This window comes from Nicotiana tabacum, chromosome 4 (genome assembly GCF_000715075.1).
Source record: "Nicotiana tabacum cultivar K326 chromosome 4, ASM71507v2, whole genome shotgun sequence".
Lineage (NCBI taxonomy): Eukaryota > Viridiplantae > Streptophyta > Magnoliopsida > Solanales > Solanaceae > Nicotiana > Nicotiana tabacum.
Genome location: NC_134083.1, coordinates 73,511,630 through 73,583,718, shown reverse-complemented (window position 1 = coordinate 73,583,718; position 72,089 = coordinate 73,511,630). Strand labels below are relative to the sequence as shown.

Genomic DNA, 72,089 nt, shown 5'->3' with positions numbered 1-72,089 from the left:
ATTGAAAAACCGACCAAAGTTGATCGGTTTCTTGAAACATAAATTTCGCGGGACTCAAAAATAGTTTCCCGCATTTTTGCGCCAAAGAAAACCGACCAAAGTTGGTCGATTTCGTAAAAAAATATATATATTTTGAAAAATCGACCAACTTTAATCGGTTTTTTGGTCGATTTTTTGACCGACCAACCGACCTTGGTCCATTTTTGCCGAATTTCGAGTAGTGATATAAAATAAAAGGCCAAGTCTTCTATCTCTACATCTAACGGGGATGAGTGATCGACAGCAGCATATTGCTGAAGCAGGGTCATATTTCACCAAGTTAAAGAACAAATATTAAGTTCTCATAGTTTCTAAACTCTTAATGACTCAGTCTCTAGTTTATCATCTACCTGATATCATATCGTCCACATAGAACAACATATTATCAAAATCACAACAGCATCCTTTTGAATCTAGTTCATTCAATTACTTAAATATTTTGCTTTAATCCTTATGCTAGAACTGTAATTAATACTTATGATACGTCTTATAACTTGTTTGGCCAAGCTTCTAAAATCAACTTATTGTTATTTTTTTTCAAAGTGCTTTTAAAAAAGTACTTTTGGTGAGAAGTAGTTTGCGTTTGACTAATTAATTTGAAAAGTACTTTTGAGCAACAACTAGAGTTTGATCAAACTTGTAAAAAGTGTTTCTAAGCAGTGGCGGACCCAGGATTTGAAGGTGACGGGAAACCATTATGTTTCAACATAGTTACGTATATCTCTAGCTTAAAGTTTAACGTGCAACTCTCTTAAAGGATATATGGGGTCTTTTGATTTAGGGATTTAATTAGAAGTAGAAGGGGGTGGGGAAGTCGGGGGGAAGTAAAGCAAAAAAAGTAATTAAAAAGAGAAAAAACATGGGCAGCTGTATAGTAGCAAGGAATGTGGGCTATGGATCATTGGGCTCATTAAGTGCAGCAATAGCCATTTTAAGTCCAATATTTAAAATATATTCACAATGTGTAATATTTTTAAAGATTAATCAATTCATCCAAACTTCAGGACTAAATATCCTGAATTTGGAAATTCATAACTTAGCGTCCTGAATTTTTGAGCTGCTAATTTGAAATTGAGGACTAAGTGTCCTGAATTTTTGAATAACTAATTTAAAATTCAGGACATAAGATTCGAACTTCTGGACATAATTTTTGAACTTTAGGACACGATGTTCTGAAGTTTGAGCTTTGAGGTTTAAACTCTAGGACGTTGTGTCCTGAAGTTTGAGCGAAATTGGCTAATCTTTAAATACATTATAAACGGTAAATATACTTAAATAGCATGATTAAAAGTGGCTACTTGATGTCATTTCTCCAACTAAAAATATGGGCCATTGGGCTGGCAATATCAACTTAACTAACTGAAAAACGTAATAAAATATAGAAAGCAACTGTGTAGTAGCGCAAAATTGATCCGGGGCATTTAGAATGAATGCAACGCTTTCTACCAGTGCCCCGAGAGAGCTTTGGTGTTTAAGAGGTCCCGGAATATATATGCACTATTTTCAAGGTATATACATAGATACACAAATAATTTTTTCGAAGTTATCGGGGACCGGTGAGCCCCCTTCCTTCAATGTGGGTCTGCCTCTGCTTCTAAGTATACCTTTCTCAAAAAAAGTAATTTCGGGAAGAGATTATTTTTTTCTGCTTTTCAAAAAATAATTCTGCTTTCTACTCAAAAGTATTGTTTTCGTCTTCTAAAATTTTTTCCAAACACCTTAACTTTAAAAAAAGAAATTACTTTTTATAAATAAAAAAAAGCTTGGTCACTATTAATTGCCTTTCAAATTTTGAGCAATCGAGGTTATTCACTGTATACTTCAACTTCAAAATCCTTTTCCTCCAAAATGAATGAAAGTAAGGACAAAGCTTTTATTTGTTATGTTTCTCTTTTACATACAAGCCCCTTAGAAAAATAATAATTTTGAAGTATTTTTGACTATTTTACCTTCGAACAATCATAATATTACCCAATAATTGAGGTGTTTGTAGTATGCAAGAGTAATTACTGCTAAAGGTAAAATAAGAAAAATAATAAAGTTTGTCTTGAACTTCCAAAATGACAAAATAATTTGAGACAACTATTTTTAGAAATTACGGAAAATAATTTGAGAGGGAGAGAGTAACATTTAAGCAAATATCTCACTAATTAAGGCACATGATTCCGTTGACTGCCATATGGAAATAATATCTTGCAATATAAGGACTGCAAATGCAGAGTAACAATGTAAAAGTCTATCGCCTACATAGTAAAAACTAAGAAGGAATTGGAAAAGTTTGTAATGTAAAATCTTAATCTACTTCTGGAAAATAATTTTCTGCAGTCTATCAAAGTATCAAAGCTTTGAAATAAAATCGACCCTCTGTAAAAGATCATTATTGCAGTTATAAAAATATTTATTAGGCAACTCATATCATAGTTTAGGCTATCTCCAACCCTTACCTTCATTTTCTACTCCAAAATGAATTAATCTCCAAAATGCAGAAAGTTACTCCAACCATTACTCTATTTTTTATTCCAAAAAAGAATATTATATTTTATATTCTTCTTTCTCTTCAATATTATATTATTATCTTTATTTAAATTTTATTTTCTTATTTCTATTAAAGAAAATCTATCTTTTTTTCTTTTTTACATATTCATCACATATAATTTAATATAAAATTATTTTATACCATAGATTTTTAAACAATATAATTTCTAAGCAAATATTATACATTATATATATATACATTTAATGTATTTTTAATTTTCACTTTTCAATTTTAGCAACATCTAATATTTTAAATTCGCACCTTTCAATTTTAACAATATCTAATATTTTATATTTGCACCATTCATTTTTTGAGATGATTATATATTCTTTGTACAATTATAACTTATAATAAAATTAACTTATAATTTTACATAAAAATAATAAATGCACAAAAATTAATTTATCAAAATTATACGCCAAAGTTAAGATGAAAAATTAATATTATAAAGATATTACATAAACATAATTAGGTATATATAAAGAGATAAATTAAAAAATTTAAATAATAAAAATAATAATAAAATATGCGTAACGGGGAGATGAATAGTGTCCCCATATTTGGAGAAACACTATTTATCCCCAATTTTGGAGGCAAAAATGAAGAAGGGTTGGAGCTCCATTATGAAAAAAGTTGCCCCCATTATGAAGAAATGGGGGAGGGTTGGAGATGGCCTTAGGCAGAAAAAGCTTCATCTATTCTGACATGGAAACTTTCCTTTTTCTTACGACTAATTAGAAGAAAGACAATATATACTACTACACAAGCCTAAAAACTTTCTTTCAAAAGTGAAGTTGATTATGTATGTGTATTGTTTTATCGAATGATCTTTCCTACAAATTTTATTTTTTTTATATGTAATTTACTATAGATAATAATTTTTTGGCTTATCCATATTATGGGAGCAAGAAAACTAAAGAGCACGTAAAATAAATAAAAGCTAAATAGCAAGTTAAAAGTTAAGTTAGACAAAAAGAAATTTTCTTGAAATAAAAGAAATTCTATTGAAATTAATCTTAGAAAACACTAAGCTCTTTCTATAGTACCTTTACTGTGGCTTACTCCCTTTTCTTCTTGGCTGATTGAGATTAATAACTTTTATTATATTATGTTTTAAAAAGACTAAAGATTTAGTTTGTGAGACATGAAATGTAAAAAGGAACTATGTTTTAACTTACCTGATAAATTCCACCATTAAAGGGTGGAGAATTGAAGCTCCGATCGAATCGAAGGAAGAAGAAGAAGGAGGTTCTGGAAGTAATTGAATCTCAATTGCAGAGAATGAAAGTGATTACAATGGCTAATTACTCTAACACACTGTACACGTGAGCATATATATAATTAACACTTACTCCACTAACTATCTAACTATATCACATACAGTACACAACTGTCACCTAACTAACTTTATCACCCGCTAAGTATTCAGCTTCACAACTATCACCAGCTATCATTCTAACCATCTCAACACCCTCCTTCCTCCCCCCCTCCCCCCCCCCCCAAGCTAGGTGCCATGAAGATGTTCAAAACACCTTGCTTGCACATTAGGTGATAATAATGTACACCCAAGTCCCTTAGTTAACAAGTCTGTTGCATGTTCTTCTGTTGGGACATACACAGGTTGAATCAATCCCTCTTGTACTTTTTTTCTTATAAAATGGCAATAAATCTCTATATGTTTGGTTCGTTCATGAAATACTTTATTGCTCGCTATCTGCATTGCTGCTTTACTATCAGTGAACAGCTGAACTGCAGTGAATAATTCAACTCCCAATTCCTTGAAAACTCCCAGCAGCAAGATCAATTCAAAGACTATTAATGTCATACTCCTATATTTTGATTTTGCTGAACTCCTTGCTACTGTATTCTGCTTCTTTGACTTCCATAAGACTAGAGACTCTCCAAACTTTACTAAGTAACTTGTTACTGACTTTCTTGAGTTTGGGCAACTTGCCCAGTCTGCATCACAGTATGTTCTTAAAGTCATATCACCATCTGCACTCATAAGAATGCCTAATCCTGGTTTATCTTCAAATATCTCACCAATCTATGTGCTGCCTCCAAGTGAGACTTTTTAAGGACTTGCATAAACTAGCTTAAAGTCTGCATTATATAGGCAATATCGGGCCTAGTTATTGTCAAATATAGAAGCTTCCCTATAAGGTTTTGATATCCTTTTACATCAGTGAGTGCTGGATCATCCTTCGAGTTGCAATGTGCATCATATTCGACTATTGTCAACTTCCTATTTTTCTCCATTGGTGTAATTGGAGGTTTAGATCCTGCTAGTCCCAATTTTGCTATAAATTCCACTGCATATTTCCTTTGACATAGTAATATACCCTTCTATGATCTACTAACTTCAATTCCCAAGGAGACCCAAGTACTAAATTTTGAAGGCCTTGTAAAGTATGGTCTTGGCTTCTTGAATCAGAGTTGTATCATTTTCTATGATAAGAAGGTCATCAACATAAACAAGGATGATGACAAGCTTAGTATCTTTCTTTAAGGTGAACAGAGAATGATCATACTTGCTTTGCGAACAGAGAATGATCATACTTGCTTTGCACAAAGTCTGCCTTCAACAATGCTTCAGTAAGTTTCAAGTTTCACTGTCTTGATGCTTGTTTAAACCCATACAAGGATTTGTGTAGTATACAAGCCTTGTTCCCCCCTTGACTACCAAAACCCGGTGGAAGCTGCATGTAGACTTCCTCCTTAAGATCACCTTGAAGGAAAGTATTGTAAACATCCATCTGATAAAGGTTCTATTGGTTCATAGCTGCAAGAGCAATGACCACCCTCAATGTGACCATTTTAACTACTGGAGAAAATATCTCATGATAGTCCAATCCCTCTTGCTAACTATAACCCTTTGCCACTAGCCTTTTTTTGAACTTCTCAATCTCTCCATTTGATTTATATTTGATCTTGTACACCTATCTAAATCCGATGGGAACCTTTCTTTTGGGCACTTCAACTATTTTCCAAGTGTTATTTAAGAAAAGGCCATCAATTTCTGTCTGCATAACTTCAATTCACCTAGGGTCCTTAATTGATTCAACACAAGATATAGGCTCCATCTCAGATGTGGTAACCAGAAACGATTGATATTGTGTTGAGAGAGAAGAGTAATCCAAGTAGTTGGACATGGGATAGATACAGTTGGAGGATGAACTTCCTTTCCCTGGATAGACATAGTCTTTCAGCCATGTTGGTGGTCTTGGATCTCTTAAAGATCTCCTTAGTTGAGTTGTTGGAACAACAGGCTCAGTGTCAGGCAATTCATTATGTTGAACCTGTTCAACAGATGCATGTTCATCAACTGCTGCTAACTGATGTCATAAGCTGGCTCATCATGCAACGGTTCTTGTGTGGTGACTGCATTCTGTCCTGCATCAAATTCATTTTCACCCTGAGCTATTACTTGTGCAGGTGCCCTTTTGTTAATCATCTATCTTGGAGCTCCAGAAACAATGACAAGTCTACACCTCTCTTCATTGATTGAAAAGGAAAAATATTCTCTTGGAATGTCACATCTTTACTCACAAAGAATCTCTTGGCCTTAAGATCATACAACTTGTAGCCTTTCTGAGATACCGAGTACCCCATGTGAACTGCAGCTATAACTCTAGGTGAAAACTTGTCAATATTTTCTGTAACTGTGGCATAGCACAAGCAACCCATGAACCTCAAATGCAATAGACTTGGCTTAAATTTATGAAACACCTCATAAGGAGATCTTCCACTCAGAACTAAGGATGGTACTCTATTTATAAGGTAGACAACTGTTAACACACAGTCTCCCTAGAAATGTAGTGGAATGCTGCCTTGGAATCTCAGTTCCCTTGCCACTTCCAGGATGTGCCTATGTCTTCTTTCCACCACTCTATTTTTCTGTAGAGTATGTGGACAACTGCTTTGATGAAAAACCCCATAACCTGATAGGAAATCCTTACACTATTTACTAAAGAATTCTGCACCATTATTAGTCCTTAACATTTTAATGACCTTTCCAAATTACACATGTATCAGTTTAAAAAATGATTTCAGCAAAACAATAGTGTCACTCTTCAATTTCATTAGAAACACCCAAATCATCTTGGAATGATCACCTACAAGTATTAAGAAGTATCCATTACCATTGTATGTTGGAACTCTATATGGCCCCCAAATATCCACATGGACTAATTGAAAAACATCACTTGCTCTATTGCTGCTGAGAGGAAAAGGTTTTCGAGTCTGTCTAGGAAAAGGGCATACAATACAATTATTGAGACTACAACCTAAGAAGTCTTTAGCCTTTAAAAACTCCAGCTTCTTCATGACTGTTGCTGGAATGTGTCCAAGCCTTCTGTGCTAGGTGCCAACATCAATCTTTATTCCTGTTGTAAGACAACTTCTAATCCTTTGAGTCTCCTTGTATTTGTCTGTCTTTCTTAGGATTAAGAGATACATGTCCATCTTTTTCCTTACCAATCCCCTTCACCCTCCCAGTGTACAAATCCTGGAAGACACAAAATGTTGGGAAACAATTCACTGAACATTGTAACTCTCTTGTCAATTTAGAAACTGACAGTAAGTTATATTTAAATTCAGGCACACACAACACATCATGTATGGTACCATCTCATGTGAGATTATAACTGCCTTGATAAGTAACAGGAACAGACTTACCATTGGGTAGGCTAACATTACCTCTCCTATGTTTAGGTTGTCTTACCACATCATTCAAAGTGTTATGATCTGAAGCCATATGGTCAGTTGCTCAGTTATCTATGATCCAAGGATCCCTACGATTCTCCAATAAATATGAATTATTATTACCTGCCATATTAGCTGTGTGCTCCTCTGCCTTTTATTTGTTCAACAACTTAATTATCTGACCATACTGTTCCTCAGTGAAGAAGTTTGACATTCCTTGAGGCATTTAAGCTTTCCCTTTGTTCACGACACTCTCTTGACCATGACTGTTATTATTCATAGCTGCATTTGCTTGTCTGTATTGCTGCTGTCCTTTTCCTTTGTAACCAGGTGGATACCCATGTAATTTGTAACAAGTGTCTTTTGTGTGGCCATTGAAAAGGCAATACTCACAGTACAAGTTATTGAACTTCTTAAATTTCATCTGATTCCCCCGGTTACTCATGAATACTATAGAATCACTCATCTCATTTGCCAAACTAATCTGGGAATTAGACACACAGACTTTCCTCTAATTCTCTTCATTTATTAGCATTGCAAAAGCATGACTAACTGAAGGTGATGGAGATTGCAACGAAATTTGACTCCTAATTACCCCATATATTCATTTAATCCCATTAAGAATTAAAAAGGCTTTTGTTGTTCTAAATGTTCAATGAAATCTCTTGTTCCAGCAGTAACGGGAAGTGAGGGTATAAGAGAGCGATACTCATCCCACAATGACTTCAACCTAGAGTGATAAATAAAGATGCTAGAGGTACCTTGAGAAACTGTAGCTATATCTCGTTGAAGATTGTAGACTCTAGAACCAGTGACCTTGTTGAATCAATCCTTAAGATCCAACCATACCTCATGAGCATTTTCAGTATACACAATCCCAGTGACCAATTCTGGGGATACAGTGTTCATAATCCATGTCAACACTGTTGCATTGACTCGCTCCCAGTCCTCGCCTAGATCTTCAATGAACTGAGATTTCATGCAACTTCCGTCAATGAACCCTAATTTTCTCTTCGCTCGCAATGCAATCACCATCACATTGCTAGGATTGTCTGACAGCTGCATGAATAACAGATGTCTAGGGTTATCAATGTCTAAAGTCGCCATTATTGAATTTCTGAAAGCTCTGAGAAAAAAAATACTTCGACGAACAGAATTAGCTTCACAAAAGCTAAATTGAATCTACTCTGACCTCGATCGATTCACTCAAGCTCTAATACCATGTTAAATTCCACCATTAAAGGGTGAAGAATTGAAGCTCAGATCGAATCGAAGGAAGAAAAAGAAGGTTCTAGAAGTAATTGAATCTCAGTTGAAGAGAATGAAAGTGATTACAATGGCTAATTACTCTAACACACTGTACACGTGAGCATATATATAATTAACACTTACTCCACTAACTTATTAACTATATCACCTTCAGTACACAACTGTCACCTAACTAACTTTATCACCTTCTAAGCATTCAATTTCACAACTGTCACCAATTGTCATTCTAACCATCTCAACATTACCAAATGATAGAAAGGTTGGGGGAAAAGGAAAAAATAGACATCTTAAGGTTAAATGTGGCGCCTTATATATTTTTGGAACAAAAAAATAAATTTAGTATTTAGAGTTTTGATTCAAATTATTAAGAGTTTCCAGTAACTATGGTCTAAAGAACAAAGGTCATCAGTCAATTGCAGTTGTTTCAAACGATGAACAAAAATTAAGTTGGAAAACTAATAGAATGTGCAGGATATATATAAGATCAGGCATAATCAGGTGGCTTAATAAGGTGTAAGTCTCTTTATTTATTACTCCCTCCGATCCATTTTAAATAATGCTTTGGCTTTTTTTTTGTGATCCACAATATTTGATTTTTTTCCGATATCAAGAATGAATTAACTTCTTCTTTCCAACGTTGCCCTTGGAGTAAATAGTCTAGGAGAAGTTTGTTATATTTCCAATGAGCAAATTAAGTTTAATATGATTAATTTTATTATTAATTAATGCTAAAAAGTGATTCTTTAATATGTGTAAAAAGAGTTAAAAAATCACTTAAAGTGAACCTGTAATGATCTGGCCGGTCGTTTTGAGAATTAGAGCCCCGATCCCCTAATATCTGCTTTCCCCACATTTGTTTCTACTTTTGGGAATTTTCGGAATGATTGGTTATGGAATTCGAGGAGTTTTGGGACACTTAGTCCCTAGTTGTGAGTTTAAGCCTTAGAAATTGGACCGTAGTCGGAACTGTGTGAAGACGGATTTGAAATGGAATTCCGTCGACTCCATTAGCTCCGTTGAGTGATTTTGATCTTAGGAGCGCGTCCGGAATATGTTTTGGAGGTCTGTAGTAGATTTAGGCTTGAATTGGCGAAAGTTAGATTTTTCGACAATTTTGACCGATAGTAAAAATTTTGATATCATGCTCTGAATGGATTTCTGAAAGTGGATGTAGGTTCGTAGTGTCATTTGTGACCTGTGTGTAAAATTTGAGGTAATTCGGACGAGATTTGGCATGGTTCGGCGTCGTTTGTAGAATTTGTTGGAAAATTCTAAGTTCTTAGGCTTGAATCCGTGTTTAATTCATGATTTTTAGTGTTGTGCGATATGGTTTGGAGGATCAACTAAGTTCGTATGGTGTTATAGTATTGGTTGATATGTTTTGTTGAGGTCCCGGGGGTCTCGGGTGTGTTTCGGATGCTTAACGGAATGAAATTGGACTTGGAAATATCTGGTGCTTTTGCTGGTTCTACTGTAATCGCACCTGCGCAAGGCTGCCCGTAGGTGCGAGCAAATTGGCGCAGAAATGGGAAAATGAAGGAGTGCCAGGGGTCGCAGGTGCGAGGTGTTTTCCGTATCTGTGATGCCCGCAGATGCGTTAGGGGTCTTCGCATGTGCGCAAGGTCCGCAGAAGCGGAAGAAAATTCCGCAGGCGCGCACGCGCAGATGTGGACCTTTCATCGCAGGTGCGAAAGCAGAGAGGGCAAGTGAATTGCGCAGAGGCACACAATTTCCGCACAAGCGCACCCGCATGTGCGGAAATACCTGGGCAGTGGTTAAAACCGAAGGGCTTTGTGATTTTTGTCATTTTTGACTTTGCAAACTCGGTTTAGGGAAATTGTTGAGAGCATTTTCGAGGCATTTCTTGAGGTAAGTCCCTTGTGCTTATTTTTGATCAATAATATTGCTTCCCCATGTATTTTTCCACCTAGTTAGTATGTATTTAAGGTGGAAATTGGGAATTGGAGGCTAGAGATTTGGAAGTTTGATTTGTGGATTTGGAGGACCATTTGGTGTCGGATTTTAGTAAATTTGATATGGTTAGACTCGTGATTGAATAGCCTTTCATATTTTATGACTTTTACCTGATTCCGAGATGTGGGCCCCACAGGCTATATTTGAGTTAATGTTGGAATTTTCGTTAAAATGTTGATTTCGTTAATTAGATGAGTCTATTATTGTTGTAGTTATGATATGTAATTGCTTTTGGCTGGATTTGGGCCATTCGGAGCCGAATATTCGTGGGAAAGGCATTGTGACCGATTGATTGAGCTTGGTTCGAGGTAAGTGGCATCCCTAGCTTTGTGGGGGGTGGGGGAATCCCCTTAAGATTTGAAACTATTGTGATATGTGAGCGTCGTGTACGTGAGGTGATGAGTACATACATGGTCTAGTTATGGTAAAACCCGATTTTCTTACTGAGTAGCAACATGTTTTTCTGTTATTTTGAGTTATACCATTTTAATGAGAACTAATCTATTTTTATTCTTAATTGAGTTATTCCAATATGTGTAGCTATCATGTTTAGTCTAATACAACATGTCTACGTGTCTTAATTGTTTATGTAAATTATATGCAACATGCTTAGTAAATTTCCTGCTTTTTCCCTGACTGGTACTGTCACGACCCAATGTTCCCTCCGTATGACATCGTGACGGCACCAAGTCTCTACAACTATTTAAGCCTAACATTTTGCAGAATAATAAATAAAAATATGAATTTAACCAATTATTCAAAAATACACAACAAATCCCAAAAATTCGGAACATTGTGAATCACAAACTACATAAAAAAAATCTAGTGTCTCTATACCTCAGAATCTAACAAGGAAAAATACAGAAGATAATGGACATGAGAAAGAGTAGAAGGGGACTCCGAGGTCTGCGGACGCGGTAGCTATACCTTGAAGTCTCCAAAGCTGTCCCTGCTCACTGATAGTGTGGCTGATAAGGTGCACCCGGATCTGCACACAAAAAATATGTGCAGAGAGTAGCATGAGTACACCACAATCGGTACCCAGTAAGTTTCAAGCCTAACCACGGTCGAATAGTGACGAGGTCAGGTCAAGGCCCTACTGGTAAATATATAATAAAACAATATAGAGTGTAATACCGCAAGAAACTAAAGGCTGAAATTTAACTAACAATGAAATCATAAAAGGTAACAGCTTAGTACACAGAAACACAACAGGGGATCTTCCGAGATACCGTCTCGTAGTCCCAAACGTAAATGTGCAGGGGAATCTCCCGGAATACCGTTCCGTAGTCCCAAAGTAAATGTGCAGGGGGATCTCCCGGAATACCGTTCTGTAGTCCCAAAGTAAATATGCAAGACAGGGGGATCTCCCGGAATACCGTTCCGTAGTCCCAAAGTAAATATGCAAGACAGGGGGATCTCCCGGAATACCGTTCGGTAGTCCCAAAGTAAATATGGTGCACGAATGATAGAAATACAACTACATCACGAAATTCTTACAATTTAGACTAAGTACCAGTCAGGGAAGAAGCAGGAAATTCATTAAGCATGATGCACATAATTCACATAAACAATTAAGACACGTGTTGTGTTAGGCTAAACATGATAGCTACACATATTGGAATAATTCAATTAAGAATGAAAATAGATTAGTACTCATTAAAATGGTATAACCCAAAATAACAGGAAAACATGTTGCTACTCAGTAAGAAAATCGGGTTTTCCACAACTAGCCCGTGTACGTACTCGTCACCTCACATACACGGCGCTCACATAGCACAATAGTTCCAAATCTTAAGGGGATTTCCCCCACACAAAGTTAAGCAAGCCACTTACCTCGAACCAAGCTCAATCAATCGGTCACAATGCCTTTCCCACGAATATCCGGTTCTGAATGGCCCAAATCTAGCTAAAAGAGATTACGTATCATAAATACAACAATAATAGACTCATCTAATTATCGAAATCAACATTTAACGAAAATTCCGAAATTTAACTCAAAAATTGCCTGTGGTGCCCACTTCTCGGAATTGGGTAAAAGTTATAAAATACGAAAGCTCATTCACTCACGAGTCTAACCATATCAAATTTACTAAAATCCGACACCAAAATCTCGGTCAAAACCCCAAAATTCGGCCTAATAATGTTTCTCAAATTTTTCACCACAAATCCTAATTTAAATGATGAATTCAAGCATAGATTAGTGGAATATAACCATAAGGGAGTTAAGAATCATTACCCAAAAACTTCCTCCGAAAATCTCTCCAAATTCTGCCTTCTACCGAGCTCTCAATCAAATTTGTGAAGTGAACTTCAAACCCTCAAATCTGCCCCTTTTCTGCCTAGTTATTCCGCATCTGCGGACCTTAGGACGCACCTGCGACACCACACCTGTGACGCCACACCTGCGGAATTTGCTTCGCAGGTGCGAAAATGACTTAAGAGGGATGGGTCTGCTTCTACAGAAAAGGGCCGCACCTGCGAGTGCGAGCCTGCGGACTATTGTCCACTTCTGCGATCTCCTCCGCGCTTGCGGGTCCTGTAGCGCATCTGCTAGCATCGCAGATGCGGCATTTCCCTTCGCACCTGTGACCTATGATCACACATCCCAAATCCGCTTATGTGCTTTCCTCTCCGCATGTGCGATCACGCACCCGCGGTCTCTCCACCGCAGGTGCAAAAATGACAGATGCCTGAAGACTTCAGCAGCAACACAAATCCAACTTTTGATCCGTTAAGCACTCGAAATTCACCCGAAGCCCCTGGGAACTCAACTAAACGTACCAACCAATCCTATAACACCATACGAACTTAGTCGAGCCTTCAAATCACATCGAACAACACCAAAAATCATGAATAAAGCACGGATTCAAGCCTAAGAACTTAGAATTTTCCAAATTCTACAAACGACGCCGAACCACGTCAAATCTAATCCGAATTACCTCACATTTTACACACATGTCACAAATGACACTACGAACCTACAACCACTTTCGGAAATCCATCCCGAGCTCGATATCAAAATTTCCACTATCGGCCGAAATCGCCGAAAAATCTAACTTTCGCCAATTCAAGCCTAAATCTACTACAGACCTCCAAAATACATTCCGGACGCGCTCCTAAGCTCAAAATCACTCAACAGAGCTAACAGAACCGACAAAATTCTATTCTAGAACCGTCTTCACATAGTTCCGACTACGATCCAAATTCTAATGCTTAAGCTCTCATTTAGGGACTAAGTGTCCCAAAACACTTCGAAACTCAAAACCAATCATCCCGGCAAGTCACAATAGCAGAAATAGATATGGGGAAAGAGGTTAATAGGGGTTCGGGGCTCTAACTCTCAAAACGACCGGCCGGGTAATTACAGGTACTTAGTCTAAATTGTAAGAACTTCGTGATGTAGTTGTATTTCTATCATTCGCGCTGCATATTTACTTTGGGACTACGGAACGGTATTCCGGGAGATCCCCCTATCTTGCATATTTACTTTGGGACTATGAAACGGTATTCCGGGAGATCACCCTGCACATTTGGTATTCCGGGAGATCCCCCTGCACATTTACATTTGGGACTACGAGACGGTATCTCGGGAGATCCCCTGTTGTGTTTCTGTGTACTAAGCTGTTACCTTCTATGATTTCATTGTTAGTTAAATTTCAATCTTTAGTTTATTGCGGTATTGCACTCTATATTGTTTTATTATATATTTACTAGTAGGGCCTTGACCTGACCTCGTCACTACTCGACCGAGGTTAGGCATGGAACTTACTGGGTACCGATTGTGGTGTACTCATGCTATACTCTGCACATATTTTTCGTGTGCAGAATCCAGGTGCACCTTATCAGCCGCACTATCAGTGAGCAGGGACAGCTTTGGAGACTTCAAGGTATATCTTCCGCGTCCGCAGACCTCGGAGTCCCCTTCTACTCTTTCTCATGTCCATTATCTTATGTATTTTTCCTTGTTAGATTATGATGTATAGAGACACTAGATTTTTCCTTCTGTAGTTTGTGATTTACGATGTTCCGGGTTTTGGGATTTGTTGTGCATATTTGAATAATTGGTTAAATTTATATTTTTATTTCAATATTCCACAAAATGTTAGGCTTACCTAGTTGTAGAGACTGGGTGTCATCACGTCATCACAATCGGAGGGGAAATTGGGTCGTGACAAGTTGGTATCAAAGCTCTAGGTTCGTAGGTATCGTGAGTCACAAGCGGATCGATACATAGACGCCTGTACTTATCTTAGGGAGGCTATGAAACTGTTAGGAAAATTTCACTACTTTGACTCTTTGTCATGAGAAAATTGTTGACTTCAGAGATTCTAAATTTCTGTATTCTATTCTCTCATAGATGGTGAGGACACGTACAAGCGGATCTGATGAACATGCACCCGCGCCCCCTGCTAGAGCCGCGAGAGGCCGGGGTAGAGGCCGAGGACATTCACGTGCTGCCAGAGTACCCGCATGAGCTGCTACAGAGGAGCCCTCAGTAGCTCAAGCTGGAGGGCAGACACTTGAGATACCTATTGTTGCACCAGCCCTCCAGGAGACTCTACCCCAATTTCTGAGCATGTTCAGCACCTTAGCTCAGGCTGGATTGATTCCAGTTGCTCCTGCCACATTGCAGGTCGGAGGAGGAGCATAGACTCCCGTCGCCGGTATTCCAGAGTAGCGGGTTCAGGTCGACCAGGTTCCAGAGATTGTACCAATATAGCCGGTAGCTCTAGCTCAGCCCGAGGTTAGGGCGACAACTTTTGAGGCGGAGCAACTCAGACTTGAGAGGTGCAAGAAGTACCAGCCACCTACTTTCAGCGGATTGGCTACAGATGATGCTCAGGGTTTTCTGGAGGAGTGTCATCGTATTCTCCGTACTATAGGTGTAGCGGAGATGAGCGGGGTTTCTTTTACCACATTCCAGCTTAGAGGAGCAGCCTATCAGTGGGGACGTGCTTATGAGTTGAGTAGTTCGGCTGAGGCATCTTCACTTATATGGACTCAGTTCTCGGACATATTTTTGAGAGAGTATGTCCCTCGGAGCCTCAGGGGCTCATGGCACGCCGAGTTTGAGCAGCTACGCTAGGGTGCTATGACTATGTCAGAGTATGCAGTTCGCTTCAGTGATTTGGCTCGACATGCACCAGCCTTAGTTGCCACAGTTCGAGAGAGGGTTCGATGGTTTATTGAGGGTCTCCATCCTAGCATCCGGAGTAGTATGGCCAGGGAATTGGAGATGGATATTTCTTATCAGTAGGTTATGGGTATTTCCAGGATATTCGAGGGCATGTTTGCCCGGGATAGAGAGGAGAGGGAGGCCAAGAGGTCTCGAGAGGCTGGTTATTATTCTGGAGCTCGTGCCCCAGTAGCTCGCCATGGTAGGGGTTATGTGAGCCGCCCTATTCATTCAGCTCTTCCAGCCTCCAGCGGTATTCCAGCTTCTTCTAGACCCCAAGAGCCTTATTATGCACCGCCAATATCTAGTGTGCCTCCTGCATGGGGTGTTCCTAGCGGCCTGTCTAGCAGACCTGGCCCGAGCAAGTCACAACAGCCACGCCCTCCCAGAGCTTGTTTTGAGTGTGGCGACAGTTGCCACATGGTGAGGGATTGCCCCGGGATTAGGAGGGGTGCACCTCCACAGACTTTTCAGCTACAACGTGCTCCACCGGGTCCTCAGGCTATGATTACAGCACCAGCTGCCACCCCACCTACTCAACCAGCTCGAGGTGGATGTCGGGGAGGTAGAGGTCGCTCTAGAGAGGGAGGCCAGACCAGATATTATGCACTTCCTGCTTGTACAAAGGCAGTTGCTTTTGATTCTATCATTACAGGTATTGTTCCAGTCTGTCATAGAGATGCGTCGGTATTATTTGACCCAGGCTCTACATATTCTTATGTGTCCTCTTATTTTTGCTCGGTATTTGGGCGTACCTCGGGATTCTTTGAGTTTCCCTATTTATGTATCTACTCATGTGGGAGATTCTCTTGTTATGGACCGCGTGTTTTGGTCATGTTTGATTGCTCTTAGTGGTTTTGAGACCAGAGCCGATTTATTATTGCTCAGCATGGTGGACTTTGATATTATTTTGGGCATGGACTGGTTGTCACCCCATTATGCTATTCTTGATTGTCATGCTAAAACTGTGATGCTGGCTATGCCAGGTTTACCGCGATTAGAGTGGAGAGGTACCTTAGAGTATACTCCCAGCAGAGTTATTTTTTTTCTTAAAGCTCAACGAATGGTTGAGAAGGGGTGTGACGCGTATCTAGCTTATGTGAGAGATGTCAGTATTGATACCCCTACAGTTGAGTCAGTTCTAGTAGTGAGGTACTTTCCAGATGTGTTTCCAGTTGATCTTCCGGGCATGCCGCCCGGCAGAGATATTGATTTTGGCATTGATTTGTTGCCGGACACTCAACCCATCTCTATTCCTCCATATCATATGGCTCCTCTTGAATTGAAGGAGTTGAAAGAGAAGTTACAAGAATTGCTTTATAAAGGATTCATTCGGTCCAATGTGTTACCTTGGGGTGCTCCTGTCTTATTTGTGAAGAAGAAGGATGGTTCTATGCGGATTTGTATTGATTACTGCCAGTTGAACAAAGTCATAGTGAAGAGCAAGTATCCATTGCCTCGTATTGATGAATTATTTGATCAGTTACAGGGTGCCAGAGTGTTTTCCAAGATTGACTTACGTTCAGGTTATCATCAGTTGAAGATTCGGGAGCCGGATATCCCGAAGACTGCTTTCAGGACCAGATATGGTCACTATGAGTTTCTTGTGATGTCTTTTGGGCTGACCAATGCCCCATCAGCTTTTATGCACTTGATGCACAATATGTTCCGGCCCTATCTTGACTCATTCATCATTGTGTTTATTGACGACATTCTGGTATACTCCCGGAGTCGGGAGGATCACAAGCAGCACTTGAGGACTGCACTTCAGACCTTGAGAGAAAAGAAGTTATATGCAAAATTTTCAAAGTGTGAGTTTTGGCTAGACTCAATGAAATTCTTGGGTCATATAGTATAGAGTGACGGGATCCATGTAGATCCAAAGAAGATTGAAGTAGTGCAGAGTTGGCCTAGACCATCCTCAGCTATAGAGATCCGAAGTTTTCTTGGTTTGGCGGGGTATTACCGTTGCTTTGTAGAGGGATTCTCTTCTATTGCAATACCTATGACCAGGCTGACCCAGAAGGGTGCTCCGTTCAGGTGGACAGAGGAATGTGAGGAGAGCTTTCTGAAGCTCAAGACAGCTTTGACTACAACCCCAATATTGGTATTACCTGCAGGTTCGGGGTCTTATACTGTATATTGTGATGCATCGCAGATTGGTCTTGGCGCGATGTTGATGCAGGATGGTAGGGTGATTGCCTACGCGTCCAGACAGCTGAAGGTGCACAAAAAGAACTATCTTGTCCACGATCTTGAGGTAGCACCTATTGTTCATGCCTTGAAGTTATGGCAATATTATTTGTATGGTGTTCCTTATGAGGTTTACACCGATCATCGGAGTTTGCATCATCTGTTTAAGTAGAAAGATCTTAACTTACGTTAGCGGAGGTGGTTGGAGCTAATTAAGGATTATGATACCACTATTTTGTACCACCCTGGGAAGGCCAATGTGGTGGCCAATGCTTTGAATCGCCGGGCAGAGAGTTTAGGGAGTTTAGCATATCTACCAGCAACAGAGAGGCCATTGGTGTTGGATGTTCAGGCCTTAGCTGAGTCGAGTATTGGCTTGTGTGGTCTCTCGGTCTTCTCTTTATAATCGTATCAGGGAGCGTCAGTATGATGACCCCCATCTGCTTGTCCTGAAGGACACGGTCCAGCACGGCGATACTAAGGAGGTCACTATTGGAGAAGATGGTGCATTGAGGATGCAGGACAGGCTATGTGTTCCCAATGTAGATGGTTTGCGTGAGTTGATTCTTCAGGAGGCTCACAGCTCGCGGTACTCCATTCATCCGGGTGCCGCGAAGATGTATCAGGACCTGAGGCAACATTATTGGTGGAGGAGGATGAAGAAAGACATAGTAGAGTATGTGGCTAAATGTCTAAATTTCCAGTAGGTGAAGTATAAGCATCAGCGACCGGGTGGGTTGCTTCAGAAGATAGAGACTCCAAAGTGGAAATGGGAGCGGATCACTATGGACTTCATTGTTTTTATTCCACAGACTCAGCGGAAGTTTGATGCAGTTTGGGTGATTGTGGATAGGTTGACCAAGTTGGCTCATTTCATTCCTGTGATGACTAACTATTCTTCCGAGCAAATAGCTCGAATCTACATCCGTGAGATTGTCAGGCTTTATGGCGTACCAGTATCTATTATCTCTGACCGGGGTACGCAGTTTACATCACGGTTCTGGAGAGCTGTACAACATGAGTTGGGTACTAGGGTTGAGTTGAGTACAACATTTTACCCTCAGACGGACGGGCAGTCCGAGCGCACTAGTCAAATATTAGAGGATATGCACCATGCGTGTGTGATAGATTTTGGAGGTACTTGGGACCAGTTCTTACCACTTGCAGAGTTTGCTTACAATAACAGTTATCAGTCCAACATTCAGATAGCATCGTATGAGGCTCTGTACGGTAGGCGGTGTCGGTCTCCAGTGGGTTGGTTCGAACCCGGTGAGGCCAGATTATTGGGTACGAATTTGGTTCAGGATGCCTTGGAAAAAGTGAAGGTGATTCAGGATAGACTTCGCACAGCCCAGTGCAGAAAGAAGAGTTATGCAGACCGGAAGGTTCGTGATGTGGCATTCATGGTTGGAGAGCGAGTTTTCTATCATTCGCGCTAAATTGTAAGAACTTCGTGATATAGTAGTATTTCTATCATTCGCGCTGCATATTTACTTTGGGACTACGGAATGGTATTTCGGAAGATCCCCTTGTCTTGCATATTTACTTTGGGACTACGGAACGATATTCCGGGAGATCCCCCTGCACATTTACTTTAGGACTACAGAACGGTATTCCGAGAGATCCTCCTGCACATTTACTTTGGGACTATAGAACGGTATTCCGGGATATCCCCCTGCATATTTACATTTGGGACTACGAGACGGTATCTCGGGAGATCCCCTGTTGTGTTTTTGTGTACTAAGTTGTTACCTTCTTTGATTTCATTGTTAGTTAAATTTCAGCCTTTATTTTATTGCGGTATTACACTCTATATTATTTTATTATATATTTACGAGCAGGGCCTTGATCTGACCTCGTCACTACTCGACCGAGTTTAGGCTTAGCACTTACTGGGTACCGATTGTGGTGTACTCATGCTACTCCCTGCACATGATTTTCGTGTACAGATCCAGGTGCACCTTATCAGCCGCACTATCAGTGAGTCGGGACAGCTTTGGAGACTTCAAGGTATATCTGCCGCGTCTGCAGACCTCAGAGTCCCCTTCTACTCTTTCTCATGTCCATCATCTTTTGTATTTTTCCTTGTTAGATTCTGATGTATAGAGTCACTAAATTTTTCCTTATGTAGTTTGTGATTTACGATGTTTCGGGTTTTGGGATTTGTTGTGTATCTTTGAGTAATTGGTTAAATTTATATTTTTATTTTAATATTTCACAAAATATTAGGCTTACCTAGTTGTAGAGACTAGGTGCCATCATGACATCACACGGAGGGGAAATTGGGTCGTGACAGGACCAGAGGGGGTATAGTCTTACCTTTGGCAATATCATGGTAGATAATATTTTTAATGACATCAACTTTTATTGGCGTGATAGGTGAAAATGACTGAAAGAGATAGATGTACAACCTCTGGCGGCGGCATATTTATCAATACCACGTAATTTATTTACATGTCCTGGGCCATTTTCACTGTGAAACTGCTCGTGGAACACATGAATAGCAGAGTTCCACATAATTGTGATGATCACCGGGATTTTCAACTTCAATGCTAAAAATTTCTTGTTATTGTTAAGTAGATGGTTAGAGTTAGTTAGTTAGTTATCCAGTTATCCAATCATGTAGTGACAATTATAAGTTAAGGAAGTGTAGTCGGTTAGATGTGTATATAACAGAGTATATACTCCTCTTGTTAATTCATTCAAAAATCAATGGAACAGTAGAATTCCATTTTTATTTTTCCTTCTTCATCGAGCTTGTCTGCAACTATGGTGGTCTCAATCTCTTAACATGGTATTAAAGCTGACGTAATTGATTCAAGTTGCGTTGTTCTCATAGTTATCAAGCTCAGTCGAACCACTTCTTAGTTGATACAACTTAATTTCTCTTTCATTTCTGCTCATTATCAATTCATTCAAGTTAGGGTTTGTATTATCTTAGAACAACAAAATCTCAGTTTCTAGTGAGTCAATTCACCAAGTTTGGTTCGATCATCAATGGCGATTGAGGAAAACAACTCTCCTAGGGGTTCAGACACAACTGATTTGAACACTGGACTTTCAGAGGGATTCATAACTTTTGTAGTCATCGATCAACATCATCTATTGTTCCTTCAACCATGCGATACTCCAGGCCCTGTGGAGTAGTTCTATGTGAGTCAGTCTACTTGGCAAGAGCAAGTTAGGGTTTGTTGATGATAGATACACTAAGGATAAATTTTCTCCTTCTTTACATGAATTGTGGGGAAAATGTAATGCTATAGTCTTGTCATAGATCATGAACTCAGTTAGTAATGAGTTGCTAAGTGGCATGGTGTATGCATCTAGTACACAAAAGGTGTGGGCTGATCTTAGATAAAGTTTTGACAAAGTAAATGGATCCAGAATTCTGTTTCTGCACAGACAAATTGCTACTCTATCTCAAGAAATTTCATCTGTGTCAGTGTATTTCTCAAAGCTGAAGGAGCTTTGGGCAGAATTTGATGCACTCATGCCTTGTCTTGGCTGTGTCTGTGAGGAGTCGAAGAGATATGCAGAACATTTTGGCAATCACACCTGTTATAGTTTTTGATGGGCCTGAATGAGACTTATTCTCAATCTAGCAACCAGATTATGATGATGAGTCCTACTCCAACTATTAACAAAGCCTATTCTATGATAATAGCAGAAGAAAGTAGAAGATCTGTGGCCAACTTTGCTCAAACTTCTGCAGTAAATGAGGGAATAGTTATGTTCAGTGGAAAAGGAACTCCTTAAGTTTCAACTAGCTATAAGCCTAAGAAAAATAATCTGTTCTGTGACTAGTGCAATTACAAGGGTCACACAAGAGATACTTGCTACAAGCTTCATGGCTACCCTGCAGACTTCAACCCAAAAGGGAAGACTGGACCTAACAATATTTCTTAATACATAAGGGCTCAGACGAGTATTGGTTCTAGAAATGGAGGCTTTGAGGCTGCAACTAATTGTGCATGATATTCTCAGCAGAGTAGCCTTACCCCAACTAGTCAGGGTAGTCAAGGAGTAATTGCAGGAGTACCTCAGTTTACAGTTGATCAGTACAATCAGATTTTGCATCTGTTAGGCAAGTCTAGTATCAACTCTACATGCCAAGGTGATCAAACAAGTAATGTTATGTCTGCAGGTATGATCTCACCCTCTATAGTTACTGAAGTTGAGGTTAGGTGGATAGTTGATACAGGTGCTTCTAATCACATGGTAAAGAGTCTTACAGTTCTAGAAGAATCTAAGACTGTTGATGAATCCAGTATTAGAAAATTACACCTGCCTACATGAAGAATAGCAAGTGTAAGGCATATATGATCTACAAGTGTGCTACAAGGCCAGAAAATTACCAATGTGTTACACATATCAGACTTCAAATATAACCTTTTGTCTGTTTCAAAATTAATAAAGGAGCTTAGGTGCTTGGCTTTGTTCTATCCTGACTTTTGCCTTTTCCAGGATCTCTTCAATGGGAGAGTAGCGGGGATTGGTAAAGAGGATGAAGGTCTTTACATCTACATATCAGGCAACAAAGACCAAGCAAGTGGAGGAGAAAATAACAAGTCAGATGTTGGAAGATCCTTTATAAATACAATAAAGGATGATAGATCAAATGTATCTCTGTGGCATAGGAGGTTAGGTCATGTGCCAATTGATGTTCTGAGAAAGCTAAGTTGTTTTCAATATTTAAAGTGTAATAGTGAAACTAAGCAATGTATTGTCTGTCTTATTCCTAAGCAAACAAGACTTCTATTTCTTCTTAGTACTTTTGTTGCTACTACATGCTTTCATTTGCTTCATGCTGATGTTTGGGGTCCCTATAGGGTAACTACTCATGATGGGAAGAAGTACTTTATTACACTAGTAGATGATCATTCCAGGTTTACCTGGATTTTCTTGTTGCCCTCTAAAGCTGAAATGATTATTGTTATTAGATAGTTCTTCATTATGATTAAGAATGTCTATTCTTGTACTATAAAGTTTCGGAGAACAGATAATGGTTGTGAGTTTTTCAACTCACAAATGATAGAATTGTTGCAGCCTCTAGGCATTGTTCATCAGAGTTCTTGTGTCTATACTCCATAACAAAATGGAGTAGCTGAGAGGAGGCATAAACACATACTTAATGTTGCCAGGGTACTGAGGTTTCAAGAAGGTGTTCCACTGAGGTTCTGGGGGAATTGTGTATCAACTGCAGTCTATATCATTAACATACTGCCAACACAAGTGTTGCAAGGAAAAACGCCCTTTAAACTAGTATTTGGCCATTCTCTTTCCTTGGACCATATGAGGAGTTTTGGTTGCCTAGGTTATGTGACTGGTGTAAAATGGGGTGACATATTTTCACCTAGAGCCTCACCAGCTGTTTTCCTTGGCTACTCTATGACTCAAAAGGGATACACGATGTACAACATCCATAGCAAGGAGTTCTTAGTAAGTAGAGATGTTCTTTTCAAAGAAAATGTATTCCCTTTTCAACATCCAACTTCTCTACCTTCTTTGTTTCCTGCAATTGACATACCTCAAGTGTCACTGCCTAGTGATACCTCTATATCTCCTCTTATACTGCCTAGTGATACCTCTATATCTCCTCTTACGCCCTCTTCTATATCCTCATTTTCTCCTACATCATCTCCTATTTCTTCTTCACAAACTCATCACAATCCAGAACAATCAACTCAAGCAGCTGCTGAGGCCGAGCCAGAATCATTAAATGAATCTACTCATAATCAGTCTCCTCATCAGACCTCTACAACCAATAATCATTTGATAGTCTCCTAGAAGATCTAGGAGAACTACTAAACCTCCTATCTGGCTAAAAGATTATGTTACCAATCCTCAAGGCAAAGCTAACTGCTCATATCCTCTTTCAGCACATGTTAGCTATAAGAATGTGTCTGACTCTTATGCTAAAGCTCTATCTTCTTATTCTGTAGTTGTGGAGCCATAATCCTATGCTGAAGTTATCAAGGATCCCAAATGGATTGCAGCTATGAAAGCTAAAATCTCAGCTTTAGAGGATAATCACACCTGGTCTATAGTGGAGTTACTTGCTGGTAAGGTTCCTCTTGGATGCAAATGTATGTTCAAAGTAAAGTATACAACTTTAGGTGAGGTTGAAAGATACAAAGTTAGGTTGGTGGCTAAAGGTTACAGTCAAAAGGAAGGGCGTAATTACACAGAAACCTTCTCACCTGTAGCCAAAATGGTGATAGTCAGGTCAGTAATTGCAGTTGCAGCAGCCAAGCATTGGCTTCTTTTCCAAATGGATGTTCACAATGCATTCTTGCATGGTGACCTTCTAGAGGAGGTATACATAGATGTTCCTCAAGGGTATGCAACCCAGGGAGGGTCTAATAAGGTTTGCAAACTTCACAGATCATTGTATGGCCTGAAGCAGGCACCCGGGCAATGGAACATGAAGTTGACTGATGCCTTGGTGTAGTTGGGCTTCACTCAAAGTCATTTTGACTACTCCCTATTTACCAAAAAGGTTCAAGTTGAGATTGTTGTTGTGTTAGTCTATGTAGATGACCTGATAATCAGTGGGAGCAACCTAGATCTGATCACTCAGACTAGAAATGATCTGAAACTCAGGTTCAAAATGAAGGATCTAGGAGAACTTAAGTTCTTTCTGGGAATAGAATTTGCAAGATCCAGAAGTGGAATTGTTATGAGTCAAAGGAAATATGCTCTAGAGCTAATATCTGAAATGGGACTTGTAGGTGCTAAACCTGCTGGAACACCTCTAGAGACAAACCTAAAGCTTACAACTGTTGAGTATGATACTGTTGTAGGATCACCTGAGTGTGAAGACAAGTTATTTGATGATATAAGTGCATATCAAAAACTGGTAGGGAGGCTATTATACCTTACAATGACTAGAGTTGATATAGCATTTGTAGTACAAGTACTAAGTCAATTTATGCACAAGCCTAAGCAGTCGCATTGGGAAGCTGCCTTGAGGGTTGTGAAATATGTCAAAACTTCTCCAGGTCTTGGTCTGCTAATGCCTTCAGAAGGATTAGATAAGCTAGAAGCATATTGTGACTCAGATTGGGGAGGCTACTTACAGACCAGGAAATCAGTAACAGACTACCTAGTTAAGTTTGGGAATACCTTGATCTCGTGGAAATCTAAGAAACAAGACACAATTGCAAGGAGTTCTGCTAAAGCTAAATTCAGAAGTATGGCTTCTACAGTTGCTGAGATAACTTGGCTCACAAGACTTTTCAAAGAGTTAGGGGTCGATGTGAATCTGCCAGTTAATTATTTTTGTGATAGCAAAGCTGCAATCAAAATTGTAGCTAATCCAATCTTTCACGAGAAGACCAAACACATAGACATTGATTGTCATTTCGTACGAGAGAAAATCATACAAGGTGTTGTGAAGACTCATCGCATTCCTATAAAAGAGCAACAAACTGATCTTCTCACCAAGAGCTTAGGAAGACTACAACATGATCACTTAATGTCCAAGCTGGGATTGAAGGATATCTTCAAACCATCAGCTTGAGGGATGAGGGTGTTAAGTAGGTGGTTAGAGTTAGTTAGTTAGTTAGCCAGTTATCCAATCATATAGTGACAACTTTTAGTTAAGGAAGTGTAGTCGGTTAGATGTGTATATAACAGAGTATGTGCTCCTCTTGTTAATTCATTCTAAAATCAATGGAACAGTAGAATTCCATTTTCATTCTTCCTTCTTCCTTCTTTATCGAGCTTCTCTGTAGCTATGGTGGTCTCAATCTCTTCATAATTATCATTAGGATTTTGCCTTAAATCCTAATGGGCACTAGAATATTTCAGTATTGTAGCTGAATTTCTAGTGCTTCAAAATTCTAGGATTGCCAAAATCGCTTCCTGATAAGTAGGAATTTTGACCGCTTATTTGCTCTCTTTTACTTACGTTTTAGCTCAAAAATGCTTAAAGGTATTCTCGAGAACTAATGAAATGTGCTTTCTTGCAGGAATATTGGGAAACGAGCCAAAAAAGTGAAAATCAACTCAAAAAGGAGTAAAATTGGACAAGAACCAAAACAAGGCAAAATAGCTACAGTGCGGACCGCACAATATTGAGTGCGGCCGCAAACTCTGAAAATGCACTGATAGAATTTCTTCACAGAGTGCGGACCGCACAATTATTGTGCGGCTGCAGAAGACTAGATTCAGAGACTTGTAGTTTGGGAGCTTGAAGATGTGTAGACCACACTATTATTGTGTGGCCTCAGGATTCCAAAATACGGACGCATTCATAAATGTGCGGTCCGCAGAATGAAGCCTAGATCTAGTCCAAGAGCAAGAGTGCGGCCGCACTCAGAAATGTGCGGTCCGCACAATTAGAGAAAGTGCAGCCGCATCTCACTTTTATGCAACCATAAAAAGCCAACCTGACTAGTCAGCCTCAAAGTGCGGATCGCACACAGAATTGTACGGCCGCACAACCTTCGCAGGGGCAATTTTGTTAGATATTTTCAGCTGGGTATAAATAGATCTTTTTGTCATTTTTAGGTTAAGTTTGGTGCACCTGAACACTTAGAGCCATTTTTATTTACTGTATTGGGTAACTTTGTACTAGTTTAGCATTTAATCATTAGATTTTCTTTCCTTAATCAATTATTATACATTTTATCTTAGTTTCTTCTTTAATTTCTTCATTTTCCATGAGCAGCTAAACCCTTAGCTAGGGTTGTGACCCAACCCTAGTATGGGTACTTAATGGGTGATTGATTTAGGGGTTATTTATGATTGGGTATATGATATTTAGCCTAGTTCTTGCTTGAATTTGAGAATTGATGGTTGCAAAGATTGATCCATGCCCAATTGCCTTAGTCTATACTTGAGAAAGTGAGACTAAGTCTAGGAAAACTTGGCTAACAAGAAATTGGGGTGAATTTAAGAAACTGATAGCCCCAATTAAAGGGTCGAAACTAGAGATAGTAAGACTCGACTTGAGCATTTATCACTTATTTTGTGAGATACCCATTGGGACTTGAGAAAGCCAAATTGGGCAAAAATTACTCAAGCTACCAAGAGGTATAGAGTGAGTAATTACGTGTGATTGCTATATTGTATCCCGATCAACCAAACATTCCCTAAAGCTCTAAATATGTTAGGTAGCCAACTAGGCGGAAGTCGCAACCCTAGATCTTTTATAACGTGAAAAACAACCAAAACCAAAAACATTGTCTCTTAGCTTTACAATTACAAGCATTAGCGTAAAAGTAGAAGTAGAAACAACAATTGAAAATGTGGAAGTGTAATCTTAGGCACGTCATACATTCACACTAGGTATATACCTAATCCCACATCAAGATCCATGTGGAATCGATCCTGACTCGCGTTGGGTTTTTATTATTACATCGACCGCCTGGCAACCTAAATTAGTGGTATGTTTTTTGGGGATATCAACTTTTGGCGTTGTTACCGGGGAGACTAAGCGGATTTAGTTATATATCTAGGTTTGTGTGTGATTTGTCTTCTTTTCCTTTCTAAGTTACTAATTTTATTTTTGAATTGATCATAGGTACAAGAATGGCTCTCAACAATGAGCCTCTCGGGTATTTGCCATTGGGGGAGGAAGTGGACGGTGATCAAGTTGATGAGGTTCATCCCGAACCTCAAGCAAATAGGCGAGGCCGACATGATCATGGGCAAGCTATTGCCGAGTTGACGACCACAATGAATCAATTAGCCAAAGCTCAGCTTCAACAAGTTCAAGGGCCGAAGCAAGTGAATGCGATGGAAGGTGTGAATATGATGATGAAAAAGAGACGACAAAAAGGTCAACAAGTGCAAAGCCGTCCAGAACAATTTGTGCAAGATAATAGTGGGTATGACCAAGGTGATTCGTACAATGAGAAACAAGAATAAGTCCAATATATCAACAATTATCAAAGCCAAAGAAACAATGTTCAAGGCTAACATCAATAACAATGGCAATCACAAGGAAATCAAGGAAATTGGAACAATCAAGGCCACCAAGGCAATTGGAGTGGTGGTAACAACAATCAAGGTAATTGGGGGAATAACAATAATCAAGGAAATTGGAATAATCAAGGTAACCAAGGCAATTAGGGAGGCAATAATCAAGGCAATTGGGGTGGCAACAACCAAGGGGGTTGGAATAATAATAACCAAGGGAATCGGGGGTCGGGCTTTCAAAGGCCCCCGATGTATCAACAACCAAGCAACCCACCTCCTTATCCGTCTCAAGGTTCTAGTTCTTCCAACAATGAAATAGGACGGATTGAAAATATGTTCAAACAAATGATGGAGAAAAATGCCGACTCCGGTGCTCAATTAGCCTCCCACAACACTTCAATACACAATTTAGAAGTTCAATTGGGGCAAATCTCACAAGCTTTAAACACTCGTCCTAAGGCGACACTACCTAGTGATACGGTGGTGAACCTGAAGGGTGGGAACAACACGGGACATTCCATGGACGTAACCACAAGGAGTGGAAGAGGTGGATATGTAACCACCTCAACTCAAAGAAGAATTGTGGATGATGATGTATTGGTTCAAGAAGATGAGACTCCTAGCAATGTGGTTCAAGCTAATGAAGAAGTGAGGATGGATATTGACGAAAGTGTGGAGGAGACCCAAGAAGAAGTGAACCCATCTAGAGAGCATGTGATTGACATACCGGAACCGGTAGTGCCAAAGGCCAAGGCACCAATGCCAAGGAATCCTCCTCCATACCCTCAAAGGCTCACCAAGCAAAATAGTGAGAACCAATTCAAAAAGTTTATTAACATGATGAAGAGTTTATCCATTAATGTGTTGTTGGTTTAGGCATTGGAATTAATGCCAGGTTATGCAAAGTTCATAAAGGATTTGGTGACAAAGTAAAGATCAATGAATTGTAAGACTATCAAGATGATACATCAAGTGAGTGCTATTATGCACTCAATGGCTTCGAAATTGGAAGATCCCGACGCTTTTACAATCCCTTGCACTATTGGGAGCGTCGACTTTGCCAAAGCTCTGTGTGATTTAGGGGAAAGTACCAAACTGATACCATACTCGGTGTTCAAAACTTTGGGAATTGGGCAACCAAGACCCATATCTATGAGGTTGCAAATGGCGGATCGGACTATGAAGAGACCATTGGGTATTATTTATGATTTGTTGGTTCGTGTTGATAAGTTCATCCTTCCGGTGGACTTTGTGATTCTTGATTGCGAGGTTGACTATGAGGTGCCTATTATCTTGGGTAGACCTTTCCTTGCAACGGGGAATGCTCTTGTTGATGTGGAAGCCGGTGAGCTCACCTTCCGGGTGGGCGATGAAAAGGTGGTTTTCCATGTGTGCAAATCTATGAGACAACCGAATAGCAATGAAGTTTGTTCGTTTGTGGACTTAGTGACCAAAGTGATTGTTGATGATGCTAGTGTCGTGATGAATGTTGATGATACCTGGGAAGCCATATTGCTTAATCATGATGATGATGAGAAGGAAGGCTTTGTGGAATGTGTAAATGCTTTTCAAGGAATGGGGTCATACACCTATGAACCCCAAAAATTCTCCTTAGATCTTGAGAACTGGAAGATTCATCCAATAAAGCCCTCAATTGAGAAGCCTCCCACTTTGGAGTTAAAGCCTTTTCATTCACATATCAGGTATGAGTTTCTTGGACCATGTTCTACTTTACCTGTTATTCTTTCCTCTTTCTTGACTAACGTGCAGGTAGATTCTACTTTGGCGGTACTTCAAAAAAGGAAGAAAGCTATAGGATGGACATCGGCAGATATTCGAGGTATAAGCCCCGCCTTTTGCATGCACAAGATTATTTTAGAGGAGGATGCCAAACCCTCTATTGAACATCAAAGAAGATTAAATGAAGAAATGCAAGAGGTAGTAAAGAAGGAGATCATTAAATGGTTTGATTCCGGGGTTGTTTACCCCATTTCCGATAGCTCGTGGACCTCTCCGGTGCAATGTGTCCCAAAGAAAGGGGGCATGATTGTGGTAACAAATGACAAGAATGAGTTGATCCCCACAAGGACGGTCACCAGGTGGAGAGTTTTAATGGACTATAGGAAGTTCAACAAAGTCACTCGGAAAGATCATTTTCCACTTTCATTTCTTGATCAAATGCTTGATCGGTTGGCCGGACGTGCTTTTTATTGTTTCCTTGATAGATACACTGGCTACAATCAAATTCTTATTGCTCCTGAGGACCAAGAGAAGACTACTTTCACTTGTCCCTATAGTACTTTCGCATTCTCGCGGATGCCATTTGGGTTATACAATGCATCGGCAACTCTTCAACGGTGTATGATGGCCATCTTCACCGATATGGTGGAGGAATTTCTTAAGGTCTTCATAGATGACTTTTCCGTGGTGGGGAATTCTTTTGATGAGTGCTTGGACAACTTGGACATGGTATTGGCAAGATGTGAGGAAACAAACTTGGTTTTGAATTGGGAGAAATATCACTTCATGGTCGAGGAAGGCATAGTCCTCGGCCATAAAATTTCAAAGCATGGTATTAAGGTCGATAAGGCCAAAATTGAGGTGATCTCCAAACTCCCCTACATCCGTGAAGAAAGTGAGGAGCTTTTTGGGTCATGCGGGATTCTATCGCCGATTCATCAAGGACTTTTCTAAGGTGGTAAACCCCTTGTGCAATCTTTTGGAGAAGGATACCAAGTTCCATTTCAATGAAGATTGTATGAAGGCATTCGAATTGCTCAAGTTTAAGTTGACTACTACTCCTATTATCACCGCACCGGATTGGAGCTTACCTTTTGAGCTCATGTGTGATGCAAGTGATGTGGCGGTTGGAGCGGTGTTAGGGAAACATATCAAAAAAATCTTTCATCCGGTCTACTATGCTAGTAAGACCATGAATGATGCCCAAGTCAACTACACAATGACCGAAAAAGAGCTCCTTGCTATTGTTTTTGCTATGGAGAAGTTCTGTCCGTACTTGATGGGTACAAAAGTGATTGTTCACATCGATCATGCAGCACTTCGATATTTGATGAGCAAAAAAGATTCTAAAGCAAGACTAATGCGGTGGGTGCTTCTTTAGCAAGAGTTTGATCTAGAGATTCGAAACCGCAAAGGTAGTGAAAACTAAGTGGCGGACCACTTGTCTCATTTGGAGGAGGAGGGGAGGCCACATGATGGCCTTGAGATAAATGATTCATTTCCCGACGAGCAACTCCTACCCATTTCTATGACCGGGATTCCATGGTTCGCCGACTTATCCAATTATCTTATGAGTGGCATTGTACCGAATGAGTTCTCTTCAAACCAAAGGAAGAAGCTCAAACAGGATTGCCTTGACTATTATTGGGATGAGCCTTATCTCTTCTGGATTTGTACCGATGGTATGATTCGACGATATGTACCGGAGGAAGAACAAATGGAAATTCTTGAGGCTTGCCACTCTTTGCCATATAGTAGTCACCATGGTGGAGCTAGAACGGAAACAAAAGTGTTGAGTTGTGGATTCTATTGGCCTACTCTTTTCAAGGATGCTAGCTATCTCGTTAAGCGTTGTAATGAATGCCAAAGGGACGGTGGGATTTCTACGAAAAATGAGATGCCCCTCACCACCATCTTGGAGATTGACATTTTTGATGTGTGAGGTATTGATTTCATGGGTCCGTTCACGAGCTCTTGTGGGAACACTTACATATTGGTAGCTATGGATTATGTGTCAAAATGGGTTGAAATCGTGGCTTTGCCCAAAAATGAAGCTCGGAATGTTGTGGCATTTTTGAAAAAGAACATCTTCACAAGGTTTGGTATTCCAAGGGCCATTATTATGATGGGGGATCGCACTTTTACAACAAAGCTTTTGATACCTTACTTACAAAGTATGGTGTTACTCACAAAGTGTCGACCCCCTATCATCCTCAAGCAAGCGGGCAAGTTGAAGTTTTTAACTAGGAGATCAAGAGTATTTTGTCAAAGACCGTGAATGCCATCGGACGGATTGGTCAAAGAAACTTAATAATGCTCTTTGGGCTTATAGGACGGCTTACAAAACACCGATTGGTATGTCTCCGTATCGGTTAGTGTTCGAAAAAGCTTGTCACCTACCGGTGGAACTTGAGCACAAGGCGATGTGGCCATTGAAGAAGCTATGTCGCCGCCAACTTAAGGGTGGCACAATTGAATGAGCTTGATGAATTCTGGTTCCATGCATATTCAAGTTCGTCCTTGTACAAGGACAAGATGAAGTACCTCCATGATAAGTATATCTGGAACAAGGAGTTCAAAGAAGTTGATCTTGTGGTATTGTTCAATTATCGGTTGCGGATGTTTCCGGAAAAGTTGAGGTCCAAGTGGAGTGGTCCATTTGAGGTTGTACATGTGATAACTTTTGGTGCATTAGACTTGAAGAACAAGAATGATGAAGTGTTTAGACTCAATGGTCACCAATTGAAACATTATCTTGGTAAGGTTGATGATGGCCACGTTGTGGCATTGATTCATTTCAAGTGATTGATGGTAACTTGCGTCATGCCGCGACGTTAAATCAGGCGCTTCTTAGGAGGCAACCCATGTTTCTTTTCATTTTTTTCATTTTCTTCCTTTTTAGATAGGTTTTGTATTGAGCTAACTAGTTTTGAAGTGAATTGCAGGAATGAATGTGCATTGTAGGGACTATAATTGAAAAAATTGGACAAGTGTTGAAATTATGCAGACCGCACCAAAATTGTGTGAACCTTACAAAAATGATTGCAACCGCAGAGAAGGCTCTGCGGCCACACAATTCTTTGTGCGACTGCACCACTGGAGACCCAAAACCATGAACTCTCTGAAGTTTGGATTTGCAGAAAATTGGCCAAAATGCGGCCGCACACAAAATTGTGCAAACCGCACAAATTTATGTGGCCGCACTCACTTTTGTGCGGACCGCAGAAGCTCAGTTCAAAGAGCAGGTAAAGAGTACGGACCGCACTCAAAATTGTGCGGCCGCACTCAGCTAACTTTTTGATCAACTTGGTCAAACTATAAATAGGGCTTTTCAACACTATTCACACTTTATGCTCTCTGAATCCCCAGGCCCTAAGAAAACACGGTGCATCACAAAATAGTTCACAAATCACACTCAGTTCATGAAGTTAGTTTCTCATCTGCATCATTCATTACTGGTATGTTCAATCCATGTTAGATTTATTTTCCATTTTTCTTAATTTTTGTTTTTGTTTTATTTGATTAGTTTAGTTATTTTTAGGTCTAAAAATGTCAAATATGCTTAATATGTGCTTAAAACTCATATGGGTAGTTTCATATATGGTCAAAGCATGGAGAAAATAAAGAAGGAAAGTATGAATAGCATGACAAAGAAAGAGTGATGTCAAGTCTCTCTAATCCCCTTAAGGGACAAGAAAATGACTCAAAGAGTCGACAAAGTAGGAGCCAAAAAGAGAATATGAAGTGATAAAAGAAAGATGAACCAATTCCATTATGATATTTCTATCATTAGTCCAAAAACCTTCATTACATGCCGAAAAAGCCCTACATGATTTCAAGTTGAGCAAGCTTACATTAGTGGTGATATACATGAGGGGCAAGCATATGGTACTTAAGTCGGGCTTGTGACATTCTTCTGAGAGTGATGAGCGAATCTTTCTCGAGTCATTGAATTGAATTCTTCATTCGTGAATGAGATGAGCTTCCAGAGAGTATAGGAGGAGGAGTTTGGGATCTACAGTGACCTGCATAAAAGTGCGAGCTTCCTTGATGAACAAAGTCAACCCTTGATGATCAAGTGTCACATTAGAGCCATTTATGCTTTAACATTCAAATCATAGGCTTGTTAATAATTCATAAGTATGTGGGTAATTGTTAGTCCCAATTGATTTGTGTTTGATTCAACTTAGGCCAACTGAAATAGCCTTTTTCTAGTGGAGGTGGGAACTTGCCTTAATTGCTTGAGGACAAGCAAAAGCTTAAGTTTGGGGGAGTTGATAAGTAGGGATTTTGACCGCTTATTTGCTCTCTTTTACTTACGTTTTAGCTCAAAAATGCTTAAAGGTATTCCCGAGAACTAATGAAATGTGCTTTCTTATAGGAATATTGGGAAACGAGCCAAAGAAGTGAAAATCAACTCAAAAAAGAGTAAAATTATACAAGAACCAAAACAAGGCAAAAAGGCTACAGTGCGGACCGCACAATATTGTGTGCGGCCGCAAACTCTGAAGATGCACTGGTAGAATTTCTTCACAGAGTGTGGACCGCACAATTATTGTGTGGCCGCAGAAGACTAGATTTAGAGATTTGTAGTTTGGGAGCTTGAAGATGTGTTGCCCGCACTATTATTGTGCGGCAGCATTCATAAATGTGCGGTCCGCAGAATGAAGCCCAGATCGAGTCCAAGAGCAAGAGTGCAGCCGCACTCAGAAATATGTGGTCCGCATAATTAGAGGAAGTGCGGCCACATCTCACTTTTATGCGACCGCATAAAGCCAACTTGACCAGCCAGTATCAAAGTGCGGACCGCACACAGAATTTACGGCCGCACAACCTTCGCAGGGGCAATTTTGTCAGATATTTTCAGCTGGATATATATAGATCTTTTTGTCATTTTTAGGTTAAATTTGGTACACCTGAACACTTAGAGCCGTTTTTATTTACTGTATTGGGTAACTTTGTACTAGTTTAGCATTTAATCATTAGATTTTCTTTCCTTAATCAATTATTATGCATTTTATCTTAGTTTCTTCTTTAATTTCTTCATTTTTCATGAGTAGCTAAACTCTTAGCTAGGATTGTGACCCAACCCTAGTATGGATAATTAATGGGTAATTGATTTAGGGCTTATTTATGATTGGGTATATGATATTTAGCCTAGTTCTTGCTTGAATTTGAGAATTGATGGTTGCAAATATTGATTCATGCCTAATTGACTTAGTCTATACTTGAGAAAGTGAGACTAAGTCTAGGAAAACTTGGCTAACAAGAAATTGGTGTGAACTCAAGAAATTGATAGTTCCAATTAAAGGGTGGAATCTAGAGATAGTAAGACCCGACTTGAGCATTTATCACTTGTTTCGTGAGATACCCATTTGGACTTGAGAAAGCCAAATTGGGCAAAATCACTCAAACTACCGAGAGGTATAGAGTGAGTAATTACGCTTGATTGCTATATTGTATCCCGATCAACCAAACATACCCTAAAGCTCTAAATCCGTTAGGTAACCAACTAGGCGGAAGTCGCAACCCTAGATCTTTTATAACTTGAAAAACAACCAAAACCAAAAATATTGTCTCTTAGCTTTACAATTACAAGTATTAGCATAAAAGTAGAAGTAAAAACAACAATTGAAAATGTGAAAGTGTAATCTTAGGCACGTCATACATTCACACTATGTATATACCTAATCCCACATCAAGTTCCCTGTTGAATAGATCCCGACTCGCGTTGAATTTTTATTATTGCATCGACCGCCTCGCAACCTAAATTAGTGGTGTGAGTTTGGGTGATATCACTTCCCAAAATTCTAACCAACATGTTTAAAATTCTGGCCGAAAGTTATTCTTTTTGGATTTTTCTTATCAGGATCTAAATTTAAAAGGTGACCCTAAAAAGGTTAATTTTAATTGAGTTCTGAGCTCTCTGCGTTATAAACTCCTAATATATTGATCATTTTCCGGGTTGCACCATACCATTTTTTCCCCTGAAGATATGCCTTCTTATGTATGTATCATTTTTTTTTTTCATTCACGCCCTTCTTTTCTGATTTGCCTCATAAGGTTGGCACAAATTTTTATCTGCACATTGATCCTTTGCAAATAATAATACACTTCATTTTGAATGGGCAAAATTAAAATACTTCCCTGTCTTAATTTATATGACGGTGTTCAGATTTTGAGAGTTAAACAAATTATTTTTTTGTCGCAATTTTTTCATATGTCTTTTAAATAATTTGAGTTATTAATTGTATGACTTATAGTATTTTTTACGTAGTTTTAAAATATATAAATTTTATTTCTAAAAACTTAAAAATTTTATATCCAAATACACAATCAAAATAATGAAGTTTAAATCTAAAAAAGCAAAAAATGTCAGACAGAAATTGTGATACAATTCAAGGATATTTTAGCATTGTCACATTAGCAAAAAAATTGCAATAATATCTTTCATCTCTTTTTTTCTCTTTCATCTCTCTATTCTCTTTCCGCTGCATCTCCACCTTATTTTTCATCTAAAAACATATATCGTAGTCATATTCTTACGCGTCAGTTAAAGGGGATCTTATCAAACTACATCTGGCTTATAACAAGCGTTCCTTCTTTGTTCTAATTGTGATTCTTTCAAGAATTATACTACGTCTATTTTGCCCCTCTAATTAATTGTTTAAGATTTTGTAAACAGTAGGAGGCACATTAAAGAAAATAGTATATATATTAGGGTGGCAATTCGGAAAAAAGAGAGGGTCGGATCAGGATCAGGATGTAACGTAAAAATTGATGCACATATTAAGGATTTTCTTTTTTGTGTGTGGACTGTGGCACATAGTATGTTCTAATCCTTAATTATTTTTTTTTCGTGTGTTTGTGTGTGTGTGAGAGAGAGTGGAATACAAATGGGACAACAATACGTATAGTGTGAAAAGAGCTCGAAATAGCTCTTTCAAGAAATTAGAAGGAGCCCCCTGTATTTTAAGTAAGACTCGAAGACCCTAGCTCACTCCAGATGCGGAGCCAGAATTTAAAAATAATTCAAGTTACTAAGTTATTAATCAACAATTTATATATAATTCAATATTTTTTAAAAATAAATACAGAATTTGGTCAAAATTTACTGGGTTCCACTGAACCCGTATCATAAAGGCTAGCTCCCCCGTGCTCACCCCATGCTAAAGTATGTTTTGCGAAGAAATAGGGTGCTAAGGTCATACAATTTATCTTGTTTCCTAGACTAGACTTCATCCTTGAACTTCTGCAGCGAAGAACGAACTCATATGCATACAGTCATTAGTTTCTTCTTCAATTCAACTTAATTTTGCCATATATTTGGTGGAAAAACAATCTTCTCACTTCTTAGATATTATTATGTCGAGGAAGAGGCAAATTCAGAATTAAAAAAGATAAAGAATATCAAATTTTTACGTGAAAAATCCTTCAAATAAAAGGTAAAAATTACGGGATCACAAATATTCAAAAGGCTCCACTATAACAATAAAAGTGTTATAAAAGTTTTCTAAATTAGCTACACAACGAGTGTCAAACACGGAGAAACAATAGTAACAAGAGCAACAACAAACACTACAACATTATGCATATATATAACTACGAAATCTTAGCTATAAATTTAAAAATCGTAGCTAGTAACTAACAATAGCCACAAAAATTCAAATTCCATGGCTATTTACAAATTTATAAAATTTCTTAGCCATAAAAATTAAATTGGTAAAGCTAATTCCTCATTTTTGCTATAATTGCTAACAATCGTAGCAATAATTACCTAAATAACAACAATAAAATTTCGTAGCTAATCATAATTTTTTGCCACATGATAAAAGGTACTGTAGCAATAGTAATCTTTTAGCCATAATGGATTATTTGAAGCAGAAAATAGTAGCTAAATACTTATTTTTGCTTCAAGTTATCAAAAAATTGTGGCAATATTAAATGATATAGCCACTGAGTTATTGCTAAAACATAATTTCGTAGCAAATAATAATTTTAAATACGAGTTAAAACTTATCGTAGCAATAATAACCTTTTAGCGACAACAAGTTATCTAAAATAAAATATTATTGCTAAACAAATATTTGTTTCTTCAAGTACTAAATTACCGTGGCAACGATTGGTTTAATAGCTACAATTATTTGCATGATAAGATGATAGAGCCACGAATTTATTTTTGAGATAAAATGTAGCAGCTAATTATTTTTTATTGCCACAAGTTAAAACTTGCTATAGCAATAGTAATTTTTTAGCCACATAAAATTACCTAAAACAAAATAGTGTAGCTAAATGAATATTCTTGCTTCAAATTACCCAAAAAAAAATAGTTACCTTAACAATTACATAGATAGAACATAATATTTAATTATCTATCACTAACATTATTGTCCATGTAAAATTTTATGTAATTTTCATATATTTAGATACATTTAGAATTACTAATTTAATATGGTTAATTTCTAAGTTCATTGGAAAACTAATTATATTATATTTCTTATTAAATATGTGTATTTTATAAGTTCCAATTATAAATAAAAATAATGAAAGTATATCTAATTAATGATAAAATAATCAATTATATAGTTGTCACGATCCAAAATCTCACCCGTCGTGATGGCGCCTATCTCAATACTAGGCAAGCCGACAATCTCAATAAACCACGTATTCTTTTAAATTTGAAAAGAGAATGATTAAATTCAGCGGAAGATATCTCACAAGTATAAATATAAATACTCTCAAAACCTGGTGTCACTGAGTACATGAGCATCTAATATGATTAAAAGTCTGGAAAATACGGTCTATGATTGTCTGAGACCAAATACAGTAAACAAGGAGATAGTGAAGGAGAGACAAAGTCTGCGATACACCGCAACTACCTCAGAATCTCCGGAAAAATCAACTGCGCAAAAGAATCAATACCCGCTATGTCTGGAAATACTTGGATCTGCACACGAAGTGCAGGGTGTATTATTAGTACAACCAACTCAGTAAGTAACAATAATAAATAAGGAACTGAAAATAGTGACGAGCTACACAGTTATAGTTCATTTTCAGTAATTCCAGCAAAGAATAAACATTCTTTCAAATCCAGCATTTTAAGTCAAATCAATTCTATGCAGTTCAAGTTCATGTATTGCGGATATAAAATCTTTCAGAAAATTTCACAATAATGACAGATAGCAACTAAGTGCAACAACAAATGAAAAGCAAGAATAACCTCTTAGTACAACAATCACTTACTAGGCTCCCAGCCCTCAGTACTCACACTCAATGGGTACTCGCGCTCACTACGGGTGTACAGACTCCGGAGGGGCTCCTATAGCCCAAGCGCTATAATTCGCACGGACAACTCATGTGCTTCACAAACAACTCACGTGCTATAATATCCTGCACGGACAACTCACATGCCATAGTATCCTTACCTCACCAACAGGCCCTCGGCCTTACTCAGTCCTCAACATCTCTAGTCTCTCGGCTCTCGAAAATCACAAAGATCAGCCCAAACAAAGATAACATAGCGTATCAACAAAATCAAGAAGGGCTGAGGTATGATACGCAAGTAAAATCATGATTGAATACAAGACAACAATTAGCGAATAATTCAATAAGTACGCGACCTCTGTGGGTCTCAACAATACTATCACATAACCTAAGCATGATTTCTAACATGATTTATAGTCAAATTTCTTCAATACATAGAGAGCATATAGCTAACAACAAGTTATTCAACTTTACAGTTTCATGGGACGGACCAAGTCACAATCCCCTCGGTGCACGCCCCCACGCTCGTCACCTAGCATGTGCGTCACCTCCAAAATAATCACATGATATAAAAATCCGGGGTTTCATACCCTTAGGACCAGATTTATAACTATTACTTACCTCAGACCGTGAAATTCTTATTCCGCTAAGCTTTTGCCTCGTGAATTGGCCTCCAAACGCCCCGAATCTAGCCACAAATAATTCGATTCAGTCAATAAAATTTATTGGAATTAATTCTATAAGAAAATTCTAATTTTCCATAAAAATCTGAATTTTAGCTCAAAAAAGCCCTTGAGGTCCACATCTTGGAATCCGACGAAACTCACAAAATCCGACAACCCATTCAATTACAAGTTCAACCATACCAGTTTCACTCAAATCCAACTCCGAATCGACACCGAAATCTCAAAAATTCGTTTCTATGAGATTTTTATAATTTTTTCAAATTTCAATCTCAAAACACTAATTAAATGATGAAAACAAATTATGAATTCGGGTAATCTAACCATAATTGAATTAAGAACACTTACCCCGATGTTATTTTCTGAAAATCTCCCAAAAATCGCCTCTCCTCAAGCTCCAATTTGACAAAAATAGAAAATGGGACGAAGTCCCCTGCTTTATAACTTACAGTTCTGTCCAGGCCCTCGGCCTTTGGTCCTCGGCCTTCGATCCTCGGCCTTCGGTCCTCAGCCTCCGGTCCTCGGCCAGGCCCTCGGCCTTCGGTCCTGCAGCAGAATAAAAATTGCAGCAGCTGTTTAAGTCCAATTTTTGATCCGTTAACTATTTGAAACCTTTCGAACACAAACCATATATGAATTTCAATCATAAACCATACTACGGACCTGCCCGCGCACTCAAAACACTGAAAAGAGGTCATCTTGACCCGATATTGACCATGGTCAAACTCTCAAATTTCTTAACCTTACTAGTCTCTCAACCAATGATCCTAAAATAAAATACATCCAAGCCCCTCGGGACCCGTCAAATTATACAAACAAGTCCTATAACTTCATACGGACTTAGTCAAAACCTCAAATCATATCAAACAATGCTAAAACCATAAATCATACCCCAATTCAAGCTTAAGGAACTTAAGAATTTCCAACTTCTACATTCGATACCGAAACCTATCAAATCAATTCCGATTGACCTAAAATTTTGCACACAAGTCATAAATGACATAATGGAGCTATGAAAATTTTCAGAATTGGATTCCGACCCCGATATAAAAAATTCAACCCCCGGGTCAAACTTCCCAAAAATTCGACTTTCGCCATTTCAAGCCTAATTCTACTACGGACCTCCAAATAATTTTCGGACACGCTCCTAAGTTCAAAATCACCACACGGATCTATTGAAATTTTCAGAATTCGAATCCGAGGTCGTTTACACATAAGTCAATATCTGGTCAACTTTTCTAACTTAAAAATTTCAATTATGAGACTAAGTGTCTCATTTCACTCCGAATTTCTTTCGGACCCAATCCAACTAACCCGGTAAGTCATAAAATGACTGTAAAATATAAATTGAACAGTAAATGAAGGAATTTGATTATAATACTCAAAACGGTCGGCCGAGTCGTTACAATAGTAGAATTTAACAACCATAATGTTGTAACACTTACATTCTATAGAAAATTATTTATATTAATCTATACAATAATAGATTATAATGATATGGTCCATTACTATCTCAATAACTTATTAATTATCATAAATTAAATTATATAGTGAATCTAAAGTTGAGATTTTAGTATGATTCGAAAGGGAAGACCTCTCTTATGACTATTATTTTATATTACTTACATAATTTTAATATTATTAATTTTTATTTAAAAAATGTTAAAAATTTAATATGGTCGCTATAAGAGTGTATAGCAAAACTAACTAGTGTATCACAATTAAAAACAAACAAAGTATTACTTGTAAGCTTCAAATATAATTAAAAAATAATGGAATTATATCTAATTAATGTGTGAATAACTAATTATATAGTAGAATTTAAACAACTATAAGCTTGTACCATTTATATTGTATAGTAAATTATACATATTTAATGTAGAGAATAAATTACTTTATAATGATATAGTCTTTTACTACTTTAATAACTTATTGATGATCATAAATCAAATTATACATCAAATCCAAGAATGAGAAATTAATATGATTCGGAAGGGGATCATGTCTCTCTTGTGACTAGTATTTTATATTTTATTACAAAATTTTGATATTATTAATTTTATTTGAAATGGGTAAAGAATTAAATATCATTGATATAAGAGTGTAAAACAAAACTAATTAGTATATTATAATTCAATAATTACTTGTGAGTTTCAAATATAATCAAATAAGTATGCAATAATATTTAATTAAATTTTAATATATGAATATAGCATATTTTAAAAGCTATATGCTTGTATTTGTATGTATCTACGTTGACCACTAATTATATTCAATTTAAATAAGTTTAAAAGTTATTGATTTAATGGTATAATATTATTTTAATAATTATCATTAATATAATTAAAAAACTAAAAATTAAGAAGCTAATATAATTGAAATATAAGGATATATTAGTTCTAAAAAAAATCACATAGGACAGAAAAAAATGTAAAGAATATTTTTTTATGCAAATAGTTGTTTTTTGCTATCTTGCCTAATGTTAATTCTATAGGCAATTTTCTTACACATATTTGTTTTGTTATTTAATTTATTTGTTTTTTAGATTTGCCTACATCACCGAAAAAGTAGTACTTTGTATTTTGATTTAAGTAAGAAGTAAAAAAAAAAAAAAAAAAGAAGCAACAATAGTGTAGTATATAAGAAAAAGTAAAGCAATGCCAAAGACAAACCAAAACCTAACTTCATATCCTCCCCCTCTCAGCCGCCACCCCCTCCTCCCGCTTTCCCATTTCTTCTTCATTTAAATTGATGCCATTCTCTATTCCGAGTTATATTCATATCTCTATATTTTAAGGTTTTTGATTCTCATCATATCTATTTGACTTAGGTTTTTGGGTTAAATTTTGCAGGTTATCCCAACAATTTGATAAATATTATATCTTATTTGTTATAAATATTGCGTGGGAACTTAAAAATAATAAGGTTGTAATGTTGGGATGAAGATTCCTTAAGAAATTCTTTAAAAGGTGTACATGTTCGTTTACTTGTGTTGTTGCTTTGGGTTTTTCCCTTTTGTTATTTGTTAAAAATTCTTGTAAAAGAATATCAAGACATAATTTTTTCTTCTTGAAATTCTATTAGTAGCATTTTTACAAAGTAAACTTGATCTTTGTATTATAATTTTCTTTGGGTTTGCTAATCATTTTTGTGCTAATTGTTGTTTCTTTTGAATTTATAGGGTGCATTTTAATTCTTGAATGCAAGAAGATCAAGGATCGAGTGACGACATTTTCAATCACATGATCAATCACTTAGAATTTGTTTTTTTGATGTGGAACTTATTGTCTAGCCTCCCATTAGCTAATTTTTATTCTACAGATTTATTGTGTCTCTTGTAGAATAGTTGTATATTGAGGATGCATCAAATTTAGATATATAATTGTATATTTTGGAATTAACTTTTGAAATTATTCATGTTAGTTTGTATGAAGTAAGTGATATCCAAAGCTTATTATGTTTCTAGTTTTAATAAAACAAACTATGCATGGATATGGAATATTTAAAAAAATTAAAAATATCTAGTGAGGTAAAAACAAAATAGTAACGCATTTGCAATGGAAGCATTTATTGTCACTAATAAATTAATTTTTCATCACTAATTAAAACGTAATAGAAAATCTAGTCAGAAAATAAAATATATATAAAAAATTAATCATGAATATTGGTGATGATTTATTGCTACAAAATTTTGAATTCGTAGCTAAACATAAATACTACACTCCGTTGCTAATATGTGAGCACAACTACATATTTAATTTTTTGTGGCAAAACACATTACATCTTTTGCCTCAATATATCCCTTTGTGGCTAGTATAAAATATAGCTATAAAGTTATTTTTTTGTAGCAAAAGAATAAACTCAATAGCTACAAATATAAATTTTTCGTGGCAAAAGTTTTATCAATATAGTCACATCATAAATTTTCTTGTAGCAATATATATTAATCCTTAGCCATGAAACGTTAAAGTTTGTAGCTAACTTTTAGTTACGCTATATTTTCCTACGCATGCTACGGAAAAAAATATTATAGCTAAAGTATTTAGCTACGAAAATTTTTGTATTTAGCTACGAATGTTGTAGTGAAATCAATTGAAGAAATAGGAGAATTCACAAAACGGAGCTCATGTTCGGGGCTCGAAATCGGATGCAAAGGCCTCCAAATTCGATCTCCACCATTCAAATCAAAGATCAAGATTTCATCTCGATCAAATGTGAACGAATCGAAAAACGTGATTTGAAGATGGCTGGTCGAAACAAAATCTGCAACAAAACGAACACTTGTTCTTCTCCCTTCTATCTTGATGGAAGCTCTTTCAAAAATCACTCTTATGTGCTAAAGTCTTTCAAAGGCTTATACCAAGGAGCGTAAAAAAAAATCTCCAAGGTTGCTCTATTATAGATAATGAGTGCTACTTTCTCTTAAAGCCATAACCAACTCTAAATAGGAATAAAAGTCGAATCCAATTCTGAATAGGAATGAAAATCAAAAGAAATAGAATTAAATCATTGGGTCTTTGGCTGGACAATATAGGCATGGGCCCAACAAACTCTCCCTCTAGACAAGGGGCAACTATGTCTTCAAGTACGTCCACAATTCTGATAAAGTGTCACTTTCCACAAGATTTATGAAGCACTAAGATTAGAGCCCTGTGTCACATATAAATGAGAAGACTTGACTCTTTGATCCACTATTAATGAGCCCTTATTGAGCTTTCATTGGCCATTAAAGAGAGCATTATGGTAACCTTCATCATCTAATCTTCATGCGGAGATCAAATTAAAAGAAAAGTCTGGAACATGTTTGATATTCTGGAGAAGTAACGTTGAACCATTAGTTTTTAAACAAACTGTGCCAACGCCAAAGACCTTAACCTCACTTACATTACCCATCTTTAACACTCCAGAGTCAACTGGAGTATAAGATGAGAAAAAATTTGTTCTTGATGTGACATGTGAGATAGCTCCAGAATCTACTATCCAGCTCGTCTCATGGGATACCAAATTGATGACGTTTTTATCATAAGCAAAAAGAAGGTCATCTCGAATAATAGCAGCAACGTTGCTCTCGCTATTTTTAACTTTCTTTCCTTCTCTAGTGTCTTGCTTCAACTTGTGGCATAGTCTTTTGATATGTCCTTTCTTGCCACCATGGTTGCACGAATAATTCTGATATTTGGTCATTTACTTACTTCCGCTTTTACCTCTGCTCCTCGAACCTTTTATTCTATCTCTCCCCCGATCTTCTATAACCAAAGTATCTACTTGCAAAAATGAACCCTGCGATTTTCTCCTTACTTCCTCGTTCAATACACCACTCTTGGAATATTCCATGGTCCCTTACCCCAGGAGCTGAATTTGTCAAAGAAACATGAAGAGTTTTTCAAGAATCTGGCATAGTATTAAGAAGCCAAAGTCCTTATATCTCATCATCAAAATTAACTCCCATTTCAGACAGTTGATCAAGGACGCCCTGAAAATTATTTATATGATCAAGGGTAGGACTGTTCTCCTTGTATTTAAAGGTCATCAGTTGCTTTAGCAGGAACAACTTGTTGTTCCCAGTTTTTGAAGGATAAAAAGTCTCTAACTTTTCCCACAATGATCTCGTATGTGTCTCATTCAAAATATGATTGCGGACATTATCTTCAATCCATTGTCGTATATATCCACTTACTTGCTCGTGCTCGAAATCCTAATTTTCATTAGATATAGTCTCGGGTTTATGGCAAAAATGGGTAGATGCATCTTCTTCACGAACAACAAATCTTTTATCTTGTTTCTCCTAATATTATAATTGCTCCTATTTAAATATACCATCTTGCTCATATTCGCCTACATTCCTTAAAAAATCAAATATATAACCAAAGCTATGATACCACTGTTCTTACCATATTTGGTTTTTCTATCTCTTGAAGGAAAGGGCAACACATTAATCATAATTGGATTTTTCTTTTTTTCGAAGAAAATTATAAATCTCTCATATTTGGCTAGTTCCTTTTCTTAGAGGAAAAGATTTGGACTTCTATAAATTGAAGATCTTTCTTTCTCATTCAGCAGCATCCACAATATAGCCATATGTGATTTGAGAGTCTTGTTTAGGGGAAAATTTTCTGACAGTGTTAGCCTGCCACTTGTATTTGCCTCTTTGTGAGGTTGCTCTCTCAATATTTCGTACTATCTTTTTATATAGTGATTGCTCATCTCCGCCCGTGGACGTAGCTCAATTGACTGAACCACGTTAAATGTTTGTGTCTTTTTTGGTATATTTCTCTTTTGTTGTCTGATTTATCGTCGTTCAAGGTTTGCTTTGTTAGCTTCCACATGACATCTGATTATTTCGATTTTAACAAGTGGTATGAGAACGAAGTTCATCTTGCCGGTTTAGTTCTAGTCGCAGCCTATTTGACGATAATTATGATATTTGTCTGAGATATTTTACCGGAGTATAACTCACGTTGAGACAAACTTCATGGTGGAGATTTGGAGATGTGACCTATTGAAGGTTATGTGACGAAGGTGGATCAAGTTTATTTTGTCAGAAAATTCATGCCAAGGGAGAGAATTGTTAAGTGTTTGTCCTGATTTTCTTACCATATTTAGTTTTTCTATCTCTTGAAGAAAAGAGTAACATATTTACTATACTGGGGTTTTCTTTCTTTTTTTTTTAGAAGGAAGAAAAAGGTTTGGGCTTTTATAAATTGAGGATCATTCCTTGTCATTCAGCAGCAACCACAATGTAGTCATATGGGGTTTGAGAGTCTTGTTTGGGGAGAATTTCGGGACAAGTGTTAGCCTCCACTTGTGTTTGTCTCTTTATGAGATTGTTCTCTCGATATTTCGTACTCTCATTTTATATAGAGAATTGCTCTTTGGTATATGTCTTTTTTGTTATCTGATTTATCGTCGTTCAAAGTTTGCTTTATTAGCTTTCACATGACACCAGATTATTTAGATCATAACAAATTTCATTCATGGTCTATCTGCTAAATCTAATTAGAATATTAACTCGACATTATATCTTCTAAATTTGTGATCATGTTTTTTCTTTCTTTTCCTTCAAAGATCTTAAAATATCACAACCAATAGTCGATTTATGTAGTCCATGACTCCATGTATATGCAAACAAAGCATGTGTCTCCAGTTGGTCAATAGGGTAAGCTTCAATAGTTTAATTAGGTATAGTTTGAGTAAGATTAAAGCTTTTAGTTATCAGGTCGCGTTGAAATAACATCACGTCTGGTATGAGTTGCGGAGTTACATGAAAAGGTAAATAGTACGGTTTTAAGATGCTCCTTAATCACTTGCACAATATAATAAGTTGGTGGATTTGGGATTTTAATATCGATTCCTTATACGTGAAGCCTAACACGATGAGAGTAATTTCTACGACAGAGAGTGCTTTTGTTTGTCCTTAATTCCTCGTTCGGGGATTGCTTATAAGTAACTTTAATATGCGACGACAATTTCTCACAAATGTTTGTCCACTTCTGTGTTATGATTGTGATGTGATGTATTAACAATAACATGTCAAGTTGTTAAACTTTCAAATTGTAAGGATTAGCATTTATAGTTTAGTGATACGAGTTAGGAGCTTTTCACACAATAGTTGTAACTTCGTAACTTCGCACTCCATTTTTCCTTCCCCTATGTACCTAATAGTAGAAACTTTAGAGAAAGAAATTGCAAATATATGGTATAATATAGTGAAGGGGAGCTTTGTCGTAACTGATAAAGTTGTTGCCATGTGACTAGGAGGCAACGGGTTCGAGCCGTGAAAACAACTTATTACAGAAATGCATGCAGAGTAAGGCTGCGTACAATAGACCCTTGTGGTCCGGCTCTTCCCCTAACCCCGCGCGTAGTGGGAGTTTACCGCACCAGACTGTTTTTTTATTTTTTTTATTTTATATAGTAGAATTTAAAAGGGACATCATGCTCAAATCTACGAGGCGGTCAAGCATATTTTAGAATAAATTTTCATTTCTCGACCAGGCCGGTATGTTCCAGCTTTTATTAAACATAACCATTTATTGTGTCCTCAGCTCGTGTACGGTTCCATGAGCTGTTGCTCCAGCACAAGTTGGTAATTTAGGTTGTCGCTTCGGTTTCATTCTTTTACATTATTGAAGGAGCTACTGAAGACCTTAATTAGAAAAATAGGCAAATGCCAAGAACAAGTATCGAACATGCATATGTTTTTTTTCATTTTATTTTAAAGAATCCAGTTCTCATTTTTTCATGATACAGAAGAGTCTTAAATTAAAGGAGGTTGACGGGGCTTTTAATTGGGGTATTACTGACATGCATTATACTACTTGTAATAAAGGATAAATAAAAAGAAAAAGAAACAGGAAACTTTTGTTCATTACTAAAGGAATAAAAATAATAGGTTGACATTAGGAGTGCCACAAATAGAAACGCGGATTGGTTTCTCAAAGGGATAAATATAGAAGAACGTTGACCAAAAAAGCTTCTTGTTGAAGACATTGAATGCAAGGGAGCTGTAGAAGGAAATGATAAGAGGAATGGGGAAAAAGCTCTAATTCTGACATCCAACAGAGAAGTAGGGATGTTTCCTGTAGTATTATTGACTCCTCGAGAACAATGCAGCAACTTGGTTTTCCCAACTAGTTGACTTCAATTCCTAACCAGCAACCACCTTTTATTACGAGGGTCGCGCACCTCAACTAATTTTACACAGCACTGACCAGCAACCACCATTTGTTTGGGAGTTCAGAATCAAAATGTGGTTCTTTTAAACTCAAAGAATCAAAATGTGTGAAAAAAAAAGTTGATGATCATAATATATATAACGCCCTTTTATAAGGCGCTATAACTTAACGACTGTTTGCCCAGTTAAGTATAGCACCCTTTTTTAAGGCGTTATATTTGAACTCAAACGGGCGGGAATATATAGCGTCTAACTTAAGGCGCTATAGTATAACGCCCTTACCTAAAGCGCTAGACTTACATAAATAATCGTCCATTCCCCTTTCCCAGCAAAGCAGAACGATCCCCCATTATTAACCAAAAAAAGCTAGAGTGCAGCTCACCGGTCCCACAAAAAGTGTAGATTCTCGATCCAACATCGTATCTAAGGCGTTATCTCGTAGTGGGTTGCTTGTTTCGGCTACAAATCACCAAATCTTCAACTTTTCAAAAATTTTAAATCGAGGTATTTCGATTTATTTTATGTTAAAATTTATGTATAAAAATGCCTATTAGTTGTTTTTACTGTGTTCTATGTTATTTCGTGATTGTTTTGCGATTTATCCGGATTATATTATTAGTGTGCTAAAAAAATTAGTAAAATAGAGAAATTATTATTATTTGCTTAAAAAAATGTTAATGAGTTACTTTTTAATGTGGTATATATTTTTTTCTTGATTGTTTTGTGATTAAATTAATTTATTATTTTTATCCGATTTAGATTATTTATTTGCTAAAAGACTAGTAAAATAAATAAATTATTATTTTAGGAATAATTAATCTTATTTAGATGTTATTGTTGTAATATATGAATATGTGACTTTAGTTCCTTGTAGTGGTGTCTTGTGCCCTAATGTAGTGCTCGTATTTGTAATGTAGCGCCCTTTTAGCGTAGTAAAATGTAATGCCCTTTAGCGTAGTATCTTTGTAGTTATTGAAATTAATCATTTAAGTACCTGTTAAACCCAAAAATATCTCAAAAAAGCTGATAGTTCAAACACAATCTTTCTCCAATTCTAGTCAACAAACGTAAGAAAATAATATGAGAAAACAATAATATTTGTCAAACTAAGTATTGTTATATGAATATTTAATAATTAAATCAATAATTAATTATTTAATTTTATTATAGTCAAAAATAGGTGAGTAACAAACAAACATATAAAATAATAAACTAACATATAAAATAATAAACTAGCATATAAAATAATAAAATAACATATATTAAAGATGAAAAAATTTTCTCATCATGAACACAAGAACATTGGATTCCTTGGTGCTACTGGGCCTCAAATATTGAGTCTGGAACTAAAATGTGGTCTATTTGGATGGTGAGCATGAGTATATGGGCCGGTACCGCAGTGTTACCCGACTTTTCTTGGATAGTAGGCGTCGACTGAGTTATGGCTCATCATCGAGGGATCTTTCAAAGGATTTGGTTAGTTTGTATTACTATTATTTATTTTTATTTTTATCTCATTGATTAGTTATACTGACATGCCTGAGACGGAGGCCACTTTATGCGATACTGACATGCCTGAGACGGATGATTATATTCGGGAGCCCCCCGAGACCATGGTAAGACAATTTAAATTTTTTTAGCTAACACGTACATTACAAATATATATTTCATATACTAAAATATCTTATTATTTTGTAGGTTACTACTGGACCGACGACCTCTTCTACCGAACCTGCCAGCCTTGCTGACGATCATGCTACAGCGCATCCTCCGATAAAGAGGCGACGTGATGAGGATGATCCTGATAGTGTAGCCGGGCGGGATGGGATGCGCCTCAGGCCAATGACTTCTTTAAAGCATACATGTTGTGGGATACATTGACTTTTTTTGATTTTATGTACATATGACATTCAGTAAATAATAGCAACATTATTTATAGTTTACATTATATGCGCATTATGTTTTTATTTCTCGGGTTCTTTGTTATTTTAATACTACAACACGGAAAGCATAAAGATAAAATAATACACTCAACACATACATATATTTGTTTAGTCACTGTCGCCCATTATTCTTAAGGGTACAATACAGCATTTCCAGAAGACAGCTTTTGCAGAACAACAACGTTTTTAGGTCGACAAAACAATACACATAACGTGGTATTCCACTGCGCTATGTTTCGCGTGATAATGATTCTTTCGGGTACAATACATCATTTCCAGAAGATAGCTTTTGCAGAACAACAACTTTTTCAGGTCGACAAGACAATACACACAACGTGATATTTCACCGCGCTATGTTTCGCGTGTTAATAATTCTTTAGGGTACAATACAACATTTTCAGAAGATAGCTTTTGCAGAACAACAACTTTTTCAGGTCGACAAAACAATACACATAACGTGGTATTCCACCGCGCTATGTTTCGCATGATAATAATTCTTTCGGGTACAATACATCATTTACAGAAGATAGCTTTTGCAGAACAAAAACTTTTTCAGGTCGACAAGATAATACACATAATGTGGTATTTCACCGTGCTATGTTTCGCGTGATAATGATTCTTTCGGGTATAAAATATCATTTCCAGAAGATAGCTTTTGCAGAACAATAACTTTTTCAGGTCGACAAGACGATACACATAACGTGATATTTCACCGTGCTATATTTTGCGTGATAATAATTCTTTCGGGTATAAAACAACTTCTTAAATTGAACCAAGTCATCTGTATTTCAAAGACCTTTTGAATAAACATTACAACATCCATTTAAAAAATGCCACTAACATTTAACAAGTGGTTCAAAAAGAGGCAAAAGGGTAAAGGTAGTTCAACAGATCCCCATGGAATACGTCTTAACACTATCGATCCCTATCTTGAAAAATATATGCTAGGTTGCTATACTGACTTGGTTGATGACAAGTGGTATAGTGTTCTGCGTACCTTGGAAAATAAACTTATCAATATACACACTAATCTCAAAGTTACATGGTACATTATTGAGGGCGAATCACATTCTACAAAGCCTGAAGGTATACGAATTTGGGGCGAAAAACTACAATGGGTTCCCCTTTACTCAAAACGGTGTGATTACGAAGTACTATGTCGCTGGCATGGGCTTGTTGTGCCACAAGCACTATCTGCAACCTTCCAAATAAACACACACAAAGATGAACCAGAAGTGATTCGACATTTGATGAAGGAGATTCTAGAGATGGAAAAGGCACTAGTTGTTCATCATGCAATGGATGATCTTAACTTCCTGGGAGGAATGGAGGCTCAGTACTGGGATTTATTAGAAAATGATAAAATGCATAGAGAAAATGATTATCCTATTTTTCCAACAGTTATCGAGTGGGAGTAACTACCTAAGTTTCTACCATAGACGTTAGACGTAGGAGTCCCATATTATTGTAAAAATCAAACAAGTGGTCTTCTTGATAATAGCGATGAAATGCGAGAAATGTGTGTCAAATGAGGCATAGATTACGATGCCCTCGGTCCCGAAGTGTACGTACACGATGTTGGGACGGAGAAGATGAAGACGGTGACAATGAAATAGTGTCAGACAATGACGATAATGGCGAATGACAATTATATTTTTTCTTGGGTTGTATGTTAAATTGTTGTACTAAAGTATCAATACTAAATATCAATAAGACTTAACACCAATGGAAACATAATTTTATTTCATACATTCTGCAAGATGAACATGTACATACACTTATTACAACAAATTATTGAAATACAACACTACGGGTATCCTTGATAATTGGGTATATTGCATGAACTTCCACCGGGAGCTGAATTACTATCGCTACCCAAACCAGATGAAGGACATTTACGACGATCGTGTCCTGTTTGCGAGCATATGCCACATTTACGCGCATAAACGGTATCACCAACATCCATTTGGTTTCGTATACGCATTCTTTTTTACACTTATCGTTGACGCAAATACTCCTTCTTACACACCATTTTAAATGGTTCTGGCGGCCAATAATGCTCAGCACCCACTGGCTGCAACTGTCCACTATAGATGTTTAAGTATACGGCAATACTATATTCTTTATCAATGTAGCTGATTGCCATGAAACCTGTATGTTGAAAGTACTTCATGGCATGTGAGCACGGCATGTGGTAGATGGACCATTTTTCACAAGAGCATAACCTTTCGGCTTCATTTACAGTGTGTGTATTATTCCCCCGATTTTGATGGATAGCAGTGCGAATTTCAAAAATATTTCGCTCGTTGCAATACTGTAAATATGAATGCCAATGTGCTCGCCTCCTGTATTTCTCAAATCTTTTCATTGGTATTGGCATAAATTCAACACCCATTTCCATCAATGAAGATGCACCTCTAGCCCTTTCAACAAACCTCTCCGCCATCTACTTGAACGATATCCGCACCATGGTAGTGACATGCAATCCACGTGCAGACTTCAATAACCCGTTGAAAGACTCTGACACATTTGTAGTCAGAATTCTACATCTTCTGCCACTATCCGCATGCAAAGTCCACTTGTCAAGCTCATGTCGTATCAACCAACGATAGGCTCCTTGGCCTTCCTGCCTGATCGATTCCATACACCTCCTAAATTTACACTCTTGGTGATCTGTTGCAACCATCCACATTAAATCATACAAATCCTTGTTGGGATGTGTCTTCTGGAAATTGGCCTTCAGGTGTCTCACACAGTAACGATGGTAGGCATACGGTTCCTGCCATGCAGGCAAATTCTATACAGAACTTAAAATACCGCCATGCTGATCAGATATTAGACAAATACCCGAACGTTGTCTGACAATGTGCTCCTTCAAGTGGTTCAAAAATAGTGTCCACGTCTCTTGGCTTTCATTGGCACAAATAACAAAAGTTAGGGAAAATATACTTCCATTAGCATCTACTACAACAATAATCAACAACTTAATATCATACTTTACATAGACATGAGTGCCGTCTATGGATATTATTGGCCAGCAATGCACAAAACCATCAATTGATGGTTTAAATGCCCAGAATACATATCTGAATATATGTTCTGGTATTCCCGGACTCCGCTCAAGCTTCCATTCAACAACTATCCCGGGGTTAAAGATTTACAATGCGGACATGTACCTGGGTAGAGATGCAAAGGACTTATCCCAGCTACTATAAATAATTTCAAATGCACGTTTGCACCCGAGAAATGCCTTTCTTTTGGTAATGAAACATCCATATTCCTGGTGGACAGATATTATACACTCTTTGATATTGTACTTTATGAACACTTCAATGTGTGGAATCAAGACAAGAGAAATCAAGTCAATATTCAAGTTAAAATGATTTCCACTGAATGTGTCCATTTCACAATTGTGGGTGCCAATGTATTTACTCACACCCCACATATTTGTTTTTCTCTTCCTCGCATGCAGCATCCAATTACAACCCGTAAACTATCTACGGCAAATAACCTTGTATACATCCGAAGATGACTCTGCTACCGTGATCTCACGACACTCTTTTACGCTGTACATTCGCACCGCCCTGCTTAGGCGCGCTTTATCAGGAAAAAGCATGCCCTTTAATAGCATCGTTGCTCTAAATTCATCCCACATTGCTGTCCTAATTTTGTCAATATCCCTTGTGAGGGCATCCACATCCGACATACTTGGCAAAAGATCAAGGTAGGGAATCTCCCTTGAATGAAACGGCACGTGGGACTCGTACACTCTTGGTCTAACGGGAGGTGGAGCATGCTCCCTCGTCAAATCAGGTTCAGCATTCTCTTCCTCCTCATCATCACCCTCATCAGGGAAGGGTGTGTCATCTCCGGACTTATCGGCATTGTTGTCATAATCACTATTCTCTTTCTGACTTTGCGCATCTGCCAGATCCCGATTAAATATGTCATCTTCGGGCAATTGAGTAAGAACATGACCTTCAAGTTGATCGTTTTCACTGCACAACCAACAAAATAATGAGTTACTCAAATTGATCCAAACTTTACATATATCTTTATCACTTCACTTACAAATTATAATGTATTGATATCCCATGATGGACATTATCCTGTTGGTGATGACTCCCGGATGGACCACCATGATCCAACACACCAAAACTAGGTATATTCCAATTGGGCATTGGTTCATAACTTGCAAAATTCATATCTGGCCGGTACACCCTGTGGAATATATGAGTGTTAATACAAATTTAATACATCAAAAATAAATATCGTAACATAAAGGAAAATTGAAGTTTACCACTCGGCTTGTAGATTATGTAAAATAGGGGAGAAATCATTTCCTCGCTCCTCATTCGCCCATGGAGATAAGTTTAGATCAGGCCAAACTTTTTCACCCGGAACCTGTTCGGCTAAAACTGCTCCAAAATATCCACCCGATGACTGAGGGATATCCTTACTTTGCGCAACCTCATTATTGCGAACGTCTTAAGCCTTGGCGTACATTTCCAACACTTTCATCACAAGAAATTCCCGATATTCATTCAGAGTCCTCAAAAAATCTCTCAGAGTTTCATCGTCTTCAATGTTAAACTCAGCATAACAAGCAACCCATTGCGGAGTGACAGAATACAAATATCTTTCGGTTACTTTTATATTCACCGAACGTTTGCTCTCACTCATTTTTTACATAACAACAATACCAATGTATCGTACTCCATTGTAAGTGGCAACTTAACATGACATTGTGGAGATAAACTATAGCTTACTGAGTTATTCGCTATCACAACCTCAACCCCCACTCTCCCCCCAATATAATGAAACCCTAATTCTTCGCTCTTCAGACATTATGACAAATGCAAAATAACTTAACGACAAAATATTTCAGAAGACTTGAGAATATTTATGAATGGATTTTTATAAAATCCTTAACCTTTTTAAATAAGGCAAAAATCAGTCCGTGGGTCCAATTATTTGAGGTATAGCGCCTTAAATATGGGCGCTATACCCAGTTGAATTATTGCTATGTCAGTTAAGCCCAGAAGAATCATTGGTGAGCCACATAATATATATAGTGCGGTAAGTTAGGGCGTTATGTATATAACGCCTTAAAAAAGGGCGCTATACTTAACTGGGCAAACGGCCGTTAAGGTATAGCGCCTTATAAAATGACGTTATATATATTATGGTCACCGATTTTTTTTCCACATATTTTAGTTTTTTGAGTCCAAAAAAATCACATTTTGATTCCGGACTCTTTATTTGACATGGTGCAATTCTTATATTCAATCACAGGCAAGCATTCTAAAGTCATCGCCCATGCCTTGTTGTCGGTTTTAATTCCATGCTTGTTACGTTACTGCTGTCATCCTGATCTGATCATTAGATGTAATGATGCTAAGCCATTAAAAGGAATTTTGAAAGAAAGGGCAACATGGCCTTCAACTTGCTAACATGTGTTGTTTGTGAAGGAAAATCATTTATGATAAATCCTTGAAAGATCTATATAATTTTTGCACTTCTCCGTACATAAAATAAACTAATATCAAATTCTAAACAATTTTATTTTCCTACTTCAACTTTGAATTAGTCTTTCAATAGTTTGTTTAACACAACAACTCCATACCATTTCAGAAAGAATCACCTTCTTTATATTACTAAATATTCTAGAATTCTCATCATTTGCCTTAATTGATCCTTTGCTTTGCATTGTTATATTTTTAAGTTGGGAAACTTTGAGGTACAGTCAAAAGTTTAGTCTAGTCTGAAAGCTTTAAAAATAGATATAGCAGTAGTACTTATATATTTAGGCCAAGTTTATAGAGAATAGAAAAATTTACCTAAAAAATTCTTTCACTTTCACTATACATCTTTTATTTTCTCACAAACAAGTGAAATGACAGTATCTCTATACTTGTACTCGTACTCAACCTACCCCACTTTGACCAAAACCAACTTTAATCACCTCTTTACTCTTCCTCGAGGGCGGATCTATAATTTAAATTTATGCGATTAACTTTTAAAAATTTTAGTATTGAACTCATTGTCTTTTTAAAGTTATGGGTTCATATTACTATATATTGCTATATTAATAAATTTTTACATACAAATTTATGCTCCACGTCAAAAATATTGAATTCAGTTGAACCCGATACTGATACACTGCATCTGCCTCTGCTCATTGCTTTTGACCAACTTGCATCGCAGAACTTGCTACGTATCTTCTCATGGCCGTGGCTAGCTAGTCAGAGACATCACATGATTATTTAACTTATATTCACTAATTATATAATAAAACATTATACTATCAATGAAATTTATTTGCTGCAGAAGGTTATTTGCCTTATTTTTACACGTTATTATATTTATTTATTATGAATAAATACCTGAGCTGAGAGTGATCAGTATTTAAAAGTTAAACTTATGAAACATAAAAACAGTGATCTAGGCAGCCGTTGAATTCAAATCAGTAGAAAAGTATAGCGAGATTTACAAGTCAACAATAACACTGTAGGTTTACTTGATATTGCAGAGTCGTACCTCATTTGCATTTATTAAAAAACGTTAAGACCTATTCAACTTCAAGATTTGGTATATTCAATATTACTGCAATGTAAATTAGTTGGGACGACGTTTTCCAATATTATATTGCCTCATGCAAACATTTGGCTCTCCCAATATAATCCCCTTCAACTTAACATGTTCATTATCTCTACAGCCCTAACTCCATTCTCAATATAGCTTTTATGGAGCTTCCAAAACTTCTCTGTCTTTTAATCTTTTTTACAATAGAATCTCTACTTATTCTGCTAAAGGCAGAACTCAACACCTTTCATGTTGTGGTTTTTACGTGCTATCTCTTCTTTTACATCTTCAAATCAAGGACTTTACCAGTATACTTAGTCGATTATTCATGTCTAAAGCCACCAAATTCCTGTAGAGTTCCCCACGCAGCCTTTATCGAACATGCTCAAATGATGGATTTTTTGGATAAAGAGAGCATAAATTTCATGTCTAAAGTCCTTAGTCATTCAGGACAAAGTGAAGAGACATATTTACCTCCTGCAATTCATTATATTCCACCTAAATCAGGCCATCAAGAAGCCATAGAAGAAGTCCACATGTCACTCTTCACTGTATTTGAAGACCTTTTAGCCAAAACCAATCTCTCCCCACAAGATATCGATGTTTTAATCGTTAACTGCAGTGGATTTTGCCCTGCTCCCTCTCTTTCTTCCATAATTGTAAACAAGTTTTCCATGAGAGAAGACATCAAAAGTTATACAATTAGTGGCATGGGTTGTAGTGCTAGTGCATTAGCTATTGACATGGCTCAAAACATACTGAAAACTCACAAGAATTCCAATGCCATTATTCTTAGTACAGAAATCTTATCCACAGGTTGGTATCCTGGAAAAGAACGATCTATGTTGGTTCTTAATTGTCTCTTTCGTATGGGTGCTGCTGGGATTTTAATTTCCAACAAAAAAGAAGCGAAAAAAACAGCAAAATATAAGCTTCTTAAAACTCTAAGAAGTCAAAGAGCATTTAATGATAAGGCCTATTTTTCTGCTTATCGCGAAGAGGACTCGAATGGATTTACTGGGGTTACACTTAAGAGGGACTTATTGCAAGCTGCAGGAGAAACTCTTCGAACAAACATAACGGCTCTTGGTTCGCAAATTCTGCCTTTCACTGAGAAAATATGGTTCGGTGTTTCACTTTTGAGAAAGATGTTTGTAGACAAATCGACTGAAATTTACGTGCCTAATTTTAAGTCAGTGATACAACATTTTTGCTTGCCAACATCAGGAAAGCCAGTGATAAAGGAAATGGGAAAAGGGTTAAACCTTGGAGAGAGTGATATGGAGCCTGCTTTAATGACATTACATAGATTTGGGAACCAATCTTCTTCTTCATTGTGGTATGAATTGGCATACATAGAGGCTAAGGAAAAGGTGAAAAAAGGTGACAAAATATGGTTGCTTGGGATGGGAACTGGGACTAAGTGCACTAGTCTAATTTGGGAATGTAATAGGCCCATTTATGGGGAAGCCCAAAAAGGTCCATGGGCTGAGACAATTGCTAGATATCCCTTAACCATGTGAATTGATGTGAGTCCCAAGTACATTATACATGGGTTATAATCAAATTTCTGATAAGCAATGCATATTGACCTCTCTTTTTTTCTTTTTCTTTTCTTTTTGTTGGTAAGTGTATTTAATTTTGTATTTTGGCTTCTCTTTTTGTTCCCTTAAGGGTCTTTTGGTTATGAAACAAATTATCCTAGAATTAATTATTTCGGAATTAATTATGTGGGGATTATTATTTCAAGATTAGTTATTCCGAAATTAATTATCTCGGAATTATTATCTCACTTCCCCATAGGGATAAAAGAAAATACTATAATTCTAGAATAATTAATCTCGAAATTAGTTGTACCTTAATTTTATCTCAATCAAACGTGGGATAAACTATCTCAAATTTAATTCTGGGATTAATTATCCCTTCTCCCACATGTCAAACGAGCCCTTAGAATATAGCCAACTTTTCCTCAATGTGTTATGCCAAAAACTGAATTTTTGGAATGAATCCTTGGTTTTGGGAATAATGGTTTGCCTTTGAGTAGATTCGCGAGTAGATAAGTGCATGAAAGTTGAAGCAGTGATAACCTTGACTCCTGAACTCAGAAAAGGTTAAATGTGAATTTATTTTGTATTACTTAGGATCTTATTTGAATTTAAAAAAGAGCACAACAAAAAAAAATCTTGTAATGGTCAAGATCTGAATTTATTATTTGATTCGTTTTTTCAAGTAAAGACGTTTGCTTTCTTCCATAAATTAAGACATTATTGTTTGGATCTTGTCAAGGTTGATAAAATTTGTATTCTTAAAAGTTCTTGGATCTTTTCTTTGAATTTTCATATTTTTAAGTTTCTGTATTTTTTAATTTTAGTTATTAAATTTCCTTATAATTATTATCTAAGCATTTACTTTTCAAATTCTTACCCTACTTTAATTTTTTAACTTTATTGTTATCAAGTTGTCACCTTTATAGTCTTATTTGAAAATAAAAGTTGATATCGACATTCATCATATCTCCTACTCGTATCACTTTATGTTTAGTGCCCGTTACATAATTAATCAATCTTGGGAAAAGCGATCCTAAAGCTAGCTAAATCCAAGACCTAACACCAACATCCTTTTAACTTATACGTGCATAAATAAATATAAATTAGTCGTTCTATAATTCTCATTATTAAAGTGTGGGTTTATATCGGAGAATGAAAAGGTAACTTATTATTTACTAGAGTTGTTGATTCTTTTTGGATCTTTACAAATTTATTTTTAGTTTTACGATCATATCTCTTTTTCTATATATAAGAAATTTATTTTTACACATAAGAGATCTAAAAAAATTATTTTCTTAAATTTAAAATTATAAAGGGACATGATGTACAAATAACACGTTATTTTGTTTAAGTTCAACATGTTTTCCTTCCTACCCAAATTCCCTTCTTTTTTTTTCTTTTCTGAAAAAACTGGAGCGTTTGTATCCAGATCCATTCTTAATTGGATAAATCGAAACTAAACAAGAGTGGCCTGCAGTTTGATGTGGGGTTGGTTACTGATTCAGAGGGAAAAATAGTCAAAATTTGGAGACCATTTTTGGTTGCTTTAAGAAGTCACGAAGCCCATAGTAGCATGGCTTTGAATGCTCTTATTTACTTTCTTCGTCTGTCACACCTATCCACCCACTCTCTTACTAATTATAGAGAGAGAATGTGTTATACTTATTTAAATTTAATAGGTTCAGTTTTTAAAATTTTATCATTGAATTCATAATATTGTTAAAATTATGGTTCAAATTTAATAATTGTTGAAATTATAGTAAATTTTACGTATAAATTCATACTTTATATTAAAAATTATGAGTTCCCGTAGTCGAAAGATTAGATCCTATCCGACCCTAGACAGATGAGTCTTAAGGGGAAAATTAGTGTTCTAATTTACTGCAACGGTTATTCTTTACATTGGATTCGGGGCAGATGACGACGATGATTGAGGGTGAGGGTAGTTTCATCATTTCAGTCCAGCTATTTGCATCTGTACAATAATTTTCTTGCACTCACTGCCAAATGGTAGTATAAGTTAAAAGGGAGTACTATTTGAAAGTTGAAATTGGGCTATTAGGTGAATTTCACTTGAACAAAAAAGTTCAATGTTCATGAGTAAACTTATTACTCTCTCTGTTCCAGTTTATGTGAACTTATTTACTTTTTTGTCCGTTCCAAAAAGAATGATCTTTTCCAAATTTGAAAATAATTTTACTTAAACTTACAATTTTATCCTTAATGAGAAGCTTTTATAACCACACAAATAATCTGAGCCCTTTTTTGACTTGTTTAGGACTAAAAATTCCAAAAGTCTTCATTTATTCTTAAACTCCGTGACCAGTCAAACAGGTTCACATAAATTGAAATGGAGGGAGTATTATTTTTGAAATATTTTAAATAAGTTTTATTATTTAACAAATATATCACATAGTTTTATAAATCAATGCAAATACTGATCTTTAATGTTTCAAATATTAAATTATTATTTATATTTAAACGGGCCTGTAGATATTTAGTTTCAAATATATGACTAGTTCTAAGTTCTTCTTCTTCAACTTAGGACATAAAATGTAACTAAAGGAAAGCACAAAGAAAGGAAAAATCAAAGTAACTTTTTTTTCATTAACGGGAACTATAATACTCACATGAATATCAAAGTATTAACACATAATATATGCCTAAATCCTATAAAGCAACACAACGAGTTACGGTCAGCATAATTATCAAAACAGTGACTGTATATTCCATTTGGTAAGAGTGGCCAATTAAAGATGGGACATTAAAGAAATACCTAATATGAAAAGCAAAAGTAGCTTTCAGAAAGTAAGAAAAAGGTGAAACAACTATGAATTTATTTACTTCTCTTCCTCTTTTGATCAACAAATAATAAAATAGATAGTACTCCTACCTCACATGGATATCTTGCAGGCATTATTTACAAGGACTAATTACTTTCAAAACACTGCCTTTTCTTTGACTAGATTTCGTGCTTTTGGAGAGGCAATAAGTGTCGAACGACACCAAAATTATGCAAAATCTGCTGTCCTATAGTTACTACGTACGTGAGGTTAAAACATTTTTTGGGTCCCAGTTGAATATAATGGGGATCTACGATTTCAGACCTCTGAGTATAATAAACTAACCTTTGGATGAAAAAGTTGAAACCAAGGGACACTAGCCAGATACTTCCCCCGTTCCAAATTTTTGTAACTGAAATAGGTTTATTTAATCAAGTCATTATTTTGAATATTAAAAAACAATCATGTCAAAAAGCAAACCATAATAACTAACTTGGGACAGAGACGAGAAGGTATATGATATGAAAAATCTTGCACACTCAAATTCAATAAATATATTACATGTGTCTTTAAATAAATTATTATCACTTAATAATAATTAATTAATATATAATCTCAACTCAATTTTATTAATAACATGATAAATAATATATTTTGAAGCAAACATAAAGTATAACGGGACATTGTTTTATAAATCATGGCAAGTCATGGACCATAACTATTTAACTTTAGCCCACCTCAGCCAGCTCTCACTTCTCAATGAAAAGTAGAAAACCATGCATTCATGAAAACAACCACCTTCTTTATTACCTGCACAAGAAGACATCTTAAAGGACCACCTTTTCTGCAAAATATGTTCAATATCTAACACACCGACGTGACTCTTAGAAACATTACTCATATATCTTTCTTCTCCATTCTCCTCCTCTTCCGAGAGAATGGCTGGAATACTAATGAAATGCTTGTTTTTCCTATTATCAGTTTGTCTTGCCGCCAACTTTGCCATATGTACAACTAGTAACATCCCAAATACTAAGAAAACTTACATCATCCAAATAGATAAATGGGCAAAGCCAGATGTATTTATTGACCATGTGAAATGGTACTCATCACTTGTAAAATCAGCAACTGCTGGGGAAGAAGAAGAGAGAATTCTTTACAGCTACCAGACTGCTTTCCACGGAGTTGCTGCTCAGCTCAGTGAAGAAGAGATAAACAAATTACGAGCACAACATGGTGTTTTAGCTGTTTTTCCTGAGACTAAATATCAGTTACATACAACTAGAAGTCCTCTGTTCCTTGGACTTGACCGTGAGGACAGCAGCAAGTTGTGGTCTGATAAATTAGCAGACCACAATGTAATTGTAGGTGTGCTTGACACTGGAATTTGGCCAGAAAGCCCAAGCTTCAATGATACCGGCATGACACCGATTCCAGCTCACTGGAAAGGTGCATGTGAAACAGGGCGAGGTTTTGAAAAACATCACTGCAGTAAAAAGATTGTTGGTGCTAGAGTATTTTACCGTGGATATGAAGCAGCATCTGGTAAAATAAATGAAAGAGGTGAGTACAAATCAGCACGAGATCAAGATGGACATGGCACTCATACAGCTGGCATAGTTGCTGGTTCTGTAGTCCGCGGCGCAAATCTTTTGGGTTACGCTTATGGCACTGCGCGAGGAATGGCTCCAGGTGCAAGGATTGCAGCTTACAAGGTTTGCTGGGTGGGTGGGTGTTTCAGCTCAGATATACTGTCTGCAGTTGATCAAGCTGTTGCGGACGGAGTAAATGTTCTGTCAATCTCATTAGGTGGTGGCGTTTCGTCTTATAATCGTGACAGTTTGTCAATTGCAGCTTTTGGGGCTATGGAGAAAGGGGTATTTGTTTCGTGTTCAGCAGGAAATGGTGGGCCTGATCCAATTAGTCTTACAAATGTTTCGCCATGGATTACTACAGTAGGAGCCAGCACTATGGACAGAGATTTTCCAGCAACGGTTAAGTTCGGGACAGGTAAAGTTATAACTGGAGCTTCACTGTATAAAGGTAAGAGGAATCTTTCAACAGAAAAGCAGTATAGTTTAATTTACTTAGGAAATAATTCGAGCAGCCCCATGCCGAGTTCATTGTGTTTAGAGGGTAGTTTAGATGGTTCGGAAGTTGCTGGGAAAATTGTGATATGTGACAGAGGAATTAGTCCTCGGGTTCAAAAAGGACAAGTAGTGAAAGATGCTGGAGGTATAGGAATGATTTTGACAAACACTGCAGCTAATGGGGAAGAGCTGGTTGCAGATAGTCACCTTATTCCGGCAGTAGCAGTTGGTGAAACGGAAGGAAAATTGATCAAGCATTACGCTTCAGGTCGAAATGCCACTGCCACTTTGAAATTTCTTGGTACTAAATTAGGGATCAGGCCTTCTCCAGTGGTTGCTGCATTTTCGTCAAGAGGGCCTAATTTCCTAACATTGGAGATTCTAAAGCCAGATATGGTGGCACCAGGTGTGAATATTCTTGCAGCTTGGACTGGTGCATTAGGTCCATCTAGTTTGCCAACCGATCAACGACGGACTAATTTCAACATATTGTCTGGAACTTCAATGTCATGTCCACATGTAAGTGGCATTGCTGCTTTGCTCAAGGCTAGGCATCCGGATTGGAGTCCTGCAGCAATTAAATCTGCACTTATGACAACAGCTTATGTTCATGATAACACTTATAACTCTCTAAAAGATTCCTCGACAGCTACTCCTTCGACCCCATATGACCATGGTGCAGGACACATAAATCCGAGGAAAGCTGTTGACCCTGGTTTGGTTTATGACATAGGGGCGCAGGATTACTTCGAATTCCTATGCACACAACAACTCAGCCCTTCACAGCTAATGGTTTTTGCCAGGTTTTCAAACAGGACTTGCCACCACTGGCTTGCTAATCCAGGGGACTTGAACTACCCAGCCATATCTGCAGTTTTTCCTGAAGACGCAAAAGTTTCAACGCTGACCCTTCACAGAACAGCCACCAATGTGGGCTCTCCAATTTCGAATTACCATGTTAGAGTCTCGTCGTTCAAAGGTGCAGTCGTGAAGGTTGAGCCATCAAGATTGAATTTCACCAGCAAACACCAGAAACTATCTTACAAGGTGATTTTCGAGACAAAATCTCGTCAAAAAGCACCTGAATTTGGATCCCTGATTTGGAAAGATGGGGCACACAAAGTAAGAAGCCCAATTGTGATCACATGGCTAGCATCTATATAGTTCAGCTTGCCAAATATTAACTAGCATTTTGTTTGGGGAGGATAATAAAAAAAATGTTGCGGTAAAGTCCCTGTATTTTCAGCAGTTGTTTTCACTAGAAAATAGTTTCTTTTGTGTACTTAATTGTCAAATTACTTTTTGCAACTATCAAAATGATGAATTTGGCAATACGAGTCAAGAAAATGTCCAGCTTCAATTCATTCAAGTTTTGCATTGTCATCACGCTGTTCTATTCAATCAGACAAATCTTTGGTCACCAATTGGAGACTATCCGAACAAAGGGAACCTGGTGATGAACCCTTGTTTTTTTTATCAATTATTGTCATGACCCAAAATCCATTTAGTTGTGATGACACAAATTCTAACAAGCTAGGATAAGTCAAATAACGGTCAAGACAATTCTAATGAAATTAATAAGCCCTTCCCGCGCAAATCAACACTCTAAAAAACTCTTCCCGCGCAACTCAACATCCGGACGGCTCGAATCTAGCAAAAATAACTTAATATCATATATAAAAGCCATAGGAAACGGCTCTAAATAATAAAGATTCGATCTTTAACTAAAATTGAAAAGTTAACTCTAGGCCCACACCCCAGAACCCCACAAAACTCACAAATTATGAACACTCATTCCAATAGGAGTCCTGATCACGCCCAACTATGCCTTATAAAAAGGACTAAGCGGTTGTTGCAAATATAATCCGGTTTACAACTCCGGAGTCGAATCTCACAGAGAACTAAGGCTTAGCTACAGCTGTTCAATATTGCAAAGAAACACAAGTTCAAGCAATTTTCTAGTTATAAAGATTTGATTTTTATTTTTACTAATTAACTAGCAAATATTACAAAGCAGTAAAATTATCAACTAACATGGATAAAATTCTAGACAAGACTAAGGAGGTCTAGAGTTATGATTTCCCCAATTGTCGGAATCCTTTCCGCTACGTTTCCTATAAATTTGCCTAAATATTCTCTACCGCTCATGAGCACTCTAACTAACGTAACTCTCTCCCGTGTAATTATCACAATTTACTAGACATATTCTCCCGAATTACGCTAGCTAGCATTAAGCACAACTCACTCAAATCGCACCAAGGTTTCGTTATCCCTAAACCCACCTTTAAACCTCCGTATTGATCCCTCATATACGTTTAGGAGTGATGTTGTTCAACAACTACCTAAATATGCACTCTCTCCCGAGTAATACATACTAAATAGGCACAGCTAATTGAGGGCCCTTCAATCAACCACAAGAATAATATAGTTGAACAAATAATACGGCAAATCTCTATTAACATAACAAGAAAATCATCCTTCAATAGATTCCATCAAAACCCTAGATTAGGAAGTTAGCTACTCATACTCAGTAACAATATCACAAATATTTTTCATAATTAAAATACAGAGTAAAGATGAAAAGCTATAGAAATAGATGATTCTAACTCCCAAGAGGTGATTCCACCAGCACTCCTTGCCTCTAGCTGCCCAAAAATGTGGCGGCTGAAAAAACCCTCCAAGTGGTGTTTTAGGTCTATTTATATGTGTAGAAGAAACCCTAAACGGGTGGGACGAGTCTTAGTCAAACCCGGAACGAATTAAGTCTTCAAAAGTCGGATTGGACTTGGCCACAGGCCTGGCGTCGCCAGCCTAACGCCTGGAATTTGGCTGGCCTCGCCAGGCTAAAGCCTGGTTCAGCCTGGCCTTAGGCTGGCCTCACCAGGCTAAAGCCTGGTCAAGCCTGGCCTTAAGCTGGCCTCGCCAGGCTAAAGCCTGGTCGAGCCTGGCCTTTGGCTAGCCTCGCCAGGTCTCTCCTTTTTACTGTTCTCAAGCACACTTTCAACGTTTAAGTATCCATTTTGCTCTACTTTCATCTCCAATTCACCTACACATAAAATAGACTCCATTATGCACAAATAAAGTATAATTTATCATTAAAGCATGTAAAATGCAAGGCATATAATATACGAAACTATGGAATTATAGCCACACATCAATACCCCACACTTAAACATTGCTCGTCCTTGAGCAATCAAACTACACTTATAGATACGACCTTTTTAAGCAATTCTCCTAACTCATTACACCAAGAATTTTTAAAATAGTTTAAGCACACAAGTGTGACATCCTCGCCTCAAGATTCGACTCACAAATACCATGCCTTATTCACAATTCACTTACTTACTCTGACATGGATGTCAACAACATTACCTTTTCTTTATGAATCATGTGCCATCACCCAATCAAAGAGATTAGTGCCACACATAATAAATTTTAAGACCGTAGGAACTCAACATAGGAAGAATTCACTCGCTCTCAAAAATAACATTCATATGCTACAAAAGATGCACCATAGGCTTGCCCGTAGTGTAATACTCTACTAATCAAGTTCATTCAGTCTAAGATCTAGTAGGACTTTCATTGGTTGTAATGTAGGCTGCGGGTCGGGTAGGATACATTTGGATATGAGTGACTACACCTCCCTTAAGCACTTCAATACATATACTTTAACACACATCCCATACTTATGACAAACCAAACATTCCACCTTCACTTCAATTTATATTAACTCCATATTTCTTTAAGCACAATTACATCAAGAGTCACCACTATCAAGGAATATTTTTCACAGCAATATAACTGATTTTTTTTCTTTCTTTTTGAATTCAAGTGGCTCTTACTTTTTCAAAACAGTGCACATTTCTCCTTATTTCATTAGTTCCACACAAAATCCGAACTAACCACCCCACACTTTAACTTTTACAAAATTCATAACAATTCAAGTGCTCATGATAGGTGAAAAGGTTCAAATATATGATAGATTAAAACAAAGGGGTAAGGCTTGTAATGTGGTTACCAAAGAAACAGGATTATAAGCTCAACAGGGTTAACTACGATACATAACATTTAGGTGGGTAAACTTTATATATATGGCTTAACAAAGAAACGCATATATCACTTCCTAGACTGAACAATACTACTATCTCGCTTTGCAAACACACGGGGCAAGTTCTAGACATCAAATGCAATGCATAGAATACATACAAAACCTCACACATACATGGCACATAACTCACTCAGGATTGGTTTCATCGCGACATTCCAGTCAAAACAGTTAAGCAAATTAGGAATCTATGATTTAAGGTACTTATGCGAGAGTCAAAACCCGAGCCTAAGCATCACAACCATAGTACTAACTATTCTCAAGGCATAACAAAGCTAAGAGATATTGCTTCAATTCAATTCATGGCACAATGGTTCTTATTCCTAAAAACAAATAAAACTAACTACACCCGGTTCAAACAAAACCCTTGAAAAAGAACCGCGGTACAAAGAAAAACCAAGGGGGAATTGCTACACTACCTAACAAAAGAAAATCTTTTTGTCTTTTTCCTTTTGAATTAAATCCCTCAAGAAAATTGTCTAATTGATCCATCGTCAGGAAAAGTCCAATCTTTTCTATTTTTGTTCTCTAAAAAAATATATTCAATTAAACTAACACAACTAAAATAGCATAGAAAGTCACCTAGACAATCTCCTCATCCCACACTTAAAATTATGTATTATCCCCAATGCACACCATAACTAATAAGAGGGTAAAAGAGATTCCCTGGTAGGTTAAGGCCGAAGCACTAGCAACTCATGGGGTACTCAGACTTCTCCCAGGCTTGGTTCTTCGTGCGGGTACCTCACACTTAGTTCCAACCATCTGGTTTGCTGTTGCATCCTTCCAATAGCTTTGCTTTCCATGCTCCTAGAAAAGCAAAAATCGACACTACAAAAATAAAAAATAAAAATAAAAAATAAAATAAAGCAGTAAAGCTGGGTTTCCTCCCAACAAGCGCTTGATTTAACGTCGCGGCACGACACTAATCAATTTCTACCTCCACTTTGAACATATGAATTGGATCCCAAGTTTTGATTCTGCTCTATGATCATGCTCCTAGCGTGGTGGAATGAATCTGACTGGCCTAATAAAACAATGTAGTATTCTGCACTTCTTGGCCTTTAGATGAGATGTGTATTCCCGACTTTCTGGCAAGAAGCATTTCAGAATGTAGGCGCCTTGATCCTCATTCCAACAAGGGAGGTTTTAGGCAACTCGCTGGTTTCGATTGACTCCTCAAGTGGCTTGGATGACTCTATTTCTATATCATCATCCAAACACAATGTGGAAAAATACTTGAAGTGTGGACCAATGCGTTCAACTACATGAATATTGGGACTGTCTACATCCTCAACACTAATGACACTAGAGTTAACTAAATATGTATCTTCAATGTCCTTGCTTGACTCTAGTATCTCTTCTACAACATCGGCATCATCAAATTCTAGTTGGTTGGTTTGGTCAAATTCTACTCTCAACTCCTCCATTATAATGGCAATTTCTGTAGCCCATTCATGCTCTTCGTGGCTATTATCCACAATGTAAGCTTGTTGCACTTTACAAGGTTCAATTAGTTTATTAGCTTGAACCTCCAAGTTGTTAATAATTGTCTCTTGCCTTTGTATCTGCAGTAATTTCTCATCATATTGTTCCATGAGGCCCTTTAACATATCTTTGATCTCCTTCAGGTCAGCTTCCCAAGATTCTTTGTTCTTATTCACTTCACATGAAAATGTAGAACCATCAAAGTAAGGGGTTGGGGGAGGATAAGATATATAAGCACTATCATGAAAGTGACCATCTTGACCACCACACATATCACACACATTCCACACATAAGATTGAGTTGGTGCACATAACTCGCTCTCAGGAATATTTTGATAATTTTTCCATGGGTGGTTTCCTCCACAATATGCATAAGGAGGATCAATAGTAGAATTACCAACATCAAAACTGTCATAATTCCAAGATGCCATGTTTCTAAAATCAACAAGTAAAACAAAAATAAATAAAAATCAAATACAAGAAAGAAAAAAAAAATTCAAACTTGCAACCTAGCGATATGTACACCTACATCTACACCGTTAGTTCCCCGGCAACGGCGCCAAAATTTGATCACGCCCAACTATGCCTTATAAAAAGGACTAAGCGGTCGTTGCAAATATAATCTGGTTTACAAGTCCGGAGTCGAATCCCACAGAGAACTAAGGCTTAGCTACAGCTGTTCAATATAGCAAAGAAACACAAGTTCAAGTAATTTTTGATTTTTATTTTTACTAATTAACTAGCAAATATTACAAAGCAGTAAAATTATCAACTAACATGAATAAAATGCTAGACTAGACTAAGGAGGTCTAGATGGATGATTTCCCCAATTGTCGGAATCCTTTCCGCTATATTTCCTATAAATTTGCCTAAATTTTCTCTACCGCTCATGAGCACTCTAACTGTCGTAACTCTCTCCCGAGTAATTATCACAATTTACTAGACATATTCTCCCTAATTACGCTAGCTAGCATTAAGCACAGTTCACTCAGATAGCACCAAGGTTTCGTTATCCCTAAACCCACCTTTAAACCTCTGTATTGATCCCTCATATACGTTTAGGAGTGATGTTGTTCAACAACTACCTAAATATGCATTCTCTCTCGAGTAATACATACTAAATAGGCACACCTAATTGAGGGCCCTTCAATCAACTACAAGAATAATATAGTTGAACAAATAGAGAAAATACTACGGCAAATCTATATTAACATAACAAGAAAATCATCCTTCAATAGATTCCATCAAAACCCTAGATTAGGAAGTTAGCTACTCATACTCAGTAACAATATCACAAATATTTTTCATAATTAAAATACAGAGTAAAGATGAAAAGATATAGAAATAGATGATTCTAACTCCCAAGAGGTGATTCCACCAGCACTCCTTACCTCTAGCTGCCCCAAAACGTGGCTGCTGAAAAAACCCTCCAAGTGGTGTTTTAGGTCTATTTATATGTGTAGAAGAAACCCTAAACGTGTGGGCCGAGTCTTAGTCAAACCCGGAACGAATTAAGTCTTCAAAAGTCGGATTGGACTTGGCCTCAGGCCTGGCATCGCCAGCCTAACGCCTGGAATTTGGCTGGCCTCGCCAGGCTAAAGCCTGGTTCAGCCTGGCCTTAGGCTGGCCTCGCCAGGCTAAAGCCTGGTCCAGCCTGGCCTTAGGTTGGCCTCGCCATGCTAAAGCCTGGTCCAGCCTGGCCATAGGCTGGCCTCGCCAGGTCTCTCCTTTTCACTGTTCTCGAGCACACTTTCAACGTTTAAGTATCCATTTTGCTCTACTTTCATATCCAATTCACCTACACATAAAATAGACTCCATTATGCACAAATAAAGTGTAATTTATTATTAAAGCATGTAAAATGCAAGGCACATAATGTACGAAACTATGGAATTATAGCCACACATCAATACCCCACACTTAAACATTGCTCGTCTTCAAGCAATCAAACTGCACTTATTGATAAGGCGTTATTAAGCAATTCTCCAAACTCATTACACCAAGAATTTTTGAAATAGTTTAAGCACACAAGTGTGACATCCTCGCCTCAAGATTCGACTAACAAATATCATGCCTTATTCACAATTCACTTACTTACTCTGACATGGATGTCAACAACATTACCTTTTCTTTATGAATCATGTGCCCTCACCCAATCAAAGAGATTAGTTCCACACACAATAAAGTTTAAGACCGTAGGAACTCAAGATAGGAAGAATTCATTCGCTCTCAGAAATAACATTCATATGCTACAAAAGATGCACCATAGGCTTGCCCGTAGTGTATAACTCTACTAATCGAGTTCATTAAGTCTAAGATCAAATAGGACTTTCATTGGTTGTAATGTAGGCTGCGGGTCGGGTAGGATACATTTGGATATGAGTGACTACACCTCCCTTAAGAACTTCAATACATATACTTTAATACACATCCCATACTTATGCCAAACCAAACATTCCACCTTCACTTCAATTTATATTAACTTCATATTTCTTTAAGTACAATTACATCAAGAGTCACCACTATCAAGGAATATTTTTCACAGCAATATAGCTGATTTTTTTTCTTTCTTTTTCAATTCAAGTGGCTCATACTTTTTCAAAACAGTTCACACTTCTCCTTATTTCATTAGTTCCACACAAAATTCGAACCAACCACCCCAAACTTTAACTTTTACAAATTTCATAACAATTCAAGTGCTCATGAGAGGTGAAAAGGTTCAAATATATGATCGATTAAAACAAAGGGGTACGGCTTGTAATGTGGTTACCAAAGAAAAAGGATTATAAGCTCAACTGGGTTAACTACGATACATAACATTTAGGTGGGTAAACTTTATATATATGGCTTAACAAAGAAACGCATATATCACTTCCTAGACTGAACAATACTACTATCTCGCTTTGCAAACACACGGGGCAAGTTCTAGACATCAAATGCAATGCATAGAATACATACAAAACCTCACACATACATGGCACATAACTCACTCAGGATTAGTTTCATCGCGACATTCCAGTCAAAACAGTTAAGCAAATTAGGAATCTACGATTTAAGGTACATTTGCGAGAGTCAAAACCCGAGCCTAAGCGTCACAACCATAGTACTAACTATTCTCAAGGCATAACAAAGCTAAGAGATATTGCTTCAATTCAATTCATGGCACAATGGTTCCTATTCCTAAAAAAAAATAAAACTAACTACACCCGCTTCAAACAAAACCATTGAAAAAGAACCGCGGTACAAAGAAAAACCAAGGGGGAATTGCTAGACTACCTAACAAAATAAAATCTTTTTGTCTTTTTTCTTTTGACTTAAATCCCTTAATAAAATTGTCTAATAGATCCATCATCAGGAAAAGTCCAA

At 37.2% G+C, this 72,089-nt stretch overlaps 2 protein-coding genes across 2 annotated transcripts; both read left to right on the top strand.

The window, feature by feature from the left end:
* The first annotated feature begins 56,768 nt into the window (after positions 1-56,768).
* LOC107826693 (3-ketoacyl-CoA synthase 5-like) lies at positions 56,769-58,395 on the top strand. Its single transcript, XM_016653708.2, has one exon. It carries the CDS (start codon positions 56,872-56,874, stop codon positions 58,231-58,233), a length of 1,362 nt encoding a protein of 453 aa, XP_016509194.1. The 5' UTR covers positions 56,769-56,871; the 3' UTR covers positions 58,234-58,395.
* Positions 58,396-61,764: 3,369 nt separating this feature from the next.
* LOC107826691 (subtilisin-like protease SBT1.3) lies at positions 61,765-64,477 on the top strand. Its single transcript, XM_016653707.2, has one exon. It carries the CDS (start codon positions 61,979-61,981, stop codon positions 64,292-64,294), a length of 2,316 nt encoding a protein of 771 aa, XP_016509193.1. The 5' UTR covers positions 61,765-61,978; the 3' UTR covers positions 64,295-64,477.
* Positions 64,478-72,089: the final 7,612 nt, after the last annotated feature.

What these genes read in the sequence shown, in the direction of transcription:
- LOC107826693 (XM_016653708.2), top strand. Translation starts at nt 56,872, where the DNA reads ATGGAGCTTCCAAAACTTCTCTGTCTTTTAATCTTTTTTACAATAGAA.
- LOC107826691 (XM_016653707.2), top strand. Translation starts at nt 61,979, where the DNA reads ATGGCTGGAATACTAATGAAATGCTTGTTTTTCCTATTATCAGTTTGT.